This window comes from Pinus tabuliformis, chromosome 2_2, assembly GCF_031772625.1.
Source record: "Pinus tabuliformis cultivar Carrire ecotype Pingquan chromosome 2_2, CPIR1, whole genome shotgun sequence".
In the NCBI taxonomy this organism is placed as follows: domain Eukaryota; kingdom Viridiplantae; phylum Streptophyta; class Pinopsida; order Pinales; family Pinaceae; genus Pinus; species Pinus tabuliformis.
The window spans coordinates 625,772,657-625,844,745 of record NC_142300.1 but is presented as its reverse complement, the minus strand read 5'-3'; the positions used below and the strand labels follow the sequence as shown (position 1 = coordinate 625,844,745).

Below are 72,089 nucleotides of genomic sequence, written 5' to 3'. Positions count from 1 at the left end.
CTATCTAGTTGTGTAAGGTAGAAGTGTGATTTGGTTTGGAGTGAAGCCTAAAGGGAAGATCCTTAAAACTATTGTTGCTTGAGGCAATCATGGAATGCTAGCAGAAGTGTGTGGGAACCTAGTCTTGTCAGAGGAGGACTACAACGTCAAGACAACTGGTTGTAATCTCTATTTGACATTAATATATGCAACTATCGATTGATTTCCTACATGTTTTGTTATATTATACATTCATGGATTAATGTTTCTTGACTTGTTAAGTAGGTTGAATTGAAATTTGTCTATTATCATGTGTGTTGTTTGTTGTTGTTTACTTGTTTTAGGTGCTTGAAGAAGGAAGCGAGAGATAGTTGGAGCGAGCGGGCAAGGACATCATCAAACAGGATAAGCGGACCAAGAGGTAGGCCCTCTTGATTGATTCTAACCTAAGGAAATCTTCCATAGAATGTACTATTGTGGCTAGACCCATCATTGGGCTAGAGGAATTCATTCGTGTTCACACTTATAATTTTACTTCACCACAAATTGGTGACTCCACTCGGGAGCCCAATCCTTTTGTTTGTCTTGGATTTCATGATTTTGTGAGAACTTTTCTAGTTTCACTTTTTCCCTTTGGTTCTGTTTCTTTTCTCCTGCTTACTGGTCTGAGTCTAAAATTCATAGTAGCAGATCTGGTCCTTGATTCAAAAAAAATATTTTTCCTTAGCTCCCTCAATCAACGCGCTTAATCTTCTGACAGTCGTGCCAACCAGTGCGAGTTGCTGATAAACAATTGCACCGGCCAGTTTCTCGTGCTTGTTGTCAGTTAGGCAGTCGCACTGATGCCTGTAAGTGAAGATTAGGGCTTGACCCCCATCTTGGCCAGTGTGTTCTTCTCTTGTAGTTTTCACCCCGTAAGACTTTTGGACCATTTTATCCCTGATTAGAATGCTACTTTTCATTTGGTTTTGTTTGCTTGTTGGATTATCATATTTCTACTTGATTGATTGAGTTGTTGAGTGGCCAGCGACACTAGGACATCTAGTCGGTCATCCATTCAGCTATTTGTGAACTCAGTAATTCGGGTTGTAGGTGTACTTAGTCTTTGCATTTTGTTTTTTTGTCCTTTTATGACTTTGACCTCCTTTACACAAGTTTGAAAAGTTTTCGTTTGCTTGCCTAAACGTTTCTTTTCCGGCATAGATTACATTGTTGGTCTTGTGATTGGTAAAGTCAGTGTTTCATTAGTCTGAATGAGCTTCTCTTTTCACGTGTTCATTTTCTTGAAGAGCTTATTGTCTCGAGAACTTTTTCACTGAAAGATTGTATGCGAAAAGTTTGTTTCATTGTTTCATGAAAAAGTATGAAATTCTAGCTTGTTGCATTATTACGTTACGATAACTTGCATCATTAAAAGACTAGAATTGCATCGACATTTGAAAAAGGAAGAGAACTTGTTTGCTTTTGAAAGGACTAATAGATAAGTGCTTATTAGGAAATTAGGAATTGGAATGCATTTTTCATTAGTTTATTTTTTGAAAAAGTAAGGTAGTGAAAGATCATTTCGTTTTCATTTGCTTGATTGTTTGCATTTGATTGAGTAGTTTCTACCCTATCTAGTGTAGGCATTTCATCAAATTGAAAGGGTCTTGTCTCATTTAGTTTCATTTAAGGTTTTTTGAGTCGCGTCACTAAGACCTAAAAACTAAAACATAACTCAAGATCAACTTTAAAATGAATTCAATTAACCTAAGGCGCATTTGACATGAATTCAATTAACCTAGCAGCTGTCGTTAGCTTCGACATTAGATAACGCTAGTACGGATTTGTGCTCCCTGTACCGTCGAGTATATATCGAGAGACCCCACTAGGCTGCAATCCTTTTATCCTTAGGAAGCCGAGTTGGCAGCCTTGCAAACGTGATACACCGAACACAGCATTTGAGGAGATTGCATGCTCGTACTTCTTGGTTCCCCGGGAGGTATCTATAGTTCACAGTTGCCTGGTAATCTTGTTTACCTTGATCATCCAGAGCAGTAATTTGATCTTTTTGACTCATTAGACTTAAAAGATCATTCGAGCACTTTTCCTTTCGAGCTCGTCTCCAATCGAAAGCGATAGAGTCATCTTTGTTTCTTTCTTGACTCTTAAAAAATGAAAGAGCACCAGTATTTTATGCATCTTAATAATTGATTTTCCCATGATCCAAAACACCCTGTTAGTCTTTTCTTAGACCAAATCGTGAGTTTCCCTTAAAAGAACATTTTAAAGCCTTGAATTTAATTGTTCTATCAACTAAGAAAAGGTCATCGTGGCTGAACCATCTGGTTCACCCAATTCCTCTTCCTCTCCTCCGGTTGAAAGATTGTCTGAGGAGTCGTTTCCTGAGTTACAAGAGTCACTTGAGGACCAAGATGTTGAACTCACAATTGTTCTGATCATTCAACCCTTGTCATCTCGTCCTCCACCTACTTTTGATACTGGGTCATCTGCTGATCTTGGCCTGGAATCTTCAGACAATCCTGTTCAAACTCCAGAGAACTCACCGACCACTGACGGTCATCTTGGACTAGTTTTCTACCCTTCGAACCCTCTGTTTGACCCTGTTGTGATATCACTGCAGCGTCCTTACAGTCTGTATGACCAGCCGGGTTTTCCTTTGGAAATATCACCTCGTACTCGTTCGGCCATTCATCATCGTTTGTTTTCAGACATGGAACCTGAAGGTGATGCTCCAGTCACATCTCTGAATGAGTTTGAAGTTTCTACTCCACACGTTGTTGAGGGGGAAGAATTGCAATTGCAGTTTCCTCCCAAGGGTTTCCCTTTTTCAGAAGGTATTCCTGCCAGTTTGCCACCCAATTATGTGTCTTTGGCACATTTGGTTTCAGGTACACCTAGTGCCTCATCACTTTACCATAATCCTGTATGGGCGTCAGGTGCCAAGCCTACATCAGGTCCACTCGTTATAAACATGACTTCCCAACAGGTTGTTACTTCAGTCCTAGTGCACCCCACCATTTCGAATACACTTCTATCATCAATCCTAGTTACCCATCAGGCACAACTGACAATTTCAAAGATTGTTTCTGTCAGTTCCTCCATCTCACTAGTCAGTGGCCAGGTTGTGCCACCACCTGGGGGGTAGAACTTGAATGTTTCTATGGTGTCAGGTGCCACTAATGTGAGCGACTCGCAAGCTCACATGCTTGGTATAAACCAACCTTCTTCTGGTATTATTTATAACCCTACTGATCCTACTGGGTCAAGCAATGTCTAGTACCAACAGGTTCAGAATCCCGCTGGTCTTCTGGATCAAGCAATGTTTAGTATCAGTAGCCCTGTGGGGCTCAAGTCCAATACCAAAATCCTTATGTTCCATATGGTTCTCAAGGAATGGTTAATCAACCTTACACCCTCCAATCTGGGCAGTGCATCCAGCCTAGCTATGGCCAGATTCAGTTCGATAATTTCCCGGGCACTGTTCAAGTACCCTTGCAACAGCAAGGGCAGCCTCTGCAACAACAAGGGTGGCCTTTGTTACCACAAGAGCAACCTTTGTTGCAGCAAGGGCTCTCTGCAACAAGGTCAACCCTTGCAACAGCCTAAGTCTTCTGCGTTAGCAGAGCATGTGGAGAAAACCAATCATCATATCTACATCGAAGAGGCTAGTGTTATTGCTGGAGTGTCCCAATTCCATCATCGAAAATTTAGGGAAGCGCTTGAGATTGAAAAAAGGCCGAACAATCTCAATAGGGAGGATGGCTAGAAGATCAGTAGTTGTTGGGTCCCAGCCCTCTCCTCCTAGTCGTTGTCTTCCTGTCTTCCCCTCCCTTTGTATGGGTTTTTTCTTTTTTCTTTTTAAATTTTCTCCTAGTTTTCTGTTTCTTGTGGTCTTTATTCTGCATGATTGATTTAGCTGGCATAGAAAATTATCTGGAAATTAATCTATGACAATTTTAACCCTTAAATCAACCTTAATTTTTAAAATAAAATTTTAGTTATTAGAGTTTTCTTTCCTCACATTAAATTACTTTAATATTTATATATTAAATATTAAATTAGAATTAATTTATTTTTAATTATTTTATTTATAAGTGTTTGTCCCTTTTCAATAAATTTAATTATATATTCCTATAACTAATGACTCTAATAATTTTTAGATTTAATTCACTTACCATTAATTTAAATATTTAAAAACTTTTTAACTATTAATTTAAAATTGATTTATTTTATAATTAATTTATGTTAATATATATTTATAAATATATGTCCATTTAACTTATTATTTGATCAAAATATATTTAACTATTTATAGATTATCTAATTTACTTTTATAACTAACTAATAATTATATATAATAACTTTATAACTAACAATTTTAGGTTAATTTATTTTAATATATATTAATTTAAAATTAATTTATTTCAATATATATTTATAAATACATGTCCTTTTAACTTATATTTTGATTAAAATATAATTTAACTAATTTTGGATTACTCTATAACTAACTAATATCTATAATAACTTTGATAACTAACAACTTTAGATTAATTTATTTTATGATTTACGATTCTAATTTTACTTATTCTAATATATTTTTATAATTATAAAATGATCCATTTCATATTTTAATAAGAATATTGACTTATTTAATAAAGTTTTTAACCCTTATCCAAGTCAACTAGCCGTTTCCCAGTCGAATCTAACTGTTGTCATTATAACCGTTACCTGGTCTAGAATGTTCTACTATCTATTTAATATGCATAAGCAAGATCTGTTCATTCAACTTGTCTTGATGATGAACCACACTAGTTGGTTCAAAACACGTCGACAAATGAAACATCATGTGATTTACGCCGAAAGAATCTCTCTTACACTTGAAATCTCTATCTTCCTACTCCTAGATTTTAGGGCCTCAGGGCAGTGTTCAACAAGCAAGGAAGATATGCTTTCCCCAATCGGACGTGAACCATACAAGTTCATTGGTTCCCCTCTGTGGGAAAGTCCAGTGATGAAGTATATATTTGAAGTTTCCAACTCCAGCTCCTGGTCGCCAATGACAAAAATCTCCTGATTAATGTCCCAAAGACTAATCAGGTATCGAAGCAACTCGGGCTGGGCCCGCATCCCTAGCGTAAGAAATAATTTGAGGAGCCCACAAGCCCTCAAAGCCTCCAGGAAATTTGGGTCATTCATTGCCTAGGTGTCAACATCTTCATGTTCTCGTTCTTTCCAGTCCACCATTTTCAGCGATTCTCTCTTGCAAAAGCCATTAATTTGAGTCAATAATCATCCTTGGCACATAAAATTCAAGTTTAAATGGTCAGTTTTTTAGAAAATATGGTTTTCCCCTATCCATGGCACCAATGCGCCTGTTTTAAAGACAGTTGCACCGATCGTCGCGGCTGGCTTTATTAATCACCCTCGGCCGGCGCGATTCTGTGCACCGAAATCGCGCCGACTGAGGGAGAAAAATATTTTCAAAAACCTCCTTAAAAAATATATAAAGTGGCTAAAAGCATAAATAGAGAGCATAAAAATGGAGCTCAGGGCTTCGGCTATTACGTGGAACTAGCGGCTCATCGATTGACCTCCCGGATCTCTCACAATTTGCTCCGAAACAATTAGGGTAAAAGTGAGTAAAAAGTATTCACAGCAAAGGTAAAATAGTAAATGGTAAAAATATATTTAATTTTCCCATTTTTATTCATTTTTTCATGAAAATATCAGGTTTTGTAAACATTTTGACCTATTTTGCCTCAAGGACTCAATAATACACTTTACCTTACATGTGCAGCGACAGGTGATGGATGTTTGACGATGATGATGAGTCATGTTTCAACTCTTTTATCTTCAATCTTTGGCTACAGAAGTATGGGACATTATAGAAACAGGGTATACTTTTCCATCAGCTACTCCTACAGATTCAGCTGAGAAGAAGAAATATGAAACAAATGCAAAGGCGGTTAATACTCTTCTAGGATGTCTATCTCAATCTGAATTCGTGAAGGTTATGCAATATAAATCCGCAAAAGAAATATGGGACAAGATTGTTTTGAGCTACGAAGGAGATGAACAGGTAAAACGTGCAAAACTTCAAACCCTCAGGATTCAGTATGAGAATCTCAGAATGTATAATGATGAAAGTGTGGCTAACTATTTCCTTCGGGTAGATGAGATTGTTAATTGTATGAAAAACTTGGGTGAAGAAATAAAAGAGGTTGTTGTGGTTGAAAAAGTCCTAAGATCATTGTCCCCCAAGTTTGAATCTAAAGTGTCTGCAATAGAAGAAAAGGAAAATCTACGAACTCTTACTATGTCTCAGCTACACGGAATTCTAACTGCTTATGAAATGAGAAAAGGAGGTCCATCAGACAGGAGAGAAGCTGCTTTTAAGGCTTCAGGCAAAGGAGACTACTATGAATCAAGTCACGTGCCAGAAGAAGAAGAAGAATCAAATTTTGTCAGAAATCTTCAACGGGGTACTGGAAGGTTCAAAGCTAAGCTACCTTTTAAATGCTTTGCTTGTGGAAGAGTAGGTCATTATGCTGCCAAATGTCCTCATAAGGATAAGATTGACAAAGGAAAGGAACCTGCCAGATGGAACAAAAAACAGAATGCAAATAAGAAAAGCTACTACACTCATGAAGACAGTGATGGTCTATCAAATAGTGATGAAGATGAACGAGGTAATGACTATAAACTTTTAATGGCATTTGAAGATGATGATTACATGGATGCTATAGATGTGGATAGTTTTTATGAAGAGATTTCTAGACTTAAGACATGTATAGAAGAAAAGAATATGATCATTGATACTCTACAATTTCAAATTGATGAAAAAGAAAAATATCTTGAAAAGTTAGAAGGTGAAATTGTTGGCCTTAGAAAAGAAATTGAGAAAACAAAGGCTATTAATCTTAAGTTTGTCAAAGGATCTGAAACTTTGGATGAGATCATCAATGTACAGCGTTCTCCGCTAAACAAGACAGGTCTGGGGTATAATGGAGAAACATCTCAAGCATCCACCTCAAAGAGTTATCTTGATGCAGCAAGAAGGAATGAGCAAAAGCACAATGGAGATCACCAGGTAAAGCAGGGACGAATTACATCAAGAACGAACAAAGACTATCAGGTAAACCAGGGGCAATCTGTCTTAAGGATGAACAAAAGCTACAACCAGCCATAAGTAAAATCTTCTCAATTTGCTTCAAGAATGGATGACAATAGAAATTACAATCATTTGGCCAGTAGATTTGATAATCGCAGAAGTTTCTTCAATGGGCAATGTTTCTCTTGCCATAACTTTGGTCACAAAGCAGCTCAATGTGTTGCATATAACACGATCATGACTAGAGAAGCTCAAAAACAAAGAAGTATGATCGGGATTACAAAAAGGACCTATAACAACTTTCGGCTCTTGAAAATGAAGTTGAATGTTCTATTTGCAATAACTTTGGTCATGAAGATTCTGAATGCAGGAGCAGGTTTCAGCAGACAAAGGAACAAGCCTCAAGCACCAGAACATGGAGAATAAAGGAACCACAAACAGAAAGATGTGGGATAGCATTTTATGCAGAAGGACAAGAAAATCTATGGTACATTGACAGTGGATGTTCGAAACATATGACAGGTGATAAAGAAAAACTTGAATCATATTTTGCTTTAGAAAAGGGAAAGAAAGTCTCTTTTGGAAATGATACTCCTGCAGCTATAAAAGGAAAAGGCACTGCTCAATTAAAAGAAAAGGTCAAAGCTGGAAATGTTTTGTATGTTGATGGATTGAAGCATAATCTTCTAAGTGTCAGCCAGATGTGTGATCAAGGAACCAAGGTGATATTTAGATCAAACGGATGTCGTGTTCGTGATCTTGATACAGGTGAAACAGTGATCAAAGGTAGAATAACTCCAAATAATCTATACATATTTGAAGAAGGACAACAACAATGCTATTTGAGCAAGGATGATGAACACTGGTTATGGCACCGGAGGTTGGGGCATCTAAGTTTTTCACAAATAAGGAAAGCATGCAAATATCAAGCAGTTCTTGGTCTTCCAGATATCAAAATTCCAGACAACACCATATGCAAATCATGTCAGTTTGGAAAGCAAACCAGAACTAACTTTCCAGAGAAGGAAGGATCAGTTAGCATGCCTCTTGAGCTAGTCCATACAGATGTATGTGGTCCATTTAGGAAAAGGACACCTCGAGGAGAAGAATACTTGATATTATTCATTGACGATTTCTCCAGGTTTGTTTGGTTAGGACTTATGAAGCACAAAGACGAAGCATTCGAGAAATTCAAATCCTTCAAAGCCTTGGTTGAAAATGAATCAGGTTACAAAATTAAGTGCCTCAGGTCTGACAGAGGTGGAGAGTTTACCTCAAATGAATTTTTCGATTTCTGTGAAGAACATGGGATAAGAAGAGAATTCTCTACAGCTAGAACTCCTCAGCAAAATGGAGTGGTGGAAAGGATGAACAGAACAGTCCAACAAATGGCTCGTGCTATGCTGGATGAGTCTGGAACTCCCGCAACTTTCTGGGGTGAAGCCGCATATGCTGCAGTTGTTATTCTCAACAAAACAAATGTCCGAGTGAACAACACTCAAACTCCTCATGAGCTTTGGTATGGTGAGACTCCTTCGGTAAAGCACTTCAAAATCTTTGGGAGCAAATGCTATATTAAGAATACTGATGAGCAACTTGGCAAACTTGAACCTAGAGCAGATGAAGGCATTCTTCTTGGTTATTCTCCACACAGAAAAGCATATAAGTGCTACAATAAAAGACTTGGAAGAATTGTTGACAGCATTGATGTAGTGGTTGATGAAAAGGGATACATTCCTAGGCAAGTAAATCATGAAAATATCGAAGAATATGAAGACTACCCTCAAAGACAGAATGATGAAGAAGAAGAACCTCAAGAAGCGCCAGAGGAACAGATAAGGATAGAAGAGAAGACTCCATCCCAGTACGTTCAGAAGAATCATCCAAAATCTCAGATTTTGGGGCAGAAAGAAGCAGGTGTACAAACAATAAGAACAATTGCAGAAGCTTCAAGCTATTTGGCATTACTCTCCTCCACTGAACCACAAAATGTAAAAGAGGCATGCAAAGATGAATGTTGGGTCAAAGCAATGGATGAAGAACTTGAGCAGATCGAAAAGAACAACACTTGGGAGTTGGTTCCTAGACCAAAGGATAAGAATGTTATAGGGACAAAATGGGTCTTCAAAAATAAGTTGAATGAAAATGGGGAAGTAATTAGAAACAAGGCAAGACTTGTTTGTAAAGGGTATGCGCAGCAAGAAGGAATAGATTTTGAGGAAACTTTTGCTCCTCTTGCAAGACTTGAGGCCATCCGAATGTTCCTTGCTCTCTCAAGCTTTCAAAAGTTCAAAGTATTTCAAATGGACGTGAAATCAGCCTTTCTGAATGGAGACTTAGAAGAAGAAGTATACATTGAGCAGCCAGATGGTTTCATTATTGGAAATGATCCAAATCTTGTATGCAGACTGAAAAAGGCTCTCTATGGTCTTAAACAAGCTCCAAGGGCTTGGTACTATCGTTTGGACAAATATCTTCATCAACAAGGTTTTTCAAAAGGATCAGCAGATAGCAATCTTTATATAAAAGTTGAAAATGACAAATTGCTAATACTTGTTGTGTATGTAGATGACATTATCTTTGGCATCTATGAGTCAAAGCTTTGCCTTGTTGATGCAGAAAGAATTCGAAATGTCCTTGCTTGGAGAATTGACATATTTTCTTGGCCTGCAAATCCAACAAAAGGAAGGAGGGATCTTCTTGTCTCAAACCAAGTATCTCAAGCAGATTTTGAAGAAATATGGCATGGAAGATGCAAAACCAGTATGTACACCCATGGTCACAGGATGTAGCCTTAGTCAAATGATGAATCAACAACAGTACATCAACCAACCTACAGATCTATGATTGGAAGTCTACTTTATTTGACAGGTACCCGACCAGACATCATGCATGCAGTGGGAATAGTTGGAAGATTTCAGGCAAATCCAAAGGAAACTCATCTTCAGGCAGCAAAGAGAATCTTAAAATATCTTCAAGGGACTCAAAATTATGGCTTATGGTATCCTAGAGATACAGATCTCACACTTCATGCTTATACTGATGCAGATTGGGCCGGAAGCGTGGATGACAGGAAGAGCACAAGTGGTGGTGCATTCTTTATGGGTTCCAGATTAGTATCTTGGTTCAGCAAGAAACAAAGTTCGATTGCCTTGTCTACAGCTGAAGCAGAATATGTTGCGGCTGCATCTTGCTGCACTCAACTCCTTTGGATGATGCAGACCTTGCAGGATTTTCAAATCACTTGTACACCACCCATCTCCATCTTATGTGATAATACAAGTGAAATCAGCATTTAAAAGAACCCAGTCATGCATTCAAAAACCAAGCACATACCAATCAAGTATCACTTTCTCCGGGAACAAGTGCTTGAACAAAAGGTCAAGTTGGAGTATGTTCCTTCTAGGGAACAGGTTGCTGATATACTCACCAAACCATTGCCTAGGCAGACCTTTGAATACCTCAGGCAAAAGCTAGGGGTTGTTGATACATCATCTTGTTGTTGAATCTCTTCTGATTGTTGGTTGTACGCAAGGTTCATCTGAAGTATATGCGTACATGTGCTGGGTTGCAGATTGGTCAAAGATCGAATGGCACAGGCTCAGGGGGAGCATATCATGCATTGTTGGCATTATGGAGGAAGTACAGAAGGAGATCATGGATGCTGGTCTGAATATTGCTGCAATACGTCTCTATCTCTTTCATGGTCATTTATGGTGTTTGATGGATTATGGTTCTTCTTTGCAGATCTGGTTTATAGTCAGGGGGAGCATGTTCTTAGGGGGAGCATAACCCTTTGCCCTTGATGTCAAAGGGGGAGAGTGATTGGTTATTATTGCCATCAAGTCCAAAGGGGGAGATTGTTGGCATTATGATACATATGTTGTACTTGATGGCAACCCACTCATCTCAGATGAAAAATTATAGTGCAGAAAAGTCACGCACTTATATGCAGAGAAAAGTTTAGTTCATGTAGAGAAAAGTTCACGCACTTTTATGCAGAGAAAAGTTTATTTCATGTAGAGAAGAGTTCACGCACTTTTATGCAGAGAAAAGTTTATTTCATTTAGAGAAAATTTCACGCACTTTCATGCAGAGAAAAGTCCCTTTCATGAAGAGAAAAGTTCACGCACTTATATGCAGAGAAAAGTTTATTTCATGTAGAGAAAAGTTCACGCACTTTTATGCAGAGAAAAGTTTATTTCATGTAGAGAAAAGTTCACGCACTTTTATGCAGAGAAAAGTTTATTTCATGTAGAGAAAATTTCACGCACTTTTATGCAGAGAAAAAATTATTTCATGTAGAGAAAATTTCACGCACTTTCATGCAGAGAAAAGTCCCTTTCATGAAGAGAAAAGTTCACGCACTTTCATGGTTGGCTCATGGTATTAGTCCGACAATTTTTGATCCTATGGTTTTGGTCCGTGGTATTGCATCCAAAAGTGTTGATCTCACGCACTTTCATGGTTGGTTCATGGTATTAGTCCAATAGTTTTTGATCCTATGGTTTTGGCTCGTGGTATTGCATCCAAAAGTGTTGATCTCACGCACTTTCATGGTTGGCTCATGGTATTAGTCCAACAGTTTTTTGATCCTATGGTTTTGGACCATGGTATTGTGGAAGGCCTAAGACTATAAAAGAGGAAGGAGGTCATTTGGCAAAGCATCATCAAATAAATTGAATATCTAATAAGTGTTAGATCTGAAATATTTGTGATTGGGTTATGGTGCAGATCTGGATCTGAATGAAGGAGGAACCTTAGCGCATAAAGAAGGATAAGTTCTATTGATGGGTCATAATCTTTATGCTTGAATAATAGTATCTTTGCATGATTTCGATCTGTTATATGAGGCGCATGCTTGATCTATAAATCTGACAATCTGGGTTAATTAGTGTCTGAATATTTGAAAGAAGGAATTATCCTTTATAGATCTGCACGCAGGTTTCAGGTTGTTGAAGTAGCGTATATCTTTAAATTATGATCTAGCTGCCTCTGTCTATTGCTGCAGTATTCTGGGTTCAGAATTTGGTGTGTGGTTACTGTTACTGTGTTTTGGGTACAGTTGTCAAAGAAGTGTTTACTTGATTTAGTGCTAATTGGGAAAAGGATATTGTTTGATGCAGATATACTTGATGATTGATTGATGTTCATGGATCCAGTCTGAAAATTTATGAAACGTGGTCCCTGGAAGAAAGAGAAGGTTGTAGCCTTCAGTAGGCCAGCACCTACGTACTAGTATCTTGGCTAGTACAAGAGCTAAGGGGGTTGTAGCTCCCTTCCAGGAGAAGCTGGAGAACGAGAGAGGGTTGTAGCTCTCTGCAGGTTGTAGCTTGCATACTGGTAAAGGACTGCACCAGTACAAAATCATTGTAAAAGGAGTTTCTAATTGAAAGAAGATAGAGACATATTGCAGGAGGTGGTTTTCACCCACATTGGGTTTCCACCTTATATCTGGTGTTCTTTTGTGTGACTATTTGCTTTTCTTGTTCCTGCTCATTATTTTATGATACTGACATACAAAGTAATGATCAATATTTGAAGAATTATTCAAAGTATAAATAAGGAAGATAGATTGAAAAGAATTTGATAATACTGATTCACCCCCCCTCTTAGTATTATTTCCAACAAAAGGGGTATTCCTATACTAGATCAACATGTGGAATCTTCTTCTGAAGAACTCTCTCCCCCGCATGAAACTCCAACAACGGATGATGCTTTAAGTGATGTGATTGATAGAATTGGGAGACTCAATCTTGATTCAGTACCAACTCAATCAATAGAGCAGCCTGGACCATCTGAGAAAGGTCCCCCAAAGTGGCTGACAAAGACACTTGAAAGTGTTCATCTTGATGAGGTTGGAAAGACAAGAACTAGAAATTCAAACCGGAAAAATGGAGGTGATGTAGATGACTCTAATTCACCTGTTGATATGGATGTTTCTTATGATTGTGAATTAAACTTGTCTACAGATTTTGAACCAACTTCCTTCAAAGAAGCTGCTTCTAATGATGAATGGAAAGAAGCGATGCAAAAGGATTATGATGCCCTCATAAAAAATGACACTTGGAAGCTGGTTGATCCTCCATTAGGAACCAAACCAATTGGCTGCAAGTGGGTCTACAAGAACAAGTATAAAGCTAATGGCTCACTAGACAAGCACAAAGCTAGGCTTGTGGCAAAAGGTTTTGCACAGAAGGAAGGGATCGATTATGAAGAGACTTTTTCCCCCACAGAAAAATGGGCTACCATCCAGACACTCTTTTCCCTAGCAGCTCAGAACGGTTGGAAAGTCCATCAAATGGATGTAAAAACTGCATTCTTGAATGGAGATCTAAAAGAGAATGTTTTTATTTCCCGGCCTGAAGGATTTGCCGTGAAAGGACATGAACATAAAGTATGCAAATTTGTGAAGTCCTTGTATGGCCTCAAACAAGCACCGCGAGCCTGGTATGAAAAACTAACTGAGCATCTTCTGAAACTCAATTTCAAACATTATGATCTTGATGATGCAACTTTATTTGTCAAGAAAGTTGGCAAAATAGTTGTATATATTGTGGTATATGTAGATGATCTTTTGATGACAAGGAAAAATGAAAGTTGCATTTCATCCATAAAGAAGGAATTGGGGAAAAGTTTTGAAATGACTGATTTGGGCTATGTTCATTACTATCTTGGTATTGAAGTAACTCAACATCCAAAGTCCATATTTCTTTCTCAAAAGAAGTACATCGGAGATTTGTTGAATAGATTTGGCATGACAGAATGCAATCCTCTTACTACTCCAATGGAACAAAACTTAAAGCTCACATCTATTGAAGGAAAAGAATTTGAGGATGCAACAAAGTATAGACAGCTTGTAGGAAGTCTCCACTACCTAACTACTACCAGACCAGACATTTCGTTTGTTGTTGGAATCCTCTCCAGGTTTATGCAAAAGCCTTGTGAGGGACATTGGTCTGTTGCAAAAAGAGTTCTAAGGTACTTGAAGGGAACTCAAGACTTCAGAATCAAAATATACACAGGTGGATGGCTTCAGCTTGATTGGATACTCTGATTCAGACTTCGATGGAGACAAAGAAACTGGGGTATCTACTTCATGATATGCTATGAGTCTTGGATCAGGAGTTGTCCCCTAGAGATCACACAAATAATCAGTTCCAGTAGATTCCACAACAGAAGCAGAATACGTGGCAGTAGCTGAAGCAACAAAATAAATTGTGTGGCTCAGGAACATTCTTGAAGATTTGCAGGTAAAACAAGTATAATCAACTCCACTCATGATTGACAATACCTCTGCAATAAAGTTGGCCAAGAACCCAAAGTTCCATGATCGAACGAAGCACATCAATACTAAATATTATCTGATTTGACATCATGTTGAGGCCAATCCATCTCCATCATTGTTCCACTAATGACAAAATTGCAGACATCTTCACCAAAGCGCTTGGAAGAGAAAAGCTTGAACGATTCAGAATGATTGTTGGACTCACCAACATCCCTTCAGATTAAGGGGGGCATGTTGACACCTAATCATAAGGATTGGGTGAAATTAATTAATGTAAATAAATAATAAGAAATATGAATAGTCATCGAGAGATGAAGTGAATAGTTTCTCCCTCATGTATATAATAAAGACCAACCTGAAGGAATAATATATGAATTGATTTGGTGGAGTTACTGCCTGGTCTGACAGGATGGTCAAATGGGTCTTAATTTATGGCTACTTTGTGGCCCATCATCTATGGTTAGAGCTAAGAACTGGCGTTAAGTTTATTCAGAGTGCATAAGTTTATAGTGCTCAATCCAAAGTTACTATATTATAAAGAAATGTCAAGAGAAGCAACTTAAAAGTGCTAGTGAGCCGAAGATTTCTACTAGTTTTTTGTTACATAATATTTAATATTTATAACAAATTCGTAGAAGGAATCCATACCAATTTCTAATGTGAATTCTCATGCCTTGGAATGAGCATAATAGTAAGTTAATAATATTTGAAGCTTAAGCTGATATAGGAGAATGTTGGATGGTTTTCTGGCTACAAATGGACATGGTGCAGTATATAATGGTGATGTCTTTGCAATAGATACAAGTTATTGTCTCTGATACATCGTAGCAAGAGGGTAGAAGATACATGACAAGATTAAGAACAATTCACTTATAAGGTGATTCATTGAGCAGGTGGGTGGCAATAAGTTGGAAGGGGTTGGCCTAGAGGACAAAAGGTATGAGAGAGGTAAAATAGGATGGAATTGTAGTTGTTTCTGGATAGATTTCAGTATATGTTGGTGTAGATGTTGTTGGTGTTGTGCAAGTTCTGCCTATTTTTATTCGAGATATAATGAACCTTGCTAAAATTGGGGTTTGTTAATAATTACACTTAAGATTGATATTTCCCTGTTGTGATTTTTCTTAGGATATTAGTTATACAATGCTAGAACAGATAAGTAGAGAATGTCTCATATGCACTTGTCAGCGTAACATCTATGCTCTGTGACTTCTAATCAAAGTTTGTTTGGATTCAATCCTAGGTCTCCTAATTGGTATGATATATTGGTCCAGAATGGGGACCGTTGGTGGGGGAAGTAAGTTGGCAATATGAAAGTGGTTAATGAAATTTCTATGGTTTTTCACCAATTAGGAATTTGAATTTGGTTGATTTATGGATACTGGAATGTGTACAAGTAAGTAATATATGTGAAATATTATCCCAGATTGATTATGTCAGTCTTGGGGAACCCTCCCAGTGTTTGGAGCATCGTCAATATTCTTGAATGTGGAAGATAATACTTGTTGGTCTATAAAATATTCCAATGGATCAGTTGAATGTTAGGATCCATCCAGGACAAGTACATATTTCCCATATTATATATTTCCTAGAGGATATATTCTTGGATCATCATACATTGTTTCCTAGATATTCTTCTACCCAGTGGTCAGTATTTATTACTCCATTGTCAAATTAGTAGTGTTGTCATAAAGATTATTGGCCTAGTTGCTCAAATTTTGTAGTGGCCTCCATTTTATGTTATCGGACATTAACTTTCTCATGATGACCACCTGGATCACAGTCTAGTATCTTTCGACCTCTTGCTCCTTTCCTTCTACAATTGTTACCTTCATGCCCTCCTTTCATCCCTGCGACTCTGGTTGTTGCACCAGGAGTACAGAAAGGGGTAGGATTCATTGTAATGGGAACGACAGAGGAAGAGATCACCCACCCACCTCCCCTGTTGCAAAGTAATATTGTATAATGTATGACCGTGTTATCCCTACCCACATTCGTCACCATGTTTTCGATTTAGAGGTTGAAGAATCTCACCAGGGTCGTAATATTGTCTTGTCACTCCACAATATTTTTGCTTGTCATCTCCTAGCTCAAGAAAAGGAGAAATATCGGGCCACTTGTTGGATAGTTAAGCTTTCTACTAACAATTCCCATGCCACCACCTTCCTATGGAGTCTATCCTATGACCTTGACATTGAATTCCCTCCCTATGTCCCCTCCGCCCCTGGACAATTTACTTTTGTCTCTATGTCCATCAAAGTCGCACCTCCCCAAACTAGTTTGGCTACTGGAAATTTCCCTTCCCTAGTTCATGAGCATTAGGTAGATGTGGCACCTTCGTAGCACACTCAATCGAAGGCTCCACCACTCTCTCCTCCTTTTCCAAGTCCACATGGGTGTTACATTATCAAGGAGACTCCTACTGGAGCGAATATGCCCAGCCATCTTGACGATGGTCGCAAGCAGTCATAGCAAGTCAATGAACCCTCGTGTCATCATGGAGCTAGATAAGCACTCCTAGTTTTTCTCCTACAACTATTTTTTTTCTTTTTTGTTTTATCTTCAAGGTTTGTCTCTCGATGGCTAGATCCCACCGCAGAATGATGATTCTTAATTTTGTAATGTCCAACTTAAACACTATTCTGATATGCATTGCACAAGACTTGATTTGCAAATTCTAGAAAGGTTCTCTAGGTTCCCTCTACAAGGGAAGAGAACCTCAATGGGTGATGGGCGAAGACCCCCCAATATTTTTTGCATGTACTCTATGTATATTTCCATGTTAATATAATGTGAATCCTCTTACAATGATTTTTTTTTTATGTTTTATCTTCTCTTCAAGGTATGTCTCTTGGTGGCTAGATCCTAACATAGAATGAGGGTTCCAAATTTTGTAATATTTAGCTTAAACATTGTTCTGATGATGCATTGCACAAGGCTTGATTTTCAAATTCTAGAAAGGTTCTCTGGTTTCCCTCTCCAAGGCCAGAAAACCTCAATGGGTGATGGGCAAAGACCCCCAATATTTTTTGCATGTACTCTATGTATATTTCCATGTTAATATAATGTGAATCTTTGCCAACAACAAAAAAATTTGTGCCTTGATAGGCCTCAGTATTGTGGTGTAAGAACGCTCTAATGGGCCTCGGTTCTTGGGTCTGACAGCAACCTCTTTGGGCCTTCATATATGTGATATGAGAAAATATTATGAAAAACATACAAAGGAGATATGTTGAGCCCTATAACAGAGATATCATTATAGACCTCTGACAGAGATATCATGACAGACCTATGACTATTCCACTACATTATTATTTCTAACATTCTCTCTACATAATTCCTTATGATAAAATGGGGTCAATACAATTTTAGAATGTTGAAATTCTTTTAAAATGCAATTATCTACAACAGAGACTTCTAGCCCTAAGGAAATTAATATTGTTACTACTCTACTAGTTAGTAAAGATATAACAATGTAAAAGTGTTTAAAATAGTAAAATAATTAATCTACCATTTGAATCAATCAGATTGGCCAAGAAATCGGAAGCTTGGGCATGCATTTTAGTGAAGCAAGGCAATTTTGGCCTGCTTCACAAAAATGTATGTCCAACCTTCATTTCAAGGCCAAATTGAATTATTCAACTTGCAGAATTTTTTTACTCATAAGTAACATTAAAACAATTAAATATTTTTTGTTTTTCACATATATTTGTGTTATTTAAGAATACTACAAATTGCATGGATTTCATAGGGTAAAATTCAGGGTTTGTGTGTCTTAAATTAATGCACACTAGGACCTATAATTATTGGTAATGATATAATGATCATTCCACCCTATGGGTCTACGAAATTGTACTTCAATCTTATGTTGTAACAATTCCCTAATGGGCCTTAGTCTTGTGGTGTAACATCGCCCTAATGGGCCTCAATATTGTGGTGTAACAATGGCCTAATGGGCCTCAATTCTTGGGTATGATAGCAGCCACGTCGGGCCTTCTTATTTGCGTTATGAGAAAATATTATGACAAATATATGAAGGAGTTATGTTGAGCTCTATGACAGAGACATCATGACATACCTAAGACAAAGCTATCATGACAAATCTATGATAGAGATATCATGACAGGCCTATGATTGTTCCACTGCATTTTTATTACTAATCTTTTTTCTACATAATTGCTTATGATGATATGGGGTGGATACAATGTTAAAATGTTTTTTTTTTCTGTGTAAATGCTAATTCTATTAAAAAAGTGAAAAAATATGTACAATAAGGTTATGTCCTCAGAGGAGGCCTAAGCCAGTCCTCAGCCAGAAAAACAGGGATTTTACAATTCAGCCCTTCATCCAAAATTACAATGCAATCATGCTGACTAGATTTAGCATACCTACAATTTTCTTGGCCTGCATTGACGGACAGTAAAAAAAAGCCTCCGGCATAATCATATGTAAGAGTAAACCAGTCATCTACCACTAACTTCAGACTCAATACCATAAGAACAAAAATACAAAACGTATGAGCAAGAGAGCCTCCCGGCAAGAAGTTACTGTGCTCAACCGACATGTCTTGGCAAAGGTGGCGTGTCCTCCTTTTCCTGGCTTGTGGAGGCCAGCCAGGTAATGAGACCATCTTCATCCAGAACTGGCTCGCCATCCGGATGAGTAACCAGGTGCAGAACTCCGAGATCTCGCTGAGGGGGTCCACAAACTAAAACGTCTTCCTGTACTGGAATCGGCTGCTGAGTCTGTTCCGGAGCAGGGGCGACTTCCTGCCTATGGTCCACATGATAAACTCGTCCTGATAGGTCCCCGAGCAGGATGCTATCATCTTGTGACGGAGCAAAAACAGAAGGAGTCGAGCTAGACGAATTGCCCTCCTCTTCAGAAACAAATACTGTGAAATTGATTGTCACGATGGGTCTATTGAGTTGACTCTGGAAGGAGAAGCTAGAGGTCTAAAATGAATTGTTTGGATGAGACCTATCCGGTTCCAACGACGGAGACGAGGGCGGAGCAGATGTAATAGGAGCAACAATCTGAGGCTCGGGTCGAGCACGGCCTCCTCTATTTCCTGAGTTACTTCCCCTGCGATGGATGCCTCTTCTAAGCAGCATGGTTGCAAGGGCAGAGAACCAAGGAAAACAGATGAAATGAAGTGGACCAGGAGAAGAGAGAGCTTTAAAAATCTCAGGGCGTCTCCAGTACCGATCAAGCAGCGAAACCCAAATGACAATGCACCAGAACTGAGGCGACTTAGCCCCATAATACCCTGAAGCATTAATGGCATAGCGCGGATCCATGGCCCGGAACCAGAGTGCTATCATAATCGCCATGCTCGAAATGAATTCGATCCAACTTCGAGGCTGCAGCAGAATTAATTCTCCCACCTTGAACTTGTTAAATCCATCTACGACCTGTACCATGCAGTCCGCCGGCCTGCCATCCATGAGGCCAGCTGTCTGTCCGGCGTAGTTCTTCATTGATAGCTGGAGGGATCACCCGCATCCGGGTGATGCAATGTTAAAATGTTGAAAATGTTTCAAGATGCAATTATCTATAGCAAAGACTTCTAGCCATAAGAAAATTAGCATTGTTACTAATCTACTAGTTAGTGAAGATATAAAAATGTAAAAGTGCGTAAAATAGTAAAATAAACAATCTACAATTTGAATCAATCAGATTTGCTAAGGAATGAAGCTTGGGTGTGCATTTTAGTGAAGCAATGAAATTTTGGCCTGCTACACAAAATGCACACCTTGCCTTCATTTCAAGGCCAAATTGAATGATTCTACTTGGAGAGTATTTTTTCACTCATAAGTAACATTAATACAATTAAATGTTTTTAAATTTTCACATATATATTTCTTTTGTTCAAGAATATTCCAAATGGAATTGATTTCATAAGGTAAAAGGTAGGGTTTGTGTGCCTAAAATTAATGCACACTCGGACCTATAACTAATTGGTCATGATATAATGATCATTCCATCCTATGGGTCTATGAAATTATACCTCAATATCGTGGTGCAATAGCGCCCTAATGGGCCTTAGTATTGTGGTGTAACAACTACCTAATGGGCCTCAGTTCTTGGGTATGACAACGACCTCTTTCGACCTTCTTAATTGTGATATGAGAAAATAGTATGACAAAGATATGAAGAAGATATTTTGAGTCATATGATATAGATATCATGACAGACCTATGACTATTCCACTACATTGTTATTTCTAATGTTATTTCTACATAATTTCTTATGATTATATGGGGTGAATGCAATGAAAAAATGTTGAAAATGTTTTAGAATGCAATTATCTACATCATGGACTTCTAGCCCTAATAAAATTAACATTATTACTTTTCTATTGGTTAGTAAATATATAACAATGTAAAAGTGTGTAAAATAGTAAAATAAACAATCTACAATTTAAATCAATTATATTGGCCAAGAAATGAAGCCTAGGCGTGAATTTTTGTGAAGTAAGGCAATTTTGGCCTGCTACACAAAAATGCACACTCATTATTTATTTCAAGGCCAAATTGAATGATTCTACTTGGAGAGTATTTTTTTACTCATAAGTAACATTAATACAATTATATATTTTTAACTTTTCACATATATATATTTTTGTTGTTCAAGAATACTCCAATTGGAATGGATTTCATAGGATAAAAGGCAGGGTTTGTGTGCCTCAAATAAATGCACACCAATACTTGCAACTAATTGGTAGCGATATAATGATCATTCCATCTTATGGGTCTGCCAAACTGTACCTCAGTCTTGTGGTGTAACAGTGCCCTAATGGGCCTCAGTCTTATGGTGTAACAGACATCTAATGGGCCTCGATTCTTTGGTATGACAACGACCTCTTTCGGCCTTCTTATTTGTGATGTAAGAAAATATTTTGACAAATATATGAAGGAGATATGTTGAGCCCTATGAAAGATATATGAAGGAGATATGATGAGCCCAATATTCATTTCAAGACCAAATTGAAAGATTCTACTTGGAGAGAATTTTTTTACTCATAACATTAATACAATTAAATATTTTTTATTTTTCACATATATTTCTATTGTTTAAGAATACTCCATATGGCATGGATTTCATAGGGCAAAAGGCAGGGTTTGTGTGCCTTAAATAAATGCACAATAGTACCTGTAATTAATTAACAGTGATATAATGATCATTCCATCCTATGTGTCTATGCATTTGTACCTCAATCTTTTGGCATAACAACACCCTAATAAACCTCAGTCTTGTGGTGTAACAATGCCCTAATAGGCCTTAGTCTTGTGGTGTAACAATGCCCTAACAGGCCTCAGTACTTATGTATGATAGCGGCCTCCTTCGGCCTTCGTACTTGTGATAACACCGTAACAACCTAATGTGCCTTAGTCTTATGGTGTAACAGTACCCTAATGGGCCTCAACCTTGCGGTGTAACAACACCCTAAATGGGCATCATTCATGTGGAGTAATAGCTCCCTAATGGGCCTCAGTGCTTGGGTATGACAGTGGAATCCTTGGGCCTTCTTATCTGTGATATGATAAAATATTATGACAAAGATATGAAGGATTTACGTTGAGCCCTATATATGGAAAATTCTCCTCTATGGACAAAGTAAAACACCATAGACCTAGTGGCTAGCCTAATAACAATAAGGGGATAAAGCACAATTGATCTAGGTGGATATTGGTGGCCACCCACCTATTCCACCTAGGCCCCCCATTCAGTTTCATCTATTTCCTTTTTCATTTCAGCATTTACTATTTTTAGTAGTTTTTCGGATCTTGATTTTCCGGAGCAGTTTTGACCCCCTAAACAGTGTTTTTTGGGGTCCAAGGCGAAACCAATAATATTCTAAGAGACCTTTCCAAAAAGGTATCGTACATGCCAAATGGATATAATATGGCCAAGTTACGACCCCGAGAAGTTGGTTGCCCAACGAAGCCCACAAACTCTTGGTGTTACATCTCCTGGGGTTAGGGTTTTGGTTGTTTATGGTTTTATCATGTTTTCCAATAATAAATAGGCCCTTAAGCCTCATTGTAATACAGTTCAGAGGCATGTAGCCACCACATCTCTTCTCATAGATAAGCTACCATCACCCAAGCTATCTTATTTCCATTTTGTTTGTAAGCATAGTTCAATACTTTTCTATTAATGAAATGAAGTGTTTTTCTATTGCATCTCTGTATTTTTTATTATATTTGTAAGTTGTTGTGTTCTTGTTTAAGTTCAGATCAGTGGTGTCAAAGCAGTCTGCTCTTTCTCTATTTTTCTTTGCATGTCCCCAATGAGGTTAGGGTATAAGGAGTTAGGGCTCGATCTGGTTGGACCATTGCAAGATCAGCCTCGCAAAACTTGACGACCTACCATTGCGGAAGAAAAGAAAGACGAGGGGGAAGGAGATCCTTTCAAAATGTTGCTCGAGGAAGCCCTTGAGCCACTAAGGGACGCGATGATGGATAACTTTGTCCAGATCCTTCGACGACTACCCACAGGAAATGCATCTTCATCGAGAAGCCACTCTGGAAGCACCGCTCCTTTTAAGGTATAAGTTAACTTTGATATTCCCATATTCAAAGGCCTGATAGATGTAGATGTTGTAGATAAATGGTTAAATCTATTGGAACTATATTTTTTAGTTCATGACCTTTCCAATCAGGAAAATATTACTTTTTCACTTCTCAAATCTGCCCCACACGTCAAGGACTGGTGGGAAACCTACTGTGAACAAAAGCACAAGAGTGAACCCTTGTTGTTTTTAGCCACACCCACTTGGGATTCTTTCTGAGATGCCATCAAGGAATAATATTACCCTGTCGAGAGTTATGAAGGTAGCTACATAAAGTGGACCATGCTATGACAGGGAAGGGACCAAGATGTGCCAGAGTTCACAAATACTTTCCATACCCTTCACACAAAGCTGGGTGTCAAGGATACTGAGCGGAATTTGGTGCTCAAGTACTAGGGATGTCTACACAAGTACATCTAGGATGAGATGGAGTTCCTGAACATTTCCTTGCTCGGCATGGCGTCTCGGTACGCTATCAAGATTGAGACTAAGTTTAAGTAGAAGAAGAGGGACTTTGGATCTACAAATACAAAGCAAGGAAAAGGCACCCCCAATCCACATAACAAAGGACCAAGCCAAGACGGGCTACCCAGGATAGCCTACCGAAGCCGCAAGAAAAGAACAACACCACGAAGACAAAGAAGGACATGGGAAAATGGTGTGAATTCCATAAGAGATCCACTCACAATAAAAGTTAGTTTCGGGCCAAGCAATCACTGGTGGCTGAGCTGAAGGATTCTGAATCAAATGCAAGTTTTGACTCTGGATCAGAACCTGATAAGTGAACTAACAAAGGGAAGAAAACCATTGATGCAAAGCCCAGTGCCACCATGGCCAAAACCAAGATCTAGAAGATTGAGCCTGAATATCTAGAGGAGGGGGAATGCCTCTTCCACTCACAGATGTGGGTCAAGTATTCTCCACTCTACTTCATTGTCGACAGCGGGAGCCAAAAGAACCTCATTTCAGCAGAGGTCATGAAGCAGCTGGGCCTAAAGACTATAGCACATCCACAGTCATACACCATTAGGTGGCTTCACCAATAATGAGATCTTCGCATCAGCAAGCAATGTTTCCTTCCCTACAACATCAATCCCTTCATGGATGAGGTACTGTGTGATGTTGCTCCTCTTGAAGGTTGTGATGTATTGTTAGGACAACCATACTTGTGGAAGTGACATGTTGTATATGATTCTAGACCTCTCTCCGTGATTATTACTTTGGCTAATAAGTTGTACAGGATACCGAAGGTAGCCCCACCTATCACCATCTCTTTGTTCACTACAAAGCAATGTAGTAAGATCATTTCCCATACCAGGAAAAAAAAATTCCTTATGATTCGCCCCCACGGCAAGAAGAAGGTTGTGGCCACAACTTCTAGGCAGGGCTCCTCTTCACAGTAGTAGCAGATGGACAAGGTCATGGAGGAGTACAAGGATATTTTTTCCTAACCCACAAGGGTACCTCTGCACTATCAGGTCAAGCACTCCTTTGATCTGACCCTGGGCGCGCCGCCGCCCAATGGACCGATCTATCAATGCTTTGTTCTGGAGAACGATGAGATCGAGATGTAGATTCAAGAACTATTGCAGAAAGGGCACATCAGGTCAAGCTCATCACCTTGTGGGAGCCTGATTTTATTGGTACAGAAGAAGGATGGGACCTGGAGGCTAGATATTAACTATCAGGCGCTGAACAAGATCACTGTCCAAAATAGGTACCCAATCCCGCGGATTGATGACCTTCTGGACCGGCTCAAGGGGGCCAAATATTTCAGTAGGATTGACTTGAAGTCAAGTTATCATCAGGTGCCTATTAAACCCTTTGATGTGTGGAAAACTACCTTCAAATCCAAGGAGGACCTTTTTGAATGGTTGGTCATGTCGTTCGGATTGACGAACGCCCCTGCAACCTGCATAAGATTGATGGACGACATCTTGCGACTCTTCACCAATGCATTAATGGTGGTCTATTTAGATGAAATATTGATCTTTAGCCAGAGTTGGGAAGAGCACCTCCACTATATTCATTAGGTCCTTCAAACCCTGCGACAACACAAGTTGTGTGCTAACTTGGAGAAATGAACCTTTGACCTGACCCAAGTTCAATATCTAGGGTACATCAATGATGAGAAGGGTGTACATGTGGACCCATCCAAGATACAATTCATTCGGGATTGGCCAGCCCAAACCACTCTAACAGAGCTCCGCAAATATTTGGTTCTTTCCAATTTCTACTGTAGGTTTGTGTTGGGGTTCTCTCATATCACTTTACCTTTAAGTCAAGTCACCAAAGATCGAAGTGAAAGAAAAAAAAATAGGTCGAAAACCCAACAACAAGCATTCTTCAAGCTAAAGAATCGCCTTTGTTTTGAGCCAGTGCTCACATTACGAGACCTGCAACAACCATTTGAGATTGATACAGATGCCTCTGACTATGCTGTTGGTGCGGTTTTTACTCAGCATGGGCATCCAGTGGCTTACCACAGTGAGACACTTTCAGACACAGTCCAAATGTACCCCACTTACAACAAAGAAATGTATTCCATTGTGCAAGATTACTGTCAATGGAAGCATTACATTCTGGGGAAGGAAATGGTCATCCACATAGACCACCGATCGCTATAATTCATACAGACACAAGGGAAGTTACAAAACAATCACCATCAGAAATGGTCCACCTATCTGCAACAGTTCCATTTGAACATTAAGTATAAGAAGGGCAACACCAATAATATCACTGTTTGCCTCAGTCAACCACCGGTCATCGCGTTGATCACTATGCTCAACTCCTGTGGGCACGAGACATCAGGGTGGCCACATCTTTACAAGAATGATCCAGAATTCAGTAGCATATACCAGACACTTCTAGAAGGGAAACATGTTCCAAATTTTCTCCTCTAGGATGAACTATTATGCCACCTAGGACACATCTATGTTCCTTCAAGTGAGCATGCCAAGATGATTTGGGAGGTGCACTATAGTCGGTTCGCTGGACATTTCGGACTAGAGAAAACAATGGCAGTATTGTAGAAGTATTTTTGTTGGCCGAAACTTCATCAAGATGTTGGGAATTACATTAGATCATGCACCACCTACACCATTTCCAAACCAACCATCAAGAAGCAAGGCCTGTATACTCCTCTACCTACTCCTAGTCGGCCTTCGGAATCTGTCTCCATGGATTACATGTTCGAACTTCCTTCTACTAAGCATGACAACGATTACGTTGGTCGTGGTCGTCGACAGATTCTCTAAGATGGCCATCATGGCAGCCTGCAAGAAGAGTATCACAGTAGAGGCCACCACTAAGCTCTTCTTTGAATGAGCCTAAGTACACTTTGGGATCCCACAGTCCATTGTCTCAAATCGGGACAGCAGATTCCTGAGTGCATTTTGGTCAAGTCTCTAGTCGATGCTGGATACGAAACTTACTAAGTCCATGGCTTTCCATCCCCAAACTGATGGCCAAACAGATGTTGTCAGCAAGATGATTGTACACGTTCTGCGCATGTACAACTTGAAGCATCCACGCACATGCGATGAAATTCTCCCCCATGTCGAACAGAACTACAACAAAGCTATCCACAACCCAATAGGCCACAACCCCTTTCAAGTAGGGTTGGGATTTCAGCCATTATGCCCTATTGATGTGGCCATACCATTTGCAGCCACTCGAGTAGATTCAGCTCATGTTCACTCTGAAGCTGAAAGGGCTAACAGCTTCATTGAGCGTATTCAACACATCTGCGAGCAGGACCATGATATATTGGATAGCAATGTTAAGTACAAGTAGCTCCATGATCAGCATCGAGTGTCACACAAGTTCCAGGTGGCTGACAAATTTTGGCTACATTTGCAGAAGGAGCACCTTGTTGGACCCGATCGCAAAGTTCGCCCACTCTGATATGGGCCATACAACACCACCAAGGTTTTCGGTGACAATGCCTTCGAGCTTAGTATCCCCTCATTCCTTGGTCTGCACCCAGTGTTCAATATAGACCGCCTTCGACCATACTTTGCAGAACAACTCACACCAAAAAAGCTCAACCTGGACTGCATGGAACAAGCCACAATGATTAGACCATGGACACACAGATCAAGAACACTTGCCAACAGAGGATAATGTTGGGTGTGGAATCCGGTTATCTTCTTTATTCAAAGGTATTGCCGTATTGGACCCCAATTCGTAATGTGGCAGCAACACCGCCCGTAATATGTGCGCTGCAAGGGGGGTCCAGGGGGGCCGACACCCCCAAAGCTAAAAATAGATGTAAAATTGCCTTGTAAAATGTTGTAATTTCGTAGTCAATTTTGGACATTCATTAGGCAGAGATCTGATGGTAGAAGTTATGTTTAATTTAGGTTTTTTTTGCCCTAGAAGGTAACCCCTTGCTATATATGAGGGAATTGTATTGCGTCTATGTAGATTTGTATTCTATGCGAGAAAGATAGAGGAGATTGTGTGAGAGCGAAGAGAGAATTACAGTGGATCTATTGTAGGTTGTATCTCTTCATTTTGCCAGATAATATAAAATGAAGGACTGACTATTTCTCAATAGACGTAGCCCAAATTAGGTGAACCATGTATATCTATGCCTCTTTTGTTTTATGTGTTTTATGTGTTTTTTGTGTTTATATTTCTGCAATATATTTTATGTGTTCCATTACTCTGTAATATATAATTTTCTAACAGATACAACTATATCAAGTTGTCAAAGCAGTCCAACTCCTTCACCAGGGCAAGTGGTTCACCAAGGAACAGGTTCAATAGAAATTTCCTCACCTCATGGAGGCTCTGCACACAATGGGGACCATTGCTTCCTAAGGGGGGAGGAATGATCCAGGTGGATATTGGTGGCCACCCACCTATTCCACCTAGACCCCCTAGTCAGTTTCATCTGTTTCCTTGTTCATTTCAGCATTTACTATTTTTAGCAGTTTTTCGGGTCCTAAACTTCTAGAGCAATTTTGACCCCCTAAACAATGTTTTTTGGGGGTCCGCGACAGGCCCGATGCCATTGCAAAGGGCCTGCGATAAAACTTGTAATACTCAAAGAGACCTTTCCAACAAGGTATTGTACGCACCAAACGGAGATAATATGGCCAAGTTACGACCCCGGGAAGTTGGTTGCCCAACTAACCCCAACGGGGCTCACAAACTCTTGGTGTTACATCTCCTAGGGTTAGGGTTTTGGTTGTTTAGGGTTTTCTCATATTTTTCAATAATAAATAGGCCCTTGAGCCTCATTGTAACACAATTCAGAGGCATGCAGTTGCCACATCTCTTCTCATAGATAAGCAACCATCGCCCGAGCTATCTTATTTCCATTTTTTTTTGTAAGCATAGTTCAATGTTTTTCTATTAATGAAATGAAGTGTTTTTCTGTTGCATCTCTATACTTATGATTATATATGTAAGTTGTTGCGTTCTTGTTTAAGTTTGGATTAACACTTGTATTCCTTTAGAGAAATTAACATGAAGAAGAAGGAAGATTTGCTTAGATTTTGAAGTATCTTTCTCCTCGCTTGAACTATTTTTCTCTCATTCCAAGTGTTTCGATATACACCTGAAATAGAAGAAAGACAAGCAAGCACTACACAAGCAATTGGATCTATGCTAAAACCTCCATTCAATGAATCATAAACATTGAAATACAATTGTAATCATATATGGTACAAATGTATACGGAAATAAGAGACTTTTGCATTAAATGGATTAAGAGAAGTTACAATCCAGTGATCAAGTACTTGTAGATGTCTCCCCAAACTAATGTACTCCTTCCTTTGTCTCAAGGAAATCTCCAATCCTCCACCCAAAGATCATAAATGATATGTCTTCAAGCTCAATAGAGCAGCATAAGGATGCAAGTAAGGTCCTCCAAAGCCAACCCTGAGTTGTTAGAAGAGGGTAAATTTATAGGATGAAATGGTAGTTTTGGGAAAACAACTTAAGAGATGAAGGTAATCCCATGATCATAGGAGTTTAAGGTCATTTTTTATAGTAAATAGTTGAAACTTCTTCAGAAGATTATAGAAGTGGACTCTTCGAGATAAAATATCTCGTTTCACGAAAATACATAACCATCGCACTTTCAATAATTGGACGACTTCGCCCCCGGATGCGGGTGTCTAATCCGAACAGCCGGAGGGTACAGCTAGCACGAGGAGGCCACATGGCCATCGCTAGCTGCCACGAGTCAACCGAACGCGGGAGGAGGTCCGGCAGGTTGGTGAGTATAACGCTGAAGCCTTCACGCCGGAGTTCATTCGCATTAATGCGAGTAGGCGGTGACTGTAAGGAGCATTCATGGCGCTCGGGGTTCAAGAGCAAGCCATGGAACTTAAGGAGGCGGACTGGTATGGGGAGCGACATTTGCAGCAAGCGAAGTGTAGGAACACTCTCTGGCCTCTGGCGATTTTGGAGTTCAGGAATTGGCTTGGGGCTGCGGAAACTCTGGTTTTCTACATCCTCATGGCCAGAACCAGAGAGAGGCAACCATGCCGAAGAGGAAGGGGTCGTGGTGCACCAGGTCGCCCTCCTGCAGCTGCAGAAGCGCATCACCATTGTTGTTGTCAATACTGTTTCCGCAGAGCCGGAATTCCCCATCTGCAGGCATTTTCGTTCCTGGACTCTGATGCCCCGCCTGAGCAATTGCCAAGGCCGCTGGTGCTTCCGGCTTATGGCTCAGCCATCTTCAGGCTGGGCAATCTCAATGTCCACATTTCAATTCTCTTTATCAGCAGAGCAGAAGAGGAACATGATAACAGCAGAGTTCCTTCTTCTGCAAATATGGAGAATTTGGCAGGGGAACAACCAGGGGAAGCAAAGGGAAAGGAGCCAATTCAAGCAAAAGCACAGGATGCGTCGACGTCTAAAGCTGGAGAGGACTCGGAAGAGGAGCTGGTGGGCTGGGGATACCCGATTGTGGAGATGGAGCCGGAAGAAACGGAACCAGCAGACTAATTTCTCCAGTCATTCACATGCCAGGTTCATTTTGATGATTTTGGGTCTCGGTCATATGGTCATGTCCTATAATTCTCTGTCTGGTTCGAGTCTTGAGCGTGGGTCTAGTAATCTTTATACAGGTCATGCTCTGTTTGTCACTAAGTTTTTCAGTTGTGTCTGGGAGTTTGCCAATTCTCAATGTCACCCCTGCGTGGGTGTTCTGCATCCGTCTCGGCCCCTGCGTGGGTGTTTTGCATCAGTCTCGGCCCCTGCGTGGGCACTATCAAAGTTAAACTCTGTTTTTGAGGTAGTTTTGGGGCAGCAAATGCTCAGAGCATGAATTTCTCAGCTGCTTCCCATAGAGTCATAGTTGGCCATGGAAAACTTGTTTCTCTGCTTGTAATTTATTCATGTATATAATATAATACCCTAGCGTAGTTTTATGGAGAAAAAAAAATAATAATTGGACGACTTCGCTGGCAGCGTTTTTTCTCAATTCAACAGTTGCTCTATGGTGCAAGGGGATAGTGATGGTACTTGCGCTAGCCTTAGAATCAAGACTTTGACCTCAATTTCCAGTTTGTCTTGTATTACCAATTAGAGAATGATTACAGCTTTGTGGGGGATGATTGCAAGCTAATAAAGGATAATTATTAACCTTATTTATAGGCCATTAGGTCCAGCATAACAGTATAACTAGAGTATGCCAAGTAACCCAAGTGCGATAGAATAATGAAAGTGTGACACTTAAGTGTAACTAGTGCGACAAAATGGTTTATAACAGATAGAGATAACAAACAAACCTATGAAAGAGGTATCGTGGCAGGCATATGATTGTTATGTTGCATTATTATTGCCAATGTTCTCTCTACGTAATTTCTTATGATGATATTGGGTGAATGTAATGTGAATATGTTGATAATGTTTTAAAATACATTTATCTACAGTTGTAACAAACCCGAGTTAAAATTTCATGTAATAAAAGTTTAAAAAAGGAAAAATAAGACCATTGTTAAGGGACACTTATTCCAAGTTGGATGTTGGGAAAAAGATTCTAGTGGGCATCACTTGATATGTTTATGGATATATGGAAATTTGCAACGGCAATGGCTAAGACTTTGAAAAGAAAAAGAGGCATTAATTGAAATTTTATTTATGAAAATAATTGAAATTAGGATAAATGGAAGGTGAAGGGTCACAGGTTGCATATGAGGAGGAAAATGAAGGAAAATAATGGAAAATTGAAGAAATTAGAGGCCTCATCAATAAAAATACCTCAAATCATCAATTGGTATCTTATGTCAGTTAGTGTTAGAATTTCTCTCAAAGAGGATAAAGCACCAAGAGGAGAAATAAAGTAAGCAAGCAAGGAAAGGAAAGGAAAAGAAAGGAAAGGAAAGGAAAAGAAAGGAAAAGCAAGGAAAGGAAAGGAAAAGCAAAGAAGGACAAGGAAAGAAAAGGAAGGCAAGGATCAAGCATATTCAGCAGGAATACTTGCAGGTAATAGGTTGCATGTATGACTTCCTGGCTGGTTTTGACATGCATGGTATGTGCATGTCAATATTCGGTTCTTTTGTTGTCATTGGCATGACTTTTTCCGGGTTTCGATAGTGAATTTTTGCCTAGCCTTTCCATTTCTAAATATTCATGTTGTGATGAAAATCTTTATCGGTTTGATCTTTAGATTACTGGATCGTTTCATAATCTTGGGTGAGGTGGTCTTAGGAAAATTCCTAAAGGCCTAGGAATCCCTTGATGGTAATGGCAGGATACACATTAAATCCTGAGGGTGGAGACGAGAAAATTCCTCAAGGACAGTGAAGGAATTTGGAGGCATCCAAGCTCGGTTTGATTTTGTTATCTCGGGACCAGTTTAGGTTAGATCACGATGTGGTGAGGGTGGAGGTGGTTTAACCTATGGATTCCCTTGGTTGTTTTTGGATTGGTTTATCCCATGAGATCCAAGATTCATACTTGGAATATGGCACGGGGGTGATTAGCTGAATGAAAGATCTGGTTCAACCAATCTATGCTTGGGTGGTTCATGGAAGTCTCAAACCTAGTTGGCTTTTTCCTATGTTTAATAAAAGTTAAGTTTATCTTGCTTTGATGAGTAAATGTACTTTTTATTATATGGATTTAATGGTTGCTCTCTCATTATTATTTATCTGGTTATATGTTGGTTATAAGCATGGTTATATGATAGATCTCAGTGATGGCTCTATTCAAGTTTTTACTTATAACTGAATGAATAATGGATGTAAGACCTAATTGATGTTATGACAGCTAATGTGAGAAGGTAGAGAGCCTTATTTTTAAATCTTAGATAATTTTTCAGTCCATTATGTTCATACTTGCATTCATGACCTATAGGTTTCATATCTACCAAGTGTTTAACAAAATGTCAGTCCCGGTTCCAATTTTTGGTTTAAAAGCATTGTCTTCATATCTTTTATGAGTTCTGGAAGTTTCATAGTTTTCTAGGAAGAGGCTAAGCCCCAACCCTGGAAAATAGCCCCAGCCCTAATTCTCGCAGTCGATGGAATAGCACTAACCACCTTCAATAATAATTTTGTGATTTCCTTTGACTGGATGTCCTCCCCGATAACCATTTTGGCATCCTTGTGCGCTATGATAGTTTTATGCTGCCTCACTCAGAAGGGAATTATAGTGTTAGGATGAACATGGTTATGCGCTTGAGTAGTCGATGAAGGTGGGTTGATCGACAATGAATTTTGAATAGCGGAAATATTACCAATCTCAATGTCCTTAATTTCATTATCTAAACCTTCATGTGAAAGCCTACGACTCGATGGTCTATGTTTGTCAAGGACTCTTCACACGTAGGAAAAATATTATCCGAATTGGGGCTATCACCACCGTAGTCCACCTCATTGAATATAATTCTGGAGGTGAGACTTAAAAGGCAACCAAAGCAACTAACATAAACTTTGAGAATTGTGTATATGAGTCACATGTGTCCCACCCCTGCTAATCAGAAACTAATTTGCGGCGACTTGATATTGACTTCTGGCCATCGATGAGCCCACAATTTAGGAATTTGATTTGATGGGGACATCATCTGTCAAGCCTAAGATAGAGTTGATGACCCCTGAAAAAAGTGAAGAACCCTATGTGGAGACAACCCTCACTAACTTTAAAAACTCCAATCGTAGGTGTTATGAAAAATAAGTTAAAAAAAAAAAATACTTTGAATATATTAATAAGAATTAAATTTATTTTTTTTCCGAAGGTGGTAAAATCTATCAACTCAGGTGTCAAACCAACAGTGAGGACAGCCATCTCTGGCTGCTATCCGCGAATGCTGGGTTTGACTCATCACTGTTAAATAGGAAAACCACGCCACCTGGCATAACCCTACTGGTGGTCCGTAATCGGGAGCAGGCTCTCACTCCTGCCAGATGCCTCTGGGTCTTGGGCCGTTAACCTGTTTCCTTACGTCCGAGGAAGACGAGCTCTTAGCCAAGCAGAAGCAGTTTTACGGCATACTCCAGGCCGATATTAATAAGAATTAATTATATAAATGTGTGAGAGAAAAAATAAAATTTAGATATTTTATATTAAAAAAGAAATCCATGTATTTAAAGAATTCTTGACCCAAAAAATTCCGAATAATTTCATAATTGAATAATCAAATAATCAAATAGATTTTAACTTTTTATTCAATAAAATTATTTAAAATTTTATTTAATAAGGATTACATAGTAACTATACTCTTACAAGATTAAATATAGCTTAATTAAATTCAAAAACAGTGAATATAAAAATAAAACAATTAATAAAATATTGTATTGTTGAAAACCATCACAAAAAATAAGAAATATGATTAATTAATATTGTTTATATTCATATACACTTTAGAATATATGTTTATTTTTTGTATATTTGTTTTATTCTTTATTGATATATATAATTTTTTATAAGTAAATTTATTAAAATATGTTTTTAATATAATAATATGTGATTTTAAATTGAAAATATCGAGAAAAATTATAAGTTATGAAAATGGAAATAATAGAAAAAAATTAAAAAAAGAAATAAAACTAAATACAAAAAATTAGTAACTAATAGAAATGAAAGTTATTAAACAACCCATAATAAAACCTCAACCAATCACTTTACAAATAAATAATTTAAATAATAATAAGCAACAAATTTATTTGGTCAAAGACAAACTAATATGTACAGAAAGGCAAAACAAAAAACAAATTAATATATAATCAAAGGCAAAACTAAATATGTTATATCATGCCTACCACACAAGTATAGATAAGATAATTATATTTATGTCCAACTAATGACCACAAAGTAGGTCAAAAGGATTATTGAGTACACTGATGTATATACAAAGCGGGAGAACCAAACGGTTTCCTATAAAAGATACAATGCATGAAGTAAATCTACATCTGGCCCTAGCGAAGAAGATCCAGGAACTAATAGGTTTGAGGATCAGACCCATCTCTCCTAACATTTGAGGCTGAATGAATAACACTGAAGAAACTCAACAAAGCCTGTTGGCCCGATGAAGAGCCAATGACAAGTGCAGACTATCCACTGAATCGTTTCCTGGGGGGTTCACACGCTACTGAATGGTGGAGGACCTAGTCCGTCTCCCAGGAACAAATCTGAGACGAAATTGTTGTTGAGATCTCGTGTGGCAGGGTGAGGTCCCACGGATCCTCACCGATCTAGAGTTTGGATACGTATTGGCATCAACCAATCTCTTGGTGCCCCTGTTTGAAGGTAGTACCATCAAAAATGTCATGATCCTCTGTGTGGGGTCTGGTTTGATGGGAGGCTGAAGAATATGCGCTCGGAACCTAAGAACCTCCTGCATATATAGGGTCAAACATCTTTGATCGGGATACGTGAAAAAGTCGGCAAGGGTCTGAGAATCTCTGAACAAGCAACGGAACCTTCCTATGATATCGTAGTATACAAGGCATCCAAGAATGAAATGCACCTCGGTCTCCACTTCCTATAAATGACATACCTGGCAAAGTCTGTCTAGTCTATCCACTTGGTGGTCCGTCTCTACCCGAAGTCTATGAGAACCTACTCTGAACTGGCCTAGAGGAATGTGAAGAGCATGAATCCAATGGTGAAACATATACTGGGGTCAGACAATGAGCCCATCTCTCAACTCCAAGAAGTGGTCAACATAGAAGGCCATCTTTGGGCGCAACCCTCTTGGAGGATTGACCTAAGGGCCTGGACAAACTGTTTGTAGATGTCCTCCCTAATGATCTTGTTTAGCTCCTATCTAGTAGGTAAAAGATGACCAGGAGTATTTAAGGAATATCAGAAAGGAGGGAGATGATCCAACTGAATTCCCACTGACTCTAAGAGATTTGAAACTCTTGCAAACCAACATCTCACTTAGCCCGAGGGAGTAGAATGGGCAATAGTCTTAAAAGAGCAATATGCCAAGTAAGGATATATGTCCCTACTCTTTATGGAGTCTTCCAAGCCCTAGACATGATGCAAGAATGAAACCAATCTGAAGATCGTCTCAAGCTGATAGGGCTGAGCTCCAAACTCTGCAAGGATGATGTGCTGTGACACTGTCAGTTTTCCCCTAATGATGTGACAGAGAAGAAGAATCTGGACTCTCTCAATTGAAGCCCAGTCTGACTCAAGTAAAGACGGTCCCCAAATCTTTCATCCATATAGAACAGTGGGACAAATCAAGGTGTCCATGAGGCTCATCTTGGACGAAATGTCCTGGAAGTGATGTCGAAAGCATTGTCTCTTAAGAATGGCTAAGGATCCATATCCTTTGTTGATTCGAGACTGAAGCGCTGGTCGCAAACTAAAGCGGGGACCTAAGAATTACACCCCCAAGTATGTATATGTGTTGGTGATCTCAATCTCCTCCCCTCTTAATAGAAAGGGAAGATTTGAGGTTTTCTTCACCCCATTGAAGATCATAACCTTGGTTTTACCCAAGTTGACCGTTAACTGTCGATGATCACAAAATAGAGCTAAGGCATCCAATGGCCTTTGTAATCCTTCTGGGGATGAGGAGAGGAGGACCACATCGTCAGCAAAGAGTAGAATAGATATCAGAACCTGGTGAAGAAGGAAGCCATCAGTGTCCTACATATGCTCATGTAGAAATGCTTCCAACTCTTCAATATTGATCCCAAACAAGGTAGGGGGCAATGGACAACCCTGTTTGACCCCAATAGTGCTTCGAATGATATCAAACATCCCATGGGTTGCGTGAAGAGGACCAATAATAGACTCATATAGGCACATAATAATGGTCAATATGGTTGCAAAGATGCCAATATCTTTGAGTCTCTGGAACAAGGCCTCCCCTAGAACAGAGTCAAAAGCTTTCGGAAAATCTATGAAACAACAGTAGACTTTTGAAGAGAAGTGTTGTGCCTCCTCAATCACGGCTCGAAGGGTGAAGATGTGGTCAATGGTCTGATGAACCAATCAAAAACCTGCCTATCCCCTAGCTCTGAGTTGTCTCTACTCAAGGTCACTGGAGAGCTTCTTATGTAGAACAGTAGCATACAACTTCGAGAATGTATGACCCAGCATGATTGTTATGTAGTTATTGGGATTTGAGCTGGAACCTAATTTTTGGATCAGATGGATGATGTGGTGTGACCATGTCAGTGGAAAACCTTCATGGGCAACATGGTTGAAGAGATCAACCAAGTAGCTAACCAAAGCATGGAAACCGTGCTCAAAGAACTCTTCTTGGTAGCCTTCCTCATCGACTACTTTGTTGTTGTTCATCACCCAAATGGCCTCTCTAATATCGTTGTCTGAGAATAGATAACAAGAAGAGGGTGGGGAGTTAACATGAATTTGGGCCTACCCGGGAATATCATAAAGGTTGGAAGTGTGAGAGAACAAGGATGTAGGGTCAAGGTCAGGTGGAAAAGGGGAGCATCGAGGAAGGATAGTACGCTAGAATTGTTTAGGGGAGTGGGCAAGGAGAGCAGAAAGTTCTTGCCTTCTATGAGGGATAAAGAGTCGTTTCTTATGACGAAGGAGATGAAGATAAGAAGCTTTGAGGTTAGAGTAGAAGGGTTGGCAGTGGGTGAAAGCATATCAAAGTTCTCGACGTAGAGTCTTGCATTCATTATTGTACCATTTGTTCATGGGGCGAGATCCAACTTTAAGGGAGATGGAAGTGGAATGAGTGAAGTGGAGGAAGGATTTGAGTGCTGCTTCCCAAATGGCAGCTGAAAGACAGGTGTATTTAGTGGAAGCAGAATCAAGCAAGGAGAACTGGGTCTTCGATGGGAGCATCTTGCGTAGGGTAGAGGAGAAGATGTCAGGGTCTCCTTCGTAAAATCGGAAGGTAGTTTGGGGTGGGCCCCGAGAGGAGGGATGGGGTGGAAGGGGAGGGTCAAACCGAAGAGAGAAGGAAATAAGTGCATGATCAGCAAGGGGGATGGGAGAGGCTGAGAAATGGTGAATAAAAGGGAGCAAATTATGGCTAGCGAGTACATAATCAACTACACTCGCACCCCCGCCATATAGCCATCTAGAATCATTTAGAATCAACAACACCTGGGATTCCCCCAACTGCAATAGATGCTTACCATAAACTGTAATGGGCCATAAAGCATCATATGACATCCGGTGAAGCCCTACTCAATCTGGATCTATCCCCTGGGTACAAAACACATCCTCTGATCGGTCATGGAGAAGGATCTGGAGATCTCTAGTGCAAGCATTGAAGTCACCTAGGAGGGTGACTTCCCCAACAACACAATACCGGGTGATGTTAGTGTACAAGTTTATAAAGGGGTCCCCATTTGAGCCATTATGGACATCAAATGGTGAAGAGGTTGGGGGGAATAACAAACTGCAATGTGGATGTCCTTCGGAGGAGAGACTTTGACGCTAATTTGAATCCACATAAACCTGGTAAACTCATCTTCTACTACCAAAGATACCCTATTCTAAAATGAGTCACTAGCCAAACAAGCAACTCCACCTGATCCTTTGACCCCTCCTCAGCTCCTCGTCTCCTTCCTGCAAACTGAGATCCAATGGTAAGCTGCAATATCTGGCAGGGGTCAAACAGGGCTCGCATGAGTCTCGGTCACGAAGAGGATGTTCGTTGATTCAAGAGCATCATACAAGAGTCTCGACGATGACCAAAAAGATCCATTACCATTCCAACAACAGATAGAAATTCCTGTACCCCGTCGTCTCTCCAAGTGAGTCTGTCATTTGGAACCTCCAGTTTGGGGTTCCCACCCAGGTGGGAAAGTGTCCCGAATGACTACCCGAAGATTCCTAATAACTGCCCATTTCCTTGCCTGTCGTGCTGCCATAACTTGTTCTCTGGATTGTTTAAGCTCCACAACCTGTGCTCGAGTGAGGTCCTCGTCCAAGAAAATCATGTTAGGAAGAGAAAACAACTTTTGCTTAGCCCTGAGGGCGTGGAGTCGATCAGATGTAGTTTGAAACCTAAGGAATAGAGTGGAGTCATAGCCTAGCCACGCTCTATCCAAAGCTATATCGGGGAGGCTAAGGGTGTCCTGAAGGAACCTAGCCCCCACTTCCATAGGATTCAAAGAGGGGTGGGGTAAGGGGGGACCTCTCACCTTGAGATTCAATTCTCTTGCATGTCTGTTGCGTTCTTCCACAAGTTTTGCTTGCATCACCTCCTCAACTGCTGCAAGAGGGGTAGGAGTTTTATCCTTCCCTCGAACCACCTGTACCCAAGAATTAATGTGTGTCTCCATTTCTTGTTTGAAGGTGGCTTGTTGGGATCAGATTTCTTCTTGCTTGCTTTTAAGGTCAATAATTTTTGCATGCAGTGCACCATTTGGAGGATGGAGAATTTCCTGCTCTTTAGTTTCATGTAACATCTTCTTAAGGGATAAATTATCCCCCTCCACCTCTAAAACTCTAGCAGAGAGGGTGCTATTTATGAACGGGGCTTCTTGTTTTCAGTTTCAAGAAATTCCATTTTCCACAACGTTTGTTTTACCAAGGCTATCGAAAATGAGAAATCGGACTCCAGGCTGACTACCACTTGCTCTCGCTGGTTTTCAACAGCTGATAATTCAACAAGGCTAAACATGTCATCTTGGCACAACTCGTCTTGTTGCAAAGATCCAATCCCTGGATTTGAAACCCAGTCTTTTGTCTCTGTATGTTTTGCAACAGTAAAATTCATCAAAGAATTTAGAGAAAACCTTTCTACAACCATCTTGATACTAGAGTCACTGCCAAATTTGGTGGGCAGATTTTTTCAAACACTTGACGTGCATCCTCGAGTTGCCTATTCTGTTTCAGTAATCTGCCCTGCTCCTCACTGCTGCTTTGTTGTTGGTAACCTCTGCCTGCTCGAGGAAGTCTGCCTGTCACTGCCTGCCTGGTATCCACTACTTAGTATCTGTTGCCTCTATCTGCTATGCTATACGTTGTCTCTGTCTGATATGCTATCCGTTGCCTCTGTCTTCTATGCTATCCGTTGCCCTATCTACTATCTCACTGCACAAATCACACGAAAAAATGAAATTTCGTTCTACTTTTAAAACTCAATCTCTCACGCAGCAACTAGCAAACATGAGATCTGATTTCTCTGTGTTACACTGGAAACCCCTTTTTCTTGCTCTTCAGTGCCATCTTCTTCAGTGAATAAGTAATATCATGCCTACCACATATATAATAAACACAATTTAAATATTTATATTTTTAATAATTATAAATAGAAATAAATTTTATGAGAGATTTTTCGGCGAAAATCACATGAAATACCATTTGTCGACGCATTTCGAACAAACCAGTGTGGTTCATCCTCAGGACAAGTTGACGAAACAGATCCAGCTTAGCATGTTAAATAGTCTGAGCAGAGCCTCCAACGGTTAACTTGACCAACGGCTAATTTTGACTTTTTGGACCGAGGTCAATTTTGACTTTTTGGACCGAGGTCAATTTTTTTTTAATAATTTAATGGAAATTAGTTATATTCAGTGACTAATCTCTTAAAATATATATAAAATAATAGTTATTTAAAAAGGTATTATTAAATAATTAAAATTATAAGTTATTTAATATTTAAATGGAAATTAGTTACATAAACTACCTTTCTTATAATATATGAATAAATTATATGTATATATAAAAATATATAAATTAATATTAATAGGTTGTTAAGAAACAAGTTAGTTAGAATTAATAAATATAATGGAACGAAAATTAAATTAAAAAAAATGTATAAGAAATGAAAATAAAAAATATTAATAAAAATTAATTAAGAAAGTAGATAGTTATAAAAGGTATTAATAATATAAAAATAATAAAAATAAAAATAAAAATAAAGTAATTAAGAAAGTAGATGATTATAACAATAATAATACATTAATTAAGAAAGTAGATGGTTAAAAAAAAAGGGCGGAAAAACTCACTAGGAAGAGAGTGTTGGGACCCAACATCTACTGACTTTCCAACCATCCTCTCTATTGAGATTGCTTGGCCTCTTTTCAATCTCAAGCACTTCCCTAAATTTCCGATGATGGAAGTGCGAAACCTTAGCAATAACACTAGCCTCCTAATACAAACATGATGGTTGGTTTTCTCAGCATGTTCAGCTAAAGCGGAAGACTTAGCTCTCCTATGGTTAAGGTCCGCTGCGTGCTCACTAATCCTTTGATTAAGGGATCGACCAGTCTCCCTATTAATAAAATTAATTTAAATATTTTTTTTTTAATAATACTAGCAATTGTCCCAAAATGTACAAAGAGAGGCCGATAGGATTATTAAAAGGAAGAAACCTCTATAAATAGGCAAACATATATAAAGCTCACTAGTGACGAAGGCAATAACCACGATGACCTTTCTGTACCAGTAGATTTGATATTAAAAGAACAAAACCAAAACCAAACCATTCATATTTAAATAAAAAGTAAATTACAGCGTTTTACATGGTAATTGAAAAGCGGCGAAATTTGTGATTTGCAAATATTAAAACAAATCACTTACATTGCTGGTTGACACTACAATTAAAACATTAACTAATTGTAAGATGCTTTTCCTAAACATTATTGTTATTATTTTTAATAAAATTCATTTAATAAAAATAATTTATTTAATTATAGAAATTAATATTATTAAAATTTTGAAACTCATTTTAAATTCATATATTCTTGTATAACCAACTTGTATATAAAATATTTTTTTTAATAAGTAATTGATTTTAAAATTAATATATTTATTACTGATTTAGCCTTATATAAACCCACGATAGAAACTTCGCCTCGTCTATAGATGAACCAAAAAATAGTCTTGTGCAAATGGATATCTTTGTGTAGAAGGATGAATTTGGACCTTAGATTGTATTCTTTGAAGTTCAAACCCTTGCAAGGCTCAGAAAGGGTCCATAGAAGTCTATTAAAAGAGAGCGAAATAAGGGATTTCTACATCTGGGTGGAAACAATATCCCTCTACAATTGGTTTTTTCTACCGAGATATGGTATCTATTGAACAGTTGTATTTGTAATTTACAAGAAGTTTCATGGGGTTGTTTATGGTTATTTTAATTTTGACTTAAAAATACACGCATATATTTCCTTCCATTTTCTTATGCAAAAAGGCAAATACAACATGTTGGAAAGAAATTATGTGCTCGAAAGAAAATTGTATTCTAGGAGCTTTAATTTCATTTCTTGGAAGTTGGAAACATATTTTGAAAATTTAAATCCAGGAGCTTGAACTTCATATATTGGAATCATATTATTAGTTGAAGAGCAAATAAGATACAGAAATTTGAGAGTAGCCCACTGAAGTTGAAATGGCCCTTACAGAGTTCATGTTCGATTCCCCAAGGATAGAGTTCCGAACACATTACAAGGATCTATCAAACTGAACTTAATAAATATCATAAAGGTAACCTTAACATGACTTGATCAAGAAGGATGTCCAGAGATCACTATCATTATAATTTTATATAGAAGGAAACCATTAACAATTTAAAATCGAAAACTTCAATATTATAAATAGCGATGGATAAGAGAAATTTGCAAAGGACAAATGAATCTGGAAAATACAAATTTGCAACTCCATGGGATACCTGGTTAACTATGTGGACGAGCCGAAGACAAAAAGAACCATGTGTGTCATGATTTCATACAATATCTTTCAACTTGGATAAAAAAACCAAAATATGGCTTCTTATCAATTGTAATCTTGACATTATTGGACATGGTAAATTGATATTGGAATTGGATGTTTGTCCATATCTGCAAATTTCTAAGCAATTGAGAGTATTAGAATACATATTAATAGCAGTGTGCAACCCATTGTGAGCGTCTGGAGCATCTTCCAAAGCTGAACATCCAAATGATATAAAACTCAAGTATGTGAATGTGACGAAAGGCTAAAATGCTGACATGTTTTTGTTGTTTAATGTAGAAGGAATCTTGCCATTTGGGCTCTAGAGCCCAACCTGCATTTAACCAACGAAAAACACAGAGCAGTGGACCATGTACTCGATTTTTTTTTGTTCATACCACAGAGAACTGTTCTATCAAGTACGCGAACCCCTGTTCTGGGGTATACTGCATTCAATGGAAAAACAACGCATCTCAACTACCTGCTTAACCATTCAGGGAACAGAAAATGCACCGTGTTGTTGATGCCTTAAATTTAGTAGACCTTGGCCATACTATGTTATGAAGTATGGCTCTGCTGGCTATCAGATTATTTTAGGATTGTGATTTTGGACACCAAGGTTTAGATTATTTCTTTATTATGGTGGTTGTAATGAATGAATTTATATTCCATTCATTCTTACTGCATTTGGATAAATGCCCTTACTATTTTTTCAATAGGTTGTTGTAAACATCGACCTATCTAAAGTGAGAAACGTTTTTCTTTATAAAAATAGTTGTTGGTTGATTCATAAAACCCAAAACAAAGAGCAGTGGACCACGTACTTGAATACTTTCTGTTCATACAACAGAGAACAGTTCTATTAAGTATGCAAACCCTTGTTCTGGGGTATACTGCAGGCAATGTAAACGCAACTCAGTTCCATACATGGGTTACAAGTTTACTCTAAGGCATGGCCATTGAGAAACCTCAATTTGTAAATTAATATAAGTCCCATCACCCTATTTATTGTCCCTAAATTTTTTAATGAAATTAGATTTGAACTGAGTACAAATCCCATCTCGTCACCTCACTTCTTCTACCTAAACTCTTTAGTGAATCTAGAGTCTATCTGCATAGCAAAACTGTGTTCTTGGCAGTAAATATTTCCCTACATTATTGGATAGAGAATATGCAGATCACCTTGACAAGAATGGAACATTCAGGATACCGAAACAAGGTGGTTGAGGAGGCCTGAAGCCTCAAGGTATCTAGCCATCCAAGTATTTTGAGATTAGAATGTTTAGGTGGTTCAATCTTCGTATGGGTTCAGCAGCAAAAGATAGACTATGTAGCACTGACCTTACAAATGCACGTTGTGTAGTTTGCTGGGAGATGCATAACGGTTAGGCATGTTATGTGGATTTGCAAACTTGCCAAAACATTTTGGGTCTGGATTGCCGCATAGTACAGGGGTGTCTTTTTCTCTCGTTCACATAGGAAAAGAATTTTTTTTGGGGATCAAATGAATGAGTTGACAAATAGTAGTGGGTGAAAGGTGATAAGATTGATTGGCAATGTGCATACTGAATATGTGCTCAGAATTATCCCACAACTAAATGTTTGTTCATCCTCAACTCTTTAGGGCCCAACATGTGCCAAAAAGAACAATCTCAAAAGATTGCATGTCAGCCAAAAATGGCTTGACTTAAAATATAACAAGAGAACAGATACAATTGACATTGAAGCATTGAATTTAAATGGATTTTTATGCAGGGAGGCTAGTGAAGATATAATAATGTTTCAAAGCCATTGATCAAATATTGTGAATGATGGATGAAGATAAGACCTCTATAAACCACATCTGTTGGGACATGAACAAGGCCAAGGATGCCATTTCAGTAACATATAGAGGAAAGGAAGAGTAATGCATGTGGGATCGTTGATTACAGGTAGCAACTTCAATTACAGAAGCCATTGCATCCAGTTTAGGCTTCGTCATTGCATGGAATTGATTCTAATTTTTTGGTTGATTTTGAACATTTTATTTATTATTTAGTTTAGAAATTTTATTGTAGTTGTTCTCAAGTTTTTGTCATGTGGCAAGCTGGCTCTTGCACTTTGGCTCTCCAAGTCGTTGCCAAATCTGAATCATGTGATGTTGTTGTGGGGTTTGAATGATCCATAGTAATCTATATCTACCATAAACAATTGCAAAAAAGCAAAATCATCCTGACATCACTTGTAATCATAGACTCTGACTGTATTAGTAACTATCACATGCCAGATCACGTAATTACAGAAAACCATCTTTAAGCATCTTCAACCCAAATGTCTATAGGTCTTGTGTGAATTTTATGATAGGTGCAACAAAATATATAAGAGTTCAGTTTTGCAACAGTTAACGGAGGATTTAATCCCATTAAAACCTCCGTTAATCCCATGCTGGGATGTGGCCGTAATGCAATAATCATTCTGGTTTCAGAAACAAAATGGCTAAAAGCATGTTGAATTCAGCAAGAAAACTGATTATTCTGTACATAATTTGCTATATGACCTACCTATTTACAATGCTACACATATCCTTTCTATTTATTTACATGGCTGGAACGTAATAGATCTCTGACATTTTCCAGATTAGGCCTGCATGCATGCACGCTGAGAACATTATTTACTGTACAAATTGTAGATACCCATCATATCACACTTTGACAGTTACAGCCAGTCAAGCAAACGATGGGGTTTTCCTGCATATATTCTCCTCTTAGTCCACATCAATAGTGCAGAGATCTGCCATAGAGAGGTCCCAGGTTCGCCTCAAGCAGTTTGATAGACATTACAAAGTTACAGATGCCCGAAGTATCACTCACCAAATAGTTGATGATCTCTTTAGAAATGGAATTATTTACATGTCGAACATGCAAGAGATGGTTGCAGAACTATTTCAGACCAAGTGTTTAGCCATAAAATACCAAAATGCATATATGTATACTACAAGGAAAAGGAAAACGCCCAACCTATTTACTGATTACATTCACAGTCATACAAAACTCTGTGGAGAATATAACCACTGTAAACTATAAAGAGAAATTTAAACACTGTAATTCCATGATTTGCATAAATAGATCTTAACAAAACGAGAACAAAACAACAGAGTTTGGTCCAGAGCTAAAATGCTCAACATCCATAATAATCTGAAGACCCTGAAGTCGACAGGGACAAGTCACTCTAGACATGGAGATGTGTTTGTTAAGATATAACTAAACATATATACAATGAAAGTATTTGTTGGCTTCTAAACATATGTACAATAAAAGCATTCTATTATGTAGAGATGTAATTGAGAATGAGCAGCTAATCATATATGCATGATGGGCCATGGCATCGGCAACACCAATTAGTGTTTATTGTGGTGCCATATTGTGCGAGTTGTTCCTGCAATTGATGGCGCATTTGCCTGTGTGCATCCCTTTCATGGATGTGAATTGTTATCTTAAGTATTTTCCTTATTTTCTTTAACAACTTAATGGCTGGGCGCAAACGGTAAAGTGGCATTGATTGTTGTGGCAGGATCCTTGTCTACATATCTTGTAGCGTAAGTTCTTGTTGCTGAATTTCTTCGCAACACTCATACAACCTTCGTAGGTAGCATGTATTCATACCTGTTGCCATCCAAAAAGGAAACATTGTAAGTGACAATGAATATGTTTGACGATTTTGTTTGAATATTCAAAATAAATTAACGATCCCAAACGAGTATAAAATCATATGAAACTAAATGTAATAGCAAGCAAATCTATGTGAAACTTCGTTATGTAGTGAGTGGTGTTTACCATGTGGGTAATTCTGGAAGACAGGTTGTACGATTGGTTAAAGTGTATTATCCTGAATAGATTTTGATGCAAGGAATGATTCCTCTTGCTGTCTACACTTAAGATATGGATTCTTGTGCATTTGTGCAATGCGGGAGAATGGGAATGCTGGATTGATGTGTATGTCTGCTAGTGACCGCACTCTTGAAATTGCAGTGAATGTTAGCCCTTGTCGTTCTCTGGTGCCGATGTCCACTGTTGCTTTGTCTAATGTCATTCCTTGTGACTTGTGTATCGTTAAAGCCCATGCCATTTGAAGTGGTATCTGACGGCGTGTACCCCTTGTGATGGGAGGAATGGGTACATATGTTGGGTGTGAAATGTCCCACGGTGTTCCTCTGTATTGTCGAAAGTCAACAATCACAAAGGATGGTAATGTTGGGGGCTTTGAGTCAATTGAATAAAATATTGAGATGACCTTCCCAAGCGCGCCATGGACAAGGCCTGCATGTACCCATAAGTTGCTGGTGAGCATAACTTTTTGTTCACTGCATAAGAGCACCTTTGCAGGCAGGTGCTCATCTTCTGTTGTAGTAGGAGTTTTTTGCCTTTGCTGTTCCGCAGAGCAAAGTGCTATTAGGATGTTCAATTTTTTGAGCATTTTCTTATTATGCAAGACAATTGCGTTGTTTGTTGCGAATAGGTGCATGGACTCGTCGAATGTGCATTTCTCTTCATGTGTAAGATATGAACTTGTTCTTGAAATTAGGTGTTGCCAATCTTCAAGTGTAGATATTCCATTCCTAAGATTTGCAAGTATTTGCCGGAAAGCAACCTGGGACGGGCTAGCTCCTTGTTGACAGAAAACGGTTGAAAGTGTTATGAATATGTCGAAGCTGCGCCAAAGTGCAGTGCCACGTGATGTCCCAGCGTATAAAGGAATGTCTTTTACAGGTGGTAGTTGGCCTAAATCTCCGACAAGGATAATTGAACGATTACCAAATGGTGCATTCCGATGAAGAGGGAATGCCTCTCTTAGACGATCGTCAATGCGAGAAAGCATTTTTGGACCAATGAAGCTCATTTCATCAATGAGGATGTATTCTACATGACGGAGTTGCTCTTGCAGGTGTAGGAGCGGCTAGCCTTCGAGAGGATGCATTGTCTGGATAGGGATACGAAGGGCAGAGTGAATTGTGAGGGCATTTATGTTGAAAGCTGCAACGCCGGTTGGTGCAAGTAACAATAAAGGGTTTTTGTTGGCTGGCGAGTTTTCGACAAATGCTTGGTGCAGACATTTAATCAAATGGGGTTTTCCTGTGCCAGCTGTTCCTTGTACGATGATTTTGCGTGGGGATTTTGGCGAAGGTGTTTCGAAGTGTGAAAAAACAGTGGTGAAAGCCATGCTTTGGGTAGGGGATAATGTATGATCATGGGGAGGTTGGAAAATGAATGATGTTGGTTTTGAATGGTTGAGCGGTTGAATTCAATGAAATTGATGGCAGTTTCTTGCAAGGGGGGAGGGACAGTATTTTGTGACCAAGTGTGGTTGACATCGAAGTCACAGTAGCCAATCATGTCGAGGTCATCAATTGCAATATTGTAACCTGGGTGTAGTTGAGAGAGGATTTTCCATTCATTCATCTGCATGGAATCAAGGGGGGTGTCTGGGGTAGGTCGATCTTCAGTAGGTGGGCTTTTTTCGGGTTCTCGATGGACATGCCATGGTGTATATGCAACTTTTTTTTGTTCCCAGTGTGCAATAATTTCTGCATCAGTTGAACCGATATCATCAGGGAGTGTTCGAAAGGGGAAATACAAGAATAATTCACTCCAGCAGAAGGTGGCATAAGAAGGATTAGTAGAGGAAGGAATGACATTGTAATGGGGCAAGACATGTACAATCATTGGGGGGGATATGTGTTTCCAGTGGTTTCTTCTCCGCTGGGCAGAATATGACCACGAGCGAGCAGCTTCAAGGAGGGGCAGTGGTTCTAGTGAGGCAGGCCTGTTCATATATGCAACGATAAAGTTTGGTGTCGAACCAAGATTTTCAGTGTCTTGCGAAACACGTTTGAAAACAGCCCTGTTGACATTCAAAGAACGGAATGTACGGCTACAAAGAGAGAGAGGTAGCTTTTGTAACATATGGCATATTTCTTGTGCACCAATGTCTCTATCTGCAATGGTTTCTGTAAGGAGTTTTCGGATGACACCACCAGTAGGTGCTTCTGGAAGGGCACTTTGTGATAGCCGCGATAACATTTGACGGTAGCTCTCGGATCTTGTCTCCGCTTTTGTTGCATACTTTGAAATATATTTCAATACAGCATGGCGAGAAAGTACTGGTTGGCAATCAACATTTTCTCTCCAAATAGAGAGTAGATTGGCGTTGTGAATATTCAATCTTTCATCATTGCGAGCAGGAACGTAGGTTTTATGACCCTTACCATCAATGAAAAGTGAAGAAGTGGACTTCAATTCCCACGGTACTCCATATCGACAGCTGAGTACATTGTCTTTCTTACGAAGACAAGAAGATTCATGACACTTTGTATGATGTTGAACGCAGTTGATGAGCTCTGTGTAGTCTTCAAACTGATTGGACGTGAATATTGTTGTTGTGTCAAGGAGACACGGGTTATGAATTGTTGACTGGTGAAGCAGAATAGTTCGGTGTTCTGCTGGACGTGGATTCCAAGCAGTTACGTAGTGGTCGAAATATTGTTGTGCATTAGCAACTTCTAATGCATTGTCTCAATCAAGTGTGTCCATGGCTGGTGCATTTTGTAGCCAGAGGAAGCCATGAATGTGTGCGGATCCTCTATGTTGCCATTCGTATCTGAATATAACATGAAGGGCACATTTAGTTAACACATGTATATGCAATGTATAAAATTGCTATAGAGGGAAATGGATATTGAATAATACCTGCACCAGTAGTCGGTTGCATGGAGGCCTTTTTGAAGGATTTCTTCAAGGAAAATTGTAAATCTACAATGCATATATTGGGCTGTTAGATGTGGGTTTGTAATTATGTTTTGGATTTTCCATTGGAAGGGGTTGACTGAATTGGAAGGAACACTGGTGGGCATGATCGTGTGCAAGTCATGCCATTTAGTATCAGCTGCACTAAGGGTGAAGAAGAATGTTGAGCTTCCTATTTGCGTGATCATGTCAGTCAGCTCAGATCGGCGTTTGTTCCAGAAAGACAGTGTTCCTCGTAGAGCTGACCCGAACCTCATTATTTGCTCTGGCAATCTTGAATCCGGAGAGGCATGAAGACACTGGCGTAGGTCTAATACCGCTGTTGGCAAGTTGTTCTCAATGTACTTCTTCACGAAAACACTGGCTGTTGCTTGGCTACGATGGCACATTAGAATGTTGTAAAGATAGTAGCGGAATCTTGGGTGTTGGCCAAAGCGGTTGTCATGGTAGTGCAGCAAGTGCAAAGCATATTCATGCATTTCAACTTTTGTAAGTCTTGATTGCATGATCATTGCGATGCCTGAAGGGAAGAGTGTGGGGAATGCCATGGCAAGGAGGCCGATGGTGTTGTATTCATTTATAGCAGTTAAAGATATTGGAGGCCAATCGATAGAGCTTGTTGAACTTGAATGGGTCAAGTGCAAATAGTTACAAATGTGGTCACGCTCAGTACATGAATTTGGGAGGACTGGAACGAAAGAAGAGGGTTGGATTTCTAATGGAGGTAGCATGACATCAGGATTATAAGTGGAATCAGTAGTGGTTTGATGGGGTTCAAAAGAGGAGGTGGTTACATTGTGGAGAAGAGAAGAAATGTCTGTAGGGAGATCTGGCAGCGTATAAATTGCAGATGAATTCAATTGAACATCACGGTAGTAAGGGTCATATTTTATTTTGTATTTAAGGGCTGCAAGGACACGTGATTTGAAAACGTAGAATTCCTAAGCCTTTTCAGATGGATTTTGCCTTTTCACAATGAGGATGTCTAAGTCAGAGAGCATCCGGGGTAAGTATTTGGCAATAGTGGTGATGTCTTGAGGGAAGCTAATTGTATGGCCACTATATTTGTATTGACCACCACGGGAATGAGTGACTTGTAGAATGGGGTTGACACGTGCGATGAGCATTTCTTCAACTTGTGTTAATTGGTGAAGGACACAGGGTTGTTCTCCAGGGTCCATGTTGTTTAGTGCAGAAAAATGATTGGTAGATTTAGATGATGCACAATGAAAACAAGAGAGTCTACCGTGGAAGAGCTTTGTTTTCATTCCTGGGTATGCTTCCTTGCATATTGTGCAAACATGCAAGGTAGAAAGTCCATCAATCCTTTCTCGGAAGCGACAATGTTCTTCGTTAAGGGGAGGGTTATATTGGATATGATGAATGTGTGGTGGGTTGGTTTGTATAGGTGGGAGAGCATTTGAGGTGGGAAGGGATGTAGAGGGAGTAGTAGGGTTGTTGTGGTGTTCATAAAGTAGTCGACGGCGTGCATTTATTTGGTCCTTTTGTTGTGCATAAAGAATACGTCGCTGCTTGTTTTTGGCCGCAATTTGATTGTTTGGTGGCATATCTAAACAAGTACTAGTAATAGTTGTTAGTTTTCGTAAACAAGTAGTGCATGTTTGGTATCTCATTTTTTTGGGTGCACATCCATTGTGAAATTAAAACATTATATTTTGAACATAGATTTTTTTTTTTTTTTTTTCAACATCGGTGAAGGTAGGTAGATTAGGTAGAAGGGAAAACATGCAATTAGGAATGCTATGAAATCATATGTTATTTCAGCATCTATCATTGAGAGGTGAGAAACAAGAGTAAAAATATTATGTTCCCTTCTTCTTCAAGTTTTTTTTGTTTGACATGTTTGAGCGATAAAATGAATAGCTTAGCAAGCAAGGGATCAATAAATAGTATGTAGACAATGAACGAGAAACATATGTAGTGACCCTTTACAAATGTTGATATCTATATTATGGAAAATGTAAATGACAAACATACATATGTTGGAATGACTGGAAGAGAGTATTTTCACTGGAAACTACAGGTTGCATCATAATAACATGGGTGTGTAATTTACAACAAGATGAGACAATTAGGTGTGTGGAAATGTTTGTTTATGTACAAACAGGCGTGGTAGATGAAGCCCTAAGAAAAAGGTCAAAGGCGGCGAACAATAGGTCGTTTTGAAGCGGACAGTGCTTGAATGTCAGTGAGTGATTCCTTGCATGCAGAGGCATATTGAATTTCTTCTGAATTGATCAGTATTGGTTGCAAGCGTTGAACACCGTTGAAGTAATCTGTTTTAATGGAAAGTGTTAGCTGGAAGCGGTGCCCTGAAATCCGGCCACAAATTTCCTGTAGATCAGTTGGTTCGATAGAAAGTAGGAATAGGTCTTTTGCCGTGATGCCCATGAGCTCGTTCCCTGCATCATTGAAAACTGTGACGTTTTGTAGATTCCCGGTGTGGTCATGTAGCTCAATTTTAAGTTTGTAACGGTAGTCACATTCTGGGAAGTCACCGTTACATTTTGTACAATGCCAAAGATTGTTAGAATGCTCCACAACCTTCTTCATGCATTGTTTTCCATTGAAATCTAATGGACATGCTAGAAAGTAGAAGTCGTCCATATGAAGAGCAGTAATTGTTGCTCGAACAGAAACCCAGATTGCTTTATCAGAGGGCTGCATGCCAGCAATTTCATGAAACGTCTTTCGTGGTAGGGCACGTTTCGAAGCAACACCATAGTTTCTGCTCAAAGATGGAGAAGAAGAGCTATAGCTGGTTTCACGGAACCATGCATGTAGTTGGTGAGTTTCGTCAACTTGTGGATTTATTGTGAGAGTGCTCGTTGGTATCGTCCCTATTGTGGTGCCATTAAATTCAGACACGCGACCTCCTTTGATTGCAAGAATTGGTGGGTTGTCGAAAGAGTAGAATTCAGAAAGATTCTGTCCTATATAGTCACAGTGGTCTCCCCATAATGTTACATCAATGCTAAAACCCGACTTGTCCTTTAGTATGAGTGTTTTCCTTAATGTTTCACTTCCATCTTTTCGTCGAATTGTTGATGCAGGTGACGTGGAGGTAACAACACCAATGACATCCACATTTGTATTTGGAGTTGCACTTTTTACTTCAGCAATAGTCTTGAAGTGAAAACTTTGGTAAGGAAACATTGGATCATCTGTGGGACATGGATTGATAGTGGAAGCAGCAAACAAATAAATCTCCCATTTGTTATTGAGGTGGTTGTAGTTTGGATTTGCTTCTCTCACTGTGCCATTTGAGACAATGTATAGTTGCCCAACCTGAATTAGATTGTAAAGAGATTTGACCAATTCAGCAAATGCAGAAAGGTGGATCTCTTCCTTATCACGGTTGATAAGGTCAAATCCGAAAACTTTTCCTGAGCCTTGCACATTGTTGTACGCCTTCAATGATGTCTTTGCAGATGCCCTACCTTGGATTGACCAATATTTCCGGTAAGGGTTGAGTGTCGTGAATGGAATTGTTGTAGTTATTGCTGTAGTTGGTGGAGTAACTACAGAGGGCAAGGTATCTTCAGCTGATGAAGAGCTAAATTGGGCTGAACCCACCTGTGCATGTTGCAACATCGATGTGTCCTTCATCAACGCTGCTGAGCGCTTGAAAACTTCAAGCTCAACAACTCGGATGGACCTTATGTAAACAAGTAAGAAATGAATTAATGAAGATTCCATTTTCCTTCTTTTGATGCAAAAAATGTCTAGGCGGGAAAAAGTAAAAGAGGGTGATTTCAAATGGTGGGCCTTACGAGGAGTTTCGGAGCACTGTGCAAGCTGCTTTTTTGAGCAGAATTAATGAGCCAATTTAGATGTCTCAAGAGACAACTTGTGGGCCATATGCGGATGGTAGCAAAGTCTTATGTTGATGTGTTCCATCAGATAGAGTAATGTGGAAGTGAGAGGATGTTGTTTTCAATGAGGTAACAGAACCGACATCGATTATCTGAAGTAGTGGTTGAATCTCGGCGCAACCATTCAACAATAGAGGAATGGCATTCGTTGTCAAGTTTGTCTCCATAATAGAACAGGAGGTTTCTTTTTCCCATGATAGGAGTACCTGCAATTCATCAATTTCACCACAATACAAAATTCTAGTCAAAGAAGATATGACATGAATGCGGAATCTAATCTAACAAGGATAACTATTGATGGTGAAACAATAATAAGGGCACAACCTACACGGGGGCGAGAATAGCCTCTCATAATAGCCACCCAAGGTAGTCCACGTTAATAAAATGCTTGTTATTTGATTCAGGGACAAGCTACATATTGTTCAAATTCGGAAGCACCTCAAGCGGATCAAAGATGCTTATAGTCTTACAGTACCGTCAAAACATCAATGAAATAGGAACATTTCCCAGCCAATCCTAATACTGATCCTACACATTAAGAGATGTGGGTCAATCGAGGCATTTGCCATGTATTTCGCTCACTTACTGGACTCCTTATGGCTTTGTAATAATATATGATATATTAACTATTCTGTGAACAAGGCACAATTTTTTTTTCTTTAATATGCTATATTCGGGTGTACGCACTGTGCTTGTGCATTTTTGCACATTTTAGGTATGTTGAATAGCAGCCATTGCATATAGCGAACACGCTATTGAAACACCATGTATAGCTATTGAATCTGAAAGTTCACACATTTGTTCAGTCCAGGCATATAGAAGAACTATATGGGGCCAAGCTGATGTTTGTAATAAGAGCTATCTGGGTCCTCCCTCTTGTCAGAAACAGGACCCTGAAAACAACGGCCAGACCATAACAACAATTAGATTCCATCAGTCACACAACAGTGGCCAGATTGCAGACTATCATGGGCAGTTTCTATTTATTTGCAGCTTGACCAACCCATCTAAATGCAACGATCTGGAAAAGAGGAGTAATTCAATTCCCATTTTCTTTTTGTACAAAGTTAAAAAGAGGCAAATGGAGTATGATGTGAAAGGGGAAAGGATGTGGGCAGTTTCAATATAATTTTAGCCTTACCAACTTATGTAATTTCATGCACTGAAACGAAGGGCTTTCGATGACCTCGCCTCCTACCTATCCTTAGGTGTGGACAATGAAAATTTGCTCTAAAAATGTGTGCTCACACCATGTTTTGTCTATTGGTATTGTTAGTATGTCAGTTTCTTATGCACCACACATGCATAATTCAGAGTAGAATGACATATGTTGAAGAGAAATAGGGAGGAGCCTCAGCCCAATAAATAGATAGATCATGAGAACTTGCCCCTACTACGGACTGTGTTCTCCTTGGAAACCAGCAGATGTTGATGTTGGAGACATGTTCACCACAGAGGAAATTAGGGGTGAGTGCTTAACAATTGCGCTGACACAACAGGTGTTAAGTGAGGATGATAAAAAAACCATAAGCAGCAAGTGCTGAACTCCCCATGCACAATGAGACAATGGGTGCATAGTAAACAATTTGTATACCTAGAAGTGCACACCTTATGCTATTGTAAAGTTGTAAGAGCATATGTTTTGTAGCCACAACAATTATCTTTCAAACAGGAAGGGTATTCTTCAGTCAATGAATCTATGCTTCCACAAAGTGGTGCATGAAGGCACTATGATAGCTCCCAAATCACAACTTAAATATGATGTCATAACAGGTCTCTTATGTAGATTAATTTTTCCCAAAAACAATATATGAAGGTTTCAACTTCTCCATGCAGGATATTTTGGAAATGTTGAAGCTACTGAGTTAACTTTAGACTTGGAAGGATGGCTGAAAATTGGGGATCTATGTTACATCGGCGAGGAAGGCTTCTTTTTTGTTGTGGACAAAATAAAGGAGTTGATCAAGTACAAAGTATTTCAGGTACATAGCATTTCAAGGACCTTTTTTATAGTAAATGGAAACCCAAAATATTGATCTTCTCAGAGAAGACTTATATTTTGTCAGGTTGCTCCAGCGGAATTAGAGGAGTTGCTCCTCTCGAACCTAGATATTACTAATGCTGCTGTTATTCTGTGAGTGCCATGAATTCTAGAGCCCATTTTCAACAGGGTTGCTTTAGAATTCGTAAAAGAAATTCAATCCAAAGCACAGAGAGATTCAGATGCAAGTAGAGACAGTGTTCTACATGTATTCCATGTTGGAGTCGCTTTTGTGGATGAGAGTACAGCATTACTAGTTGATTCTCATGAAGCTTGTCAGTTGATTGAAGAGATCAAGTTCATTGTTTCTGGTAAAGCAAATCCAGGAGAGCAAACACATATTGTCCCAATTGAAAGCATCTAGTCTGATTCTGCAGATTCCAAAGAAAAGCTGTTGGATTTGTTAGGAAGTGTGCATGACACAACTGGAAAGGAAGATCTGCTAGGTTACCTTAGAATGCAAGTTTTACAGAAGGTAATTCTAGAAATGCCATACATTCCCCATCTTTACAAGTACTACAAGCTGAGGACCTTCCACTACGTCTCGAATCTTAGCCACTTCTGATATATTTTCAAAATTTCCTGCAGGTTGCTGTTGAACATGGCTATAGCAAGTTGGTATTAGGACTCTGCACATCAAGGATTGCAACACATGTGGTTGCCTCAACGGTAAAGGTATGGAGACTGTCTATTCTCTATGAATTAATGCTAAGCTTGTGTAGTTATGTTTTGTTATGTATCCTTTGTATGGATGACCTAATATTGTAGAGAATCACCAGCTTCCAAAACCCACTTCAACAAAGATGAACCTTGAAGTTGGCTCATATTGTAGGAGATCTCAGTTTTATTTTATCTTGTGTTAGAACTTAGAAGCATGAATATTAGTGCTTTTGATCTGCTAGGAGAGTGTGGTGATTGAATAAGGATCACGAGTTTTGTTGTTTACAGTGGGATTATAATTCTGACAAAGTTGTGGCTAGAAAGCTTATAAGAGTTACTTCTAGGCTTGTCCTCAAAGAGATGGTGGTCTGATTGGATTGTAACAGTCTTTCGTGATAACTATTCTATGTGCTCCTGGATCTCATCCTGTCACATCAAACTTGCTTTAATGCTTTCTGGTATTCTACCAAGGCAATGCTCCAATCAAAATGGGAAGCGGTGTTGACATATTGTTTCGAGATCATGCATTCTTGCCTCCTTTATTCATTGAGAATGTGAATCTCTATGATTCCCTACATTTGCTTTGTTTCATAAGTGTAGCCTAATTATATCCATTGCTTCTAATAAAGAATGTAAATGGTAGACCAATATTTCGCTTCTAATAACAATGTAAATGGTAGACCAATTGTTATTAGAAGCGAAATATCTAATATATTTTTATTAATATATATGATATCAACTTATATCAATATTAGTTGGATGCATTGTTGGATTCTCAACTTGGTGATCTGATATACTTCCCAAGTTCCCACTTGTTGATCTGATATGCTTTCAAATGTCTATATGCAGCTAGATTTACCACTTGTTTAGCTAGCAAATATTTTTCAAGTTTTAGTTAGAATTGAACACTTGGGCTGGTAGCCCAGACGACCTTTGAAACATTAGCTGATGTCCTTTTTCGTTTTCAAATTAAGCCAAAGATTCTTGCAGAGATGCTATTTATTTAAGCATGAAACTCTCTTCCTTCTAGGGTGTGTGTGGTAGGTATCCTGATCATGAAGCAGGTCAAATATCAATGGCATTTGTTGTGAAGAAGTCAAACAACAATTTCTGCGAAGAGGACATCATAAATTTTGTTGCAAAACATGTAAATGGAGCACTTGAGTTTCTATATGTTTCCTTACTCTGTCTCAACCTAAACTTTGTTTTCTTTTGTTGAATATGTTAATTTCCAAGAGAAAATATATGCTATGGTTGAGTGCAGGTTTCACCATACAAGAAGATACGTCGAGTAGCATTTGTCAATTCAATTCCCAAGTCCCCCACGGGCAAAATCTTAAGAAAAGATTTGATTCATCAGGCTCTGTCCACCTCCAGAAGTGACTCCCACAGTCAAACCATTAATCTCATGCATAACAAGATTATATGGAAACATGATGAAATAATAATTGATTAGTCCAGAGGCTCTAGATGATGATTAGTCTAGCTCAAGGCGTGGCTCGATCGATGGTTTGCTTTGCGCACTGAGATCGTGAACGAGGATCTCAGCCTGATATAACCCTATCCTTTGTAATACGAAACGCGATGGGATAAGAACTTTGAATTGCGGCTGCAGACCTTAGTAGGAAACGATCCCGACAAAACCTCTCCCTGGTGTTTAATGGAAGTAATAGGCTTATAGGGCTTTACTCACGGTCAATGGAGGATCAACCGGAGGAGAAAATTGATGGGTTTTTCTCAGAAACTCTGGAGGATTTGAAGACATCATGCACTGTTCATAAAATGGTAAGTGAAAATTAAACAGGACTGAGAGTCAATGGAGGATCAACCGGAGGAGAAAATTGATGGGTTTTTCTCAGAAACTCTGGAGGATTTGAAGACATCATGCACTGTTCATAAAATGGTAAGTGAAAATTAAACAGGACTGAGAGAGCTTCAAAATTAAAGAGGACTGAGAGAGACGATGACCTGACCTGGAAGAAATGATGTTGTGCAGATGTTTTCTAAACAACAGCTCCGACTCGATTTCCAGCTCCGTTACCCGCTCGTGAGATTGTCAAACCAGGCTCCTCTGTCAGTTTGAACAGTGCTATACTCTGTGAGATTGATCCAAGAAGGCTGCCGGTAGTTTGATCCAAGAAGGCTCCCGGTCATGGAAGCACGGAAACCGCAGAACAGTTGATCGTGCATCAGAACAGCTGTGCACCGCAAAACAGGGACCGCATAACTGGGTAGCTACCAAACTGACAGAAGGTACCATACCGCATCTTTCTCCGAAAACAGAATGCGCCATTACTATTGGAGCTTAAGAATGCATAAGCTGCGGAAGAGAACCGCCTTCCATAAATAGACGACGCCACTCGGTTTTCTCAATCAATGCTTCACCCGGTTATTATAGTCATCCATTCCTCCATGCAAAGAGAATTAAGACATCACTTCTTGAAAAAGGCAAGCAATAATGACGAGTATCAGCCACCGACCGAGCATCTATTTTTCCCAGAAGCATCCACTTCCTCATACAGATTAAACCGATCTTTACTCTACTCTGGAGTGCTGGGCTTTGTGTGACAGTTACCTACATTCTCGCTCAACTGTTTTCTTTAATTCTCATCGCTCACAAGGTCCCTGTACCCCACTGTGAACCTGGTCCCTGCTTTTCAAAATGCGATTGCAAAACTCCCGGTTGTGCCGCTCTATTCTGACGCCACGTGTCAGCACGAGAAACAAAAAGACGACGAAAGTCCCTTTCCAAGGAAGGCCTATCGGCCTAAATATACATATATATTAAAAAATCGAATCTTTGTGTAAAATAATCCTAAACCGAAATGAATTCCGTATAATCTTATTTTCCCTTAAACCAAACAACTTAAAGCTTTTAAGCTGACTCCTAAATCGAAATAGGTAGGATTAGCTTTTAGGGCAATATGAATTGGGGGTTTAGGGTTTCAAGAATGTGCGGAGAGCTTCCTTCTGCGGAACGCGTTTTCCTACAAATGCTGAGCGATATCGGTACAGGGTTAGACGATAGTGCTATATGCTGATGATAATTTTAGTAGGTGAGTAATACCAGCTTCTGTTCGTGAGAATCCATGCTTGTTACAGCAGATTGTCGCCTTGCTTATATTTCAACGGCTTTGTTGTTCGAAGTGCTCTGTGGAGGAAGGGCTTTCTGGTTTGTGTTATGCGCATCGAGGTACACCTCCACAAAGAAATACGTGTGTGAGAGGTTCAAAATCGAAGCGCAAATTAACTCTTGAGGGCTTGTCAGGCTTCCTGCAAACCAATTTATTTGCTTGGAGTTTGGATTTGCTTTCTACATTTTAGGGCACAAAGTAGTACTAATATTTCCCCTTGTATGTAGTCCCTTTTTAAATATTTGTGCTGCAATAAGAGAAAAACACTCTGTAATGGAGATGGTATGAACCTTTGCGTATTAATTCTTGAGGGCTTGTCAGGCTTCCTGCAAACCAATTTATTTGCTTGGAGTTTGATTTGCTTTCTACATTTTAGGGCACAAAGTAATACTGATATTTCCCCTTGTATGTAGTCTCTTTTTAAATGTTCGTTCTGCAATAAGAGAAAAACACTCTGTAATGGAAATGGTAGGAACCGTTGCGTCTTATGCGTAGCTATGTTTTATTCTTGTAAAACCGTAGAAAAAAAAGACGTATGCTAATGAATATTCGAGTGGAGGTTTGAAGGACGTAAGCTGGAACCCTAATGATCTATTTTTATTAATTATTTTACTCGAAACCTAAGTTTTAGTGAAATATCTATCCTCGCTGTTTCAGCTAAGGCGCTCCTGATAGTGCGGATTTGCTTAGCTAGGTCGTGTAACTTAGATAAAATTTATGAAGTTGATAAGGACTATTTTCCTATTCTCTAGAGAGATAGTATCAAAGCTTAAGTTCTCGGAGGAATTTGAACGCGAGCGGTGCGAGATTAAGTCTGTATGTATGTAATCAGCGGCTTTTAATATAAAATTTGAAGATCAGTAGTTGTTTTATCACAAATATAGTGATGCTTCAGTATTTTACCACTTAAATCAGTGGTACCGTCGTATACTGTGGCTGCCGTTCTTTAAAATCTAGTGTTTTGTAGCAGTAAAGGTCAGTGCAAGGTGTTGGTTGGCAGTGACCTGCATAGATGTTGATTACAACAGACTTGGGCTGGGTTAAATTGTTTGATGTTCACACTGACCTGAATTTGATTTTTATTGGCTGATTGATAGAGATCTATAACATCTAGCCTATTACGGACCTGGGTTGGGTTATATTGTTTGATGCTCACACTGACCTAAAGTTTTATTCGCTGATTAATGGAGATCTATGACCTTTAGTCGATTGCAGACCTGGGTTGCGTTATATTGTTTGATGTTCACACTGACCTGAGTTTTTATTGGCTGATTAATGGAGATCTATGACATCTTGTCTATTACAGACCTGGGTTGGGTTACATTGTTTGATGTTCACACTGCCCTGAGTTTAATTTTTATTGGCTAATTAATGAAGATTTATGACCTCTAGTCTATTATAGAACCTTATACCAACTTATATGGTAATGCGAAAATATTTGAACATTCCATTGATTTCTGTTTGCTGAGTAATGTAAATAATGAACTCTAATCGTGTATTTATAAATATCCTTGTAGCCTTTTTTAATACGATCAAACGGAGGTTTGGATTTGTTATTGGTTATTGACTTATTTCTCTACAAGTAGGATACAAATACTCTCCTCCCTGATTGCATGTAGGCATCCCTGATCCCGGATAAAATCGATATAGTACATAAAAGATTTGAACGATATCGGTGTAAAATTAAGGCTTTTTGCAGATACTCAGTTGCTGTTGAAATTTGAAGAGTAATAGTTGCTTCACAAATCTTGTGATGCATTAAAGTGAAATGCACTGGGTATTTTATCACTTTAGTCAGTGGTGCCATTCTATACAGCGCCCGATGTTCCCGAAAGGCTAGTGATTCGTACCTGTAAATATCACATACGAGGTGTTTTTTACAGGGCATGAGTTTGGTCAGTTGAGCTGTGCTCTGCATGAAGATTTATCATAGCAGACATCTGATCTGGGTTTGATTTTGATTGGCTATCTCAGAACTTAAAATATCTGAGTTTTAATCACATCTAATTAAAATATGAAATCATTAGTTGACATATTACATATCAGTAGTCTAAGATCAGAAGCAATAAAGGTTAAAATAAATTGTAAAAACCGAATGTGAGTCCATCGGAGATTTTGAATTGACTAAACTGTTCGGTTCTATATGAGTAAAACTAATCATCTGAAAATTAACAAAGATACCCTTCAAATGTAATGCAATTGTTAAAGACCAGTACTGTGGATTTGGATTTCATTATTCATTCATTTGATAGTCATATCAGAGTCTCCAAATTATCTATCGTTGCGTAGTGTTTTTCTCTAAAAACACACTTCAAAAGGAAGAATAATGTCTAAATTCACGTTATTGGTCCCAATACCCTGAATTGCTTTACCAGTGAAAGCTCCATCAATAATCCTGGTTCATAATTACCTCTCCAGTGACATGATTGAGTTTTGGTTTTGTAACTTAAAAGAAGAAAACAATGAAAGGGATGGCAATGAAACTTTGAAAGTGGAAATTTTCCTCGAAAAGATTTTGGCCAACCCGATGTCCAAAGTAACAAGTATAGAGGTGTTGTACATTCTTATAGTTCTCTTATAAAGTGCTCTTAAAGCAATCGATTTTCCGGTGTTCGTTATCCCACAAATGCTCAAGGTAATATCTGGTGTTCAACCTTGTTAATAAGGGCATTCTAGTAACAAATGCAAGTGTCTACATTACTTCTATAGAGGATGCAAATTCACCTTCGTTATTGGTCCCAATACCCTGAATTGCTTTACCAGTGAATTAGTGATCCTCAATAGTAAATAACATAAAACCCAGACAGCAAAGGTGTTTTGGACCTCACAGAATGCTCCATGAATAATCTTGGTTCATAATCACCTCTCCAGTGACATGCGTTGAGTTTTGGTTTTGTAACTTATAAGAAGAAAACAATGAAAGGGATTGCAATGAAACTTTGAAAGTGGAAACTTTCCTCAAAAAGATTTCCGCCAACCAGATGTCCAAAGTAACAAGTATGGAGGTGTTCTATATTCTTATACTTCTCTTATAAAGTGCTCTTAAAGCAATCGATCTTCCGGTGTTCGTTATTCCACCAATTTTCAAGTAAGATCTGATGTTCAATCTTGTTAATAAGAGCATTCTAAAAATAAATGCAAGAAGTGTCTACATTACTTATAGAGGATGTAAATGCTGGACACTTAAAACCTTGTTGTTATGAACCAGCCAAAGGAATGAAGTTTATTTTGGAGAGGCTTTCACCTTTCATGACTATTTCAACTATAACAGATTTTGTGAATCATGTGTGTTTGTAAAGCTGTGAATCCAGTGTTTGTAAAGCTGTGAATCCAAAGTTTTGTAGTATAGAATTTAACAATCTTTCAGCATCTTCACTACCAAGTATTACACTAGTTTTCCTAAGCTCAACTAAATATCCATCCCAACATTCAGACTAGTTAACTTGTAGGTCCAAGGCCTGTGATTGTACCCAACCTTGGCTCCAACCTAAGGAAGTACGGGATTATCAAATCTGTTCAATGTGCAACTTCTTCGTTCTTGGGGCTTTGGGGTTATGTCTTTTGGGAGATAAATGGCTTCACTACATCCTAGAATCACATCATTCCCCATAAACTAACTTTCCAAGCAAAAAATTGACTTGTCTTGAAAAGTGAATGTTAAAGCTTTCCAATGGTTGGATGCATTATGAATACTCTCCTCTTCGTAATCCAATATATGTGAAAAAATTGACTGTGTCTTGAAAACTGAATTTCAAAGCTGTGTCTTGAAAAGTGAATGTCAGAGCTTTCCAATGGTTGGATACATTATGAATACTCTCCTCTTCGTAATTCAATTGAAAACTGAATTTCAAAGCTTTGTCTTGAAAAGTGAATGTCAAAGCTTTCCAATGGTTGGATACATTATGAATACTCTCCTCTTCGTAATTCAATATATGTGAATACTAGGGCCAATTGATTGAAGACTAGGGCAAATATATTTTTCAAGTAGAATCCCCTTCTCCATTGACTTTCTCTAGTCAAGAAGTTCCAAGGCTTTACTAAAAAGAGTTTTTCATGCCCCGACCACTTTGTTTTTTAGGCAAAGCAATTACCTTCTGGTGTGTCAAATGGGATTTCTTATAATCACTTTCATAGATAGTTAAAACCTACCCTCCCCGAGCTTGTCCAAAATGCTTTTGGAATATCAGACATAAGATGCCAATAGACCGGAACATCTTCTAGAATTGACTTAATAATTTCTTATATGCCTCCTAGAATGCCTTCCAAAAGTTCACTCCAATTCTAAATAATAACCACGCATAGGCCACCTTTCTATAATTGGTAGGTTTTGATAGGTAACCTGAGTACTTAATTCTCTCATTTAAATTATGAGAGGGAAACGGAAAAGCATGCTCCAAATTGTTCCTGGTTCATATCTCCACTTTTGGCAAATACAAGGCAGATTTGTAGTTTTAGTTTCCATCTAGTCAACCTTCATAGTTGTTAAGTTGTTATGTTTGAGAGAATAAACTAAATAGTTAATTCCTTCTTTCAAATCATGAGGATATTTCCCAACTTGTATCATTTTGTAATACTAATTTCCGTTCCATTTTTGGCAAATACAAGGCAGATTTGTAGTTTTAGTTTCCATCTAGTCAACCTTCGTAGTTGTTATGTGTGAGAGAATAACCTAAATAGTTAAATGCCCTCGTAGTTGTTATGTGTGAGAGAATAACCTAAATAGTTAAATGCCCTCTTTCAAATCATGAGGGTGATGGAAAAGTATGGCCCAAATTGTATCTTATGTTTGAGAGAATAACCTAAATAAGTTAATTCCCTCTTTCAAATCATGAGGGTGATGGAAAAGTATGGCCCAAATTGTATCATTCTTGTGTCTTGTAGAGTGGATTTTGTAATACTAATTTCCGTTTCTACGTGGCCAAACAATAAAATTCAAATTCTAGAATCACTTTATAGTGTTAATATTCCTCCCTATTCGTGGCCAAACAATAAAATTCAAATTCTAGAATCACTTTATAGTTTTAATATTCCTATTCAAAGCAAAAACCAAAGCAAATAGTAAAACATAATTTGCAAATAGTAGATGAGTTCTTTGTTCACTTCTAATTTTAATTCCAAGAGTTTCCCTGGTCTTCTAGCTTTAAGCATATCTCTACTTAGACATTACCTAACCACGAATTTTTCGTAGGCGGACAATGGGTGCCACTTACAAACTCATAACCATTGTCATCAATTAAAATAGTAAAAGAGTATGTCACACATACCATTAGCCATTTTACTATATCTAAGGTATCTAAATACCAGTAGCTATTTTACTATATCTAAGGTATCTAAATACCCGTCATTTTACTATATCTAAGGTATCTATTTTACTATATCTAAGGTATCTAAATACCCATAGCCATTTTACTATATCTAAGGTATCTAAATCCTTAGATATAGGCAAGGCTTCTTACCTAACCAACAAGAAAAGGTAGGGGGACAATGGGTGCCACTTACAAACTCATAACCATTGTCATCAATTAAAATAGTGAAGGAGGATGTCACACATACCATTAGCCATTTTACTATATCTAAATTCTTAGATATAGCCCAGGCTCCTTATCATAGTTTTTGGATAAGTTTAGTTTGATTCCTTATCATAGTTTTTGGATAAGTTTAGTTTGATTGCTAATATTTGAGAAGTTTTAATTATTTTAACTTTTAATATGATAACGTAAAGATATTTAATTTCTACTGGGTGGGTGAAGTCTAGTGTGAATTTGTAATTATTAAAATAATCACTTTTAAATAGTGTGTAGTGTGTATTTGTAATTATTAAAATAATCACTTTGTAATTATTAAAATAATCACTTTTAAATAGTGTAGTGTGTATTTGTAATTATTAAAATAATCACTTTTAAATATTTTACTCGAAGAAATGAAGAAATAATAGAATTAATGTACTCATGGGGTTTAGAATGCAAATCAAATCAAATAAACACGTGGAAGCATACACGTTTCTTTAAGGACTAATGCTTCTCAAGGAAAGATAGATTTTTAGTATCTTCATTATTGGGGATTCACAACTCATTGTTAACAGATTTAATCAATGAATCTACCACATGACTTGGGCTAAAGGGCAATCTTTAAGAAGATTTGGAATATCCTAAAACCAATAAATTTTTGAGTTTCACCAAATTTTAAGACACCATAACACTTTAGTAGACTCTTTGAATAAAGTAGCTCCAAATTAACACATGAACATATAGACAAATAGAGTGAAGGAAAATCAAATGTTAAGGCCCCTTCCCAATTCACCCAAGTGGGAGGTGGGTCATCTAGTAGCCATTATAAAAGTGGGCCGCGGGGAAGAGATATGTGATTAAATCTGGATGATGTTCGTTGATCATCATGACTCTAATTCACGAGGGTTTGTGTAATCATCATGCAAGCACGCAAAAATTTGCATGTAGAATTCTTAAATTCAGAAGGGCAATGAGATGATAGTTGAAGGTGAAATTTCTCTGACATTGGTAGTTACATTAGAGGGTGGAGGCAAGCAAGACAAGCTTTGTTACTGAAGGACATGGTGGTGTCACTGAAGGACATGGTGGTGTCTCAATGACAATTTCACTAGATTGCAAGGTAAAGGGGATTATTTGCTTTAGGTAACTACTTTGTGCAAAATTTACCGAAAATGAATGCAACTCTATCTCCTCAAGGGGTTCAGTGTTGGGTGATGATATGCCCTCAACAGGAACCAATATGTCGGTCAATATGTAGGTTGCTACCACATTTTGTCTATATTAACGGGGGCATTCCAAGGGTAAATAGTGAGAAAAACAACAAATGAGAAAAACAACAAATGTAATTGTCCTCTTTATTTTTATCTCATGTATGGGATGTACTGATTGCATTGATAACATACACAGTGTTTTTTTTTTTTGTAAGCTAAGGTAAAATTCTATTACTAAAATTGAAAACTCTGTACATATACATATTGCCACCGGCCCAACAGGGAAACCGGGTGAACTATATAAACGCCATCGTAAAGAAATAGAAGTTCAGTTCCTCAAAACAGACTAAATATCCCGCTAATCTATCCAAAAGCATACTGTTCAACACTAGAGATAGATCCATACTGTTCAACACTGCTAACATTTTAGTAATATGGAAAAACTGAAAAAAAATTGCAAAAAAACTATTAGTAATATGTTATTTTTATTAATAAAATTTCAAGTTAATTGATAAATTAACATATATATAATGGTTAAAAGTATGTGATATTTTAATGGTTAAGAGGTGTTTTTTCTTAGGAGATCAGATGTTCAAAACCAGAGGGGTAGAGTATTTATGTTTTTATAGATTTAGCAGTCAAATCATTGGGTCCCTTCTCCCATAAACAAGTCCCTTCTCCCATAAACAAGAGGGTCTCATACACCAATTTGGTGTTGGTGTTTAGCTTGACTGTGACTTAAAATTCAATAATAATAATATATATATTTTTTAAAGAAATAGTTTTTTATTTTTTTATTCGGAACAAAAGCAAGGAAATCTGGAATAATTTTTTAGTTTATTTAGCATTAAGCAATTTTTTTTCGGAAAAAGCACATTGATATCTTAGAGTTAATGGTTTGGAACACCTACCATGTTCATCATTAGGACAAAGTTGCTTTCTTAAGTGTGATAGTTTTTATATTAATTTTTTTTAAATAGTTTTTTATTTTATATGTAATAATAATAATAATATATATTTTTTAAAGAAATAGTTTTTTATTTTTTTTAATTTGGAAAGAAAGCAAAGAAATTTGGAATAATTTTTCACAAATCCCCTTATTATTGCATGGCATTGATAACACAAATTTAGTAATATGAAAAAACAAAATTTTTGTTAAAAAAATATTAATCATATGTTATTTTTTATTAAAAGAATCAAGTTAATTGATAGTTTATTTAGCATTAAGCAATTTTTTTTGGAATATTTTTTTGGAAATATTTTAGAGTTAATGATTTGGAACACTTACCATGTTCATCATTAAGACAAGATATTTTTATATTATTATTTTTAAATAATTTTTTATTTTATACCAAAAATATATATATTTTTACTTCACATTTCATGGAGAGTCATCTTATTGCATTGATAACACCAATTTTAATAATATATATATATTATATATATAATATTAATTATAACATAAAATTTTTATATAATATTAATTATAACATATATATAATATTAATTATATGTTATTTTTTTAATAAAAATCAAGTTAATTGATAGTGTATTTAGTTTTTTTTTAATTATAAAACAAGTGTGGTATTTTTTATATTATTTTTTTAATATTATATATGAAAAATATAATTTTTTTAACTTAGAAAGAAAGTTAGTGAAATAAGAGTACTTCACATTTCATGGGGAGTTCATCTTATTGGATTGATAACACAAATTTTAGTAATATTAAAAATCAAAAATCTTTTATTAAAAAAATTAATTATATGTTATTTTTATTAAAAAAAAATCAAGTTAATTGATAGTTTATTTTTTATATAAAAAATGTGATATTTTTTATATTAATTTTTTTATAAATAGTTTTTTATTTTATATGAAAAATATAATATTTTTAATTTGGAAAAGAAGTTTTGGAAATTGTATTTCTCCAATTTTTATAAAGTCACCCTAAAAGATTTCAAAAGAATCAAATCTATGATAAATGACACCTAACCATATCAAAAAAACTTCACATCTATTTGAACTAACTCTATATATAAATAATAAATGATATTTAAACTATTATCAAAATTACTTAAATTTTATATTTAATTAAAATTTAATTTCATTATAATTATAAAAATTATAGTAACAGCCTATGGTCAAAACATCATATGCTTTCACATATTAATCATGTCGTTTTATGAATAAAAAATATACATGATAGGGAATATTATTAAATACACAAAAATTATGTTGATTAATTTTTTTTATATGTGGAAATTAAATTTTCATACACAAAATAATAATATATTTTAACCATTCAAATTAAATATCAAGTAATTTAATTTATTTTTTTTATATTAACTTATTTTATAACATCAATAAATCAATTTTATTTATTTATAATTTAAACTAATCCCATTTAATAAATTATATATTAAGATATACTTATATATCACTGCGATTTAATTGATGTTGATGGATTATATTTAGATTCAGAAATTAACAGGGAAATTAAGTATTTTACATATTTTATATTTTGATTTAAGTGATGTTTTTTATTTTGATTCATGAATTAACATGGAAATTAAGCATTTTAGATATTTTATTTTTAAATTTTAATTTGCGAAATAGCATGAAAATTATATATACATATATAAATATATTTATATATATTTTTTTAATTTTAAAAATTAAAATAGAAATATTTTTAAATTTAAAAAATAATATTAGATGAAGATTAATTAATTTTTTAAAAGTATTAATTATAATAAGGTATATTTTTACATTCTAAGTTAAGATTGAATTTGAACTTTTCTTATCATTTAAGATTGAATTTGATTTTTTCTTATCATTTAAAAGAAAACTAAATAAAAATTTTAATAGGTGAATATGTATATGTAGTTAAATTTTAAAATGATATTAGATAAAGATTAATTAATTTTTTAAAATCATTAATTATAATGAGGAATATTTTTACATTCCAAGTTAAGATGAATGTGATCTTTTTATTTTAATTGCAGGAAAGAAAACTAAATAAAAAATTTATATTTTTAGTCCTTGCTTCATGGTTAAAGTGAGTTGATTTTTTATTATTTTTTGTAATTTTAATCAAAGTTTTGCGAAAATGTTGAATATATTTATTTTTTCGTAAATTCAAAAATAAATTTCTAATTTCTAGAAATTTGATTTCCATTTTTTCATTGGCTAAGCGAGCCTTGATGGGACATACTTTCCCTAGTGGATGAAGATTTATTTTATGTATTTGTGAATTCATGACAAATCATTTTAAAATAAAAAAAGGTTGATTTTTGTGAGTGGTCATTCCATCAGTGAGTGCTTTGAAACTATTATTATGCTTAACACTGTTATTACTTTGTTTAATGATGTCAAAACTTATGGGCTTCCAAGTCACTTAAGTGAGGGGGTGGAGGGACATTGTTATTACTTTGGTTAACGATGTTAAAACTTATGGGCTTCCACCTCACTTACGTAAGTGATATCGAGAAGCTTTCTTTCTCCACACAAGGCTAATTTAATATGTGGAGTTGAGGCATGGACAAAAAAGGCTAATTTCATTGGTGAGTGCTCTGAAGAGGTTGCAGGTCACTTACATAAGTGGGGACACTTAACAAGTACATTAATTTAATATGAAAGTGCTACTATTTTGTTGTGCAAAGAAAGGTTGTATGAAAGAAGAGTTTGTTAACGAGCATAGACTATATCGAATCATGTTATTTTCCTCTGCACTCAAGCTCAATGTATATTTTAATATTTTAGAAGTTACTTAGCAAATCAGATGGAAACCAACATAAACCAACATATCTGAGTGTTTAACAAGAACAATTGATAGTTTCATTTATAAATGCTTCCCATGTTGTCATGTGTTCAAGGGTTCCCTTTTTCTGAACAAGGAATAGGAACTTTTCCTGCCCCGCACACTTCCATCGTACCTCTACCTCTTTAATTGTGTGGAATGTGATAGGAATATCAGACAACATAGGTTCAAATAATTATCAAATTTTGTGTAAGAAGTTTTCATTATGCTTTTTTCGTAGCTGTGCAAAACCATTAACTCTGCACTGAGAGACACTTAACATAGTTTTGAGAACCCTGCAAAGTAATTTCACCAAAGTTTTTATGTGGAGTGTTATCACTCTGTAATTTCTCTAGTTGTGAAAGGAAAACCCAAAGGTAACATTGAACCAATCTTTCAGATTAGAAGCTAGCCCTTCCAACCCAGAGAGGGCTCTCTCTACAACTCAATTGTCCAATATCACTTCAATAGCTAGTTGTGTGCTCAAATTAGTGGCCACATCTTTGGTAAGGTAAGGTAAGGTCTCAATGGAGTGGCTGGATCGAGTAAAAATCCTTTGGGCATGGAGTCAATCTGGAATTAATCTAGATTGCTCAAAAGATTGGTTATAGCAACATAGATAATTCACATGCAAAAACTACAATCTTTTAGACTTTAAAGCTTTGTAGATGATCAGAGGAAATAGAAAATACTTATCATTTCAAATATGACATCAATTAAGAGGAATCTTATAAGAAACTTTAGATGAATTTAGTGTAAGCATTTGAATCCTATGAAAAGAGCGTTTGGGATGAATTCTAATTCGTTAATTCTTATTCAAACACTGAAGATAACATTTAATGAATAACTAGAGGAGAACAGGAGAACATTCACTGTGAAAACGCACTAAAAGAAAACATTCACTGGGAAAACACACTAAAAGAAAATAATGGACAGAATCTGCGAGAACATGTCACAAGTATTTCTGCTTTGAGGCAATTTTGGTTAATAAAATAATAATAACTTTCACACCACAAATGAGTTTGTTGTCTCACAAAATACCAACCCATGAATTATTACAAACTATTGATTAAATAAGCAAATTACAGGGCCTATTTTTAAATGAAAATAAAAATAAATGTTTCAATCTAATAACAAAATCAAATAATAAATAATAATTAAAATCAAAGTTGAAGTTGGTTACAAAAGTCTCAAATAATTGAGCTTCTTGGTGGTCAGATATAGAACTGCTTCTTGGAAGTTTGCCATTTGATTTCCTGTTGATGATTCTTTGCATAAAAATCTGTGGTATGGAGCTCTTTTTTAGCCATTTAGAAACACTAATAAGATCGCTGAAATATTGAAGCCATTTGACCAGAAAATATGGAGTGAAATTTTACTTATTGATTTGTTGTTGCCACCTCTCATTAGTTGCATTCAATATGGGGTAATTGACCAACTCTACATTTGTTGATTGCCTGGAGATATTAGATTTTATCCTCACAAGTGTCTTACTTGATTCCTCAAAATTTGGACAAGACCAGGACAAGGCTAATCTTTAATCTCTGGAAAGTTGGTTTTTATTTCCAAAGATTTCATATACAGACATATTAATTCATCACATGCTAGTAGAATATTAGTAGAATATTAGTGAAAATCATGGAGTAAGGCTTCACACTAGCTAAATGTAGCTTCAGGGCATCCTCCTCACTTTGATCCAACAAGAATGTGAAGGTAAATGTAGCTTCAGGGCATCCTCCTCACTTTGATCCAACAAGAATGTTTCATTACCTTCACATCTGTAATCTATTAAGCTCACCCAATCAAAAAGGATAACAACAACATAACAAGATAGTCTACAAGTATGTTTGGACAGTGCATAGTTTCAATTGAGGAATGTGTGTCAACTAATACCCTGATTTGAGCCCGATCTCTTGGGAAACCTCCCTGTTCATCATTCACACTTCCAGAGCTAAATTCCCATGTTTTATGGCTTTGTGCCTCTGAACTATGGAAGGCTTGTTTGTTGAGACTATACATTCTCCATAACATATTCTAGTGCCATCTTTTCCAAGCGAACTCCCTGCATGACATTCCTTTTGTATGTCAATAGATCAAGTGCACAACAACAATTAGTAGAGATAAGGGTTTTCATTTAGTCATAAACTCCAATGCCTAAAATTTCCATTGTTAATGGAAATGAGCCTTGTGCCCTATCAATAGTTTGAAAACCAATCTACCATTTGACGCTTGATTAGTGCATTTTGGTGTTTCATTTTTATTAGTGCATTTTGGCGTTTCATTTTTATCTCCCCAAGACTTTGGCGGACAGACTCATTCGATATTTTGGTATTTGGCGATGGAAATCTCTCTCTACTTGACGCAACACGGGAGAATTTAAGGAAATTAAAATCTAGATGCTTGACACTGGGAAAATGACGCTTCTCAACTTCATGTTTTCAATTTGCGCCCTTTGGCATTGCTCAACATTTGACCGACACTTGAAATCCCTGATCGTGATGAGGCACATCTAATTGCTTCTCTCTACAGTTAGCAAATTTAACCAGTGACACTCGGCGTTTAACTTTGAGGAATCCACTTGATACCTTTAGCGTTTGACAATTCGTTTATATCTATACGCCTTTGTTTTGGTATATCCCACATTTCTTGCAATGGACGAGTTTAGTGGTTATATACACCAATATTTTGACACTTATATCGACGCGTTGTTTTATCCCTTATGCTCCCTTGGCTGCTTGTTGTGTGTTGAATGTTGTGAATTCGCAGAATGGTGTTGCTTTAGGACCAATAGGACATGGTCAAAGGGAAAAGGGCGTGCAGAGAAATTATGTTTCGGAATGAAGAAATATGCGCACAAAGCTTTCGTTGTATTAATTTAAATATGAACGTGTTACAATTTATGTTCGGAATGAAGAAATATGCGCACAAAGCTTTCGTTGTATTAATTTAAATATGAACGTGTTACAATTTATGTTCGGAATGAAGAAATATGCGCACAAAGCTTTCGTTGTATTAATTTAAATATGAACGTGTTA

General features: G+C 37.7%; 1 protein-coding gene across 1 annotated transcript; it reads left to right on the top strand.

Annotated features, from left to right (window-relative positions):
- Nucleotides 1-29,983: 29,983 nt before the first annotated feature.
- On the top strand, nt 29,984-57,715 carry LOC149194196 (peroxisomal OPC-8:0-CoA ligase 1-like). The gene is made up of 7 exons (XM_089407576.1): nt 29,984-30,050; nt 54,542-54,687; nt 54,772-54,839; nt 56,451-56,553; nt 56,671-56,785; nt 57,022-57,191; nt 57,524-57,715. The coding sequence occupies exons 1-7, from the start codon at nt 29,984-29,986 to the stop codon at nt 57,713-57,715; spliced, it is 861 nt and encodes a 286-aa protein (XP_089263702.1).
- Nucleotides 57,716-72,089: the final 14,374 nt, after the last annotated feature.

What these genes read in the sequence shown, in the direction of transcription:
- LOC149194196 (XM_089407576.1), top strand. Translation starts at nt 29,984, where the DNA reads ATGGTCATGTCCTATAATTCTCTGTCTGGTTCGAGTCTTGAGCGTGGG. An exon ending in TCAAGTACAAAGTATTTCAG is followed by an intron (nt 54,688 to 54,771) that starts GTACATAGCATT and finishes ATATTTTGTCAG; the next exon opens with GTTGCTCCAGCGGAATTAGA. An exon ending in GGCTCTGTCCACCTCCAGAA is followed by an intron (nt 56,786 to 57,021) that starts GTGACTCCCACA and finishes TTGCGGCTGCAG; the next exon opens with ACCTTAGTAGGAAACGATCC.